The following is a 72,089-nucleotide window of genomic DNA, read 5'->3' as shown; positions in this document are numbered from 1 at the left end:
CGATCCACCTGTAATTCCAAAGTTCTTCTTGCAAGCTCTTTATCTTTCAATAATTGCTGGCACTCCTCCAATTCTTGTTTCAAGGTCCCCAATTGTTGATCTTGTAGGGCCACTTTCTCTTGCAACTGAGCCAAGTCGCTATTAGAAGAAGGAGAAGTAGCCCTCAATGTTTCTAGTTGAGTTTTTAATTTTTGGTTCTCCTGATCCTTAGACATAAGTAGCTAGTCGATGTGTAGACTTGAGGCAAGGAGCTAAACAAAAGGATAATATAGTTAGGAATAAAGATACGAAGTTGACAACATACAACTAGAAATACTTACAACTACTGCCTGACGACTGTGGCGATCAGCTCGATGTGGAAGGCTAAGGCCTCTTAGTTGTTCTTGACCTTGTAGCCAAGATTCGGCTAATAGGCCTTGTAGTTGCAATGAGCCATAGATAGATGAGTCAGAGGATCGCCCCAATTGAGAGCGTCATAAAATCTCTCCACTGCATAGAAAAGAGAATAGTTTAGTTAGTTAAAAGCAAGAAGAAAGAAACAAGGTGTTACCTAAAGGAACTCAAGTATCGGGTTTGACGGGCTTAGACCAAACAGGTATAGGAGATCAACTCGTAGCCATTTAAGGATAGAAAGTCGATGACTTAACAATTTCTCGTAATAAATAGGGAAAGAAGGATGAAGATGAAACTCCTTGACGTCGGGCAAGGGGGGCAAGAAAGATTTCCAAGCATGAGACCAAGGAATGGTTTTGGAAACTTTAAGAAGAAAAAACGGGATTTCCAAGCTTTGAGGGACGAGGGCATATCCCCAAAAAGAACCATTTTAGTCCACGAATGAAACAGGAAGACACCAGGTTCCGAACATTTGGGATAAGAGAACATGAAAATATTTTGAGGAGTAGGAGGAATATCCCGCAAGCGAAACAGCATGTAAGTACCACACAGATAACGAAATGCGTTGGGGGCAAATTGTTGTAAAGGAATATCAAAATACTGGCTTATTTCAATCAAGAAAGGAGGAATAGGAAACCTTAAATCTCCTATCAACTGATCCTTAAAAAAGGTTATGCAATTATCAGGGGGACGATGAGGACGATCAGTTGATTTTGGGATTATGATGCCGTATTCTCGGGGAATTTCATACTGACGACGGATAGCTAGCCTTGCATATTTATCAAAGGAAGAAGACATATGGACATACCAAGGAGCAATTGCTTCCTCAGCCATGGACAAAGGTATAGGCTAGTGAAGCAATAGATTACTTACTGAAGACAAGAAAGGAGATCGTCGAGAAACGGTGAGCAAGGGGTTTGGTTGAAGACAGCAATTGTGATAACATAGTTAAGTCACACCCAAAGTTTAATAGTAAGACATCATAATTGTCTTGTCACACTCTACCATGATAAATTGAGTCATTTTACTTTGGTAAACATGTCTATAATTGACCTAGGTAAAAGTGAGTACCAAACTGTCAAGCCCCGGGGTAGTCCCTACCGAGGAAATTTCGACAGCATCTCCCATGCACCGGTGACAATCTGAAACATTACTACAAGCCCTCAGGGCCACACAAACCTCGGCCAACACAAACGGAATAATAATAATAAAAATAGCAAACAATCCACATAGTTTATATTAACTCAGTCGCTGGCTGACACAACCACGCAGTTTATCTAAATAAAACCTACTCCACTAATACAACGAAAAACTTAAACCCACAACAAAAATCCAATGTAGCGGAAAACACAGGCAGTAGACCAAAACTCGATAAACATGCACGAGTACAGTTATACATCACAAGTATATAAGATGTAACAAGTAAACTAAAAAGCCCAAAATACGTGAACCCGTCATGACAAGTGGTGGGGGACTAGCGATTGGAACCTCCTGACAGCTTCAACCTGAAATGGTAATAATCAAGAGGGTAATGGATGCAAAGCAGATAATAAATAAGCATGCTGAAGAAATCAAGCAATGACATACCGATGCGGATATAACATAATTATTACTATTTATTAAAATTCACTATTCGTATCAAATGACAATATCTAAAATATAGTGCGTGTCAAAGGTAATCCCCACGTAAGGCAACTCATCGCAAATCAGAGTCCCGTAACAAAACATTTAATTTAGCTACTTCCATATATATCAAATAGCTAATCTAAATTCTTATTTACCAGAAACCCTAATTCATTCATTGAACCTCGGTTAGCTACATAACTCGTGTCAAATCTGAAGCTTAGATTAGATCCATAATTTAACCCTAATTACCACACCCATCAAATATATTCCTCCAATCACCTATCTAAATTAACCAAACTACCACATATTAACACGTTCTAAAACTAATTCCAAATCTTTCCTAACCTTAATTCGAGGTGTAATCTACAGCAAAGATAAATTTCTTTACCCTTACCTCAACTCAAGCAGCTTCTGTTGGTCCACTGCCAGGTAAAGTAGTTGTTGAAGAAATGCTTGCCGAAAGATATCACTGCCAAAGATTTGTGGTCGTCTATACCCAGGAACCACTGCCAGGGCATCCACAATTTCACATAATAAGATCAAAATCCAAATCAAAATCCAAACCAGTGGACTTACCCAATCGGTTGTTCCCTCTCCAACGACTATGCCTAACGGCTGTTGAGATCAACAAGGAACAGGTCGCCGACAGTAGATCAATACCAGAGCACTGAAGAAGAAAGCAATTATCTGGGAAGCTGCTTGTTACGAACCATAATTGTACGGTTACATTGTCAGTAATAATAAAAGATATTGTATCCACAGGGGCTGGTTACAATCACTAAAGATGTCTCAAAGGCGAATTAGCTAAAAAAAACTATTAAAAGATCATTTACAACTAAAGATTAGGTGTAAGGGTTAAATGCAGGAATTTAGTTTTAATAAGGTTCTAGGAGTCTTGGTTTCTTTGTGATACTCATCAATGTAATGTAATCTACCAAATCTTATCCTCAATTGTAATGTATTTGTAAGAAGTCACCGGTTATCTTCTGCAGAAAACACCGGTCAAGGACTCAAATCTAAACCTTAAGTAATCAAAGAGTTATGATCCCTATGAGGTCCGTTAGCGGGGTAGCCTTGTCACGACGCCCCTCGGTCATACAACATAGAAACACATCACTAATCAACTCACCTTAAGATATAGAATTAAGTGTATCAATCTGTCCTACTTCTTTGTATGTTCTTGCTTTATCCCTAAAGGTAATTCCCTAAAAGGTCTATGAGCAAGGTAGCCCTGTCACGATGCCCCTCGGTCATACAATTTAGCAAATTCCTCAGCAAGATTCCACAAGAAATACAAACAACCAATCAAAAATGGTAATTAGGCATGAAACATAACAATCCATACAAGATTGATTGATAAAAAATAATACAATATCCTTGAATCAAGAAGATGGCAAATCCATGAATCTTACATCAAATTAGATCACAAATACTCCCTCCTTCCTAGAACAAAGAATCTACCCCATAGAAATAGAGGAAAGAATCGAAGACAAGAAGAACCTTAATTCGAGGTGTAATCTACAGCAAAGATAAATTTTTTACCCTTACCTCAACTCAAGCAGCTTCTGTTGGTCCACCGCCAGGTAAAGCAGTTGTTGAAGAAATGCTTGCCGAAAGATATCACTGCCAAAGATTTGTGGCCGTCTATACCCAGGAACCACTGCCAAGGCATCCACAATTTCCCATAATAAGATCAAAACCCAAATTAAAATCTTCGGACCCAATCCTCCGCTCTTGGAGTTGAATCTTGGTCAAGAATCGCCTTCCGAATGCTGGAAATCCACCCAAGAACATATCTCCCCAAAGGGAGAGCTCCCCTTTTCAAAGGGGAAGAAGCTTTATATATAGAGGGGGGCATTTGGGCGCCACACGGCCTAGGACATGACCGTGTGAATCCCACACGGCCAGGCTATTCCCCCTCTCGGCCAAGGTCACACGAACGTGTGATCCTCACATGGCCGTGCCATGTCCCCCTTCTGCTTGTTTACACGGTCGTGTGAAACCACACGACCTGGTCGATTCTTGCCTCTGGAAGTGTTGCACGGTCGTGTAGCACACACGGCCCTACCATTCTTCGACTCTAGAGCAGCTACACGGTCGTGTAATCTTACATGGCCAGGGCAATCTATGTCTCTGGAAAGACTACATGGTCGTGTAATCATACACGACCGTGCACTAGCTGGCTGGAGAAGAGGGCACGACCGTGTAACTTCACACGGCCCAGGAATCTTCCCTTGTTGTCGATGCTACACGACCTCTCATGACCACACGGCCAGGGCCATTGCCCTTTGCAAGGTCGTGTGGCACTCATTGCCCAAGTCGTATTTTCTCCGTTTGGTTGTAGAATTAGCCACGGACATCAATTCTTCTCTAAATTTGACTCTTGAAAGCATAAAATGCACAAGAGCATATCTCTAAACAAAGAAAAGTATTTATGCTAAAATCAAAGCAAGGAACATGAAAGTGCATAGATAAAGCATGTATAAAACCTAAGAATGTGCGCCAAAACATGCTAAATAAGTCTATAAAATCTACGTACATCACACCCCAAGACTTAGAGTTTTGCTTGTCCTCAAGCAAAATGTTGCAATCAAGATTCATGTATTCAATAATGCATCATAATCCATAATGCACTTTTCTAACTCTATCTAAAAAGTTCATTAATAAGTATGATCATAGAAACAAACCAAGTATGGCTTAAGCATATGTCTCCTGTGAACAGTGCATATAAGTAACTCAAAAACCCTTCAAGCTTCAATATTTGTCCTACTCAAGTCATTATCCAATTGAATTCCTATTGTTTCTGGTGATAGGCACTTACCTGCCACACACTTGGTTCATATTTCTCAATCAACCCAGGGTTTCAAAGGCATGCTCGATATCAGGAGAACCATAGAAGTCATTTCCCCAATAACCTAACTCGGTCTAAAAGGGGTGATTTGCTAGTTAGTTTGAGAAACCACCATAGAAACTAAGTACTAAATAAATAGGATGAGTCATGACTATTTCAATGATAACAACTATTCATGTTCAAGTTAAGTGAAGTGAAGGTAAGATCCTTAAGGTTAAGCCAAAACTCAAACTTATTTCTATATGATACATAGCTCACATCATGCTACTCAAGATAGAGAAAATAAGTACACTAAACATACTAGCATCATTTACAATATCATGAATCAAGATAAAGAATGTGTTAACAATTTTTCTTTTGAACAAGTAAGCATAAAAGTGAGGATTGACGTTTTCTTCAATGGGGATGCCACAGATTTTTTTTTTCAAAAGACAGTCAAGTGACTGTCAAAAACAATCCAAGCAAAACAAAACAAGTGCAAAACAAAAACAAACTGAAAGTGCAGAAAAAATTACAAAAATTTTCAAGTTTACAAACCACCCCCGACTTAAACTTTTCATTGTTCCGATGAAATCAATATGGTGGTGGAGGTGGACGAGGGAAAGGAGGTCTACGTGGACGTCCAATGGGAAAGCTGGGAAAACCTGGATCCTATGATACTCATAGAGGGCATCTACTTGTTGACTAGTAATACTCATGCCCTGCATAAATTCTGTCATTCTAGCTTGATCAATATCATAGTCCTGAACAAATTCGGCCACTTGACCCTGAAAATTCCTCGTGAATTGAAAATTATTCTGTACCTCGCTAAACTAGTCATCTAATAAAGAAAAGTGACCCTCCAACATTACTCGTTGGGCATCCTACTTCTCATGAAGCGAGTCTAGATATGCACAAAAATCAGAGAAATCAAATCTGGAACTACCCGTACCATATGCAAAAGAGTGCCTAGCAGGTTCCGGATAATCAGAAAGCTGCGGATGTCCAGATGACGAGGGCTCAAGGTGGGGCTCTGTGTCTCCGGATATGGAAGGAACATTCTCAGGATCTCTATCAGTGATTACCCAATTAGTAGGGTCACGGACAAAAGTGCATTCGGGATAAGGAAGGGGTAAAGGAAAATCATTCTTCCTAGGGAAGGCAAAACCATTCTCATCCCAACAAATCATTTTCATAGAAAGACATGTATCAATATCAATCATGTCTTTCTGTAGGACCGTTGGGCCGGCTAGAAGGGGGGGTTGAATAGCCCTGCAAGAATCAAAACGCAAACACCCTTCTCGAACTCTTAAACTTACACTTGCATAAAATAAGAGAAATAAATAAAAGCAGAAAAGTAAAAGGCACACCGAGATTTACTTGGTTACAACCGGGAAGGTTGTTAATCCAAGAAAGCGTAGCACTAGTATCTCCTTCAGGCGGAGAAGCCTTTTACAGCAACGAAGCGCACAACAGAAGCTTAAAACAGAAAAAAGCATACAAGTGTAGAAAGAATGCTTGAGTTCTCAGTTAATTTGAAGCTTCTGAACCAAGGCTATATTTATAGCCTTGGTCGGGGCGCCTGGAAGGGTTCCGGGCGCCCTAGGGGGGATAAATTTTATCCCCCAACGTTAAGATCGAGTTTTGACTCGATCTGGTGAAAATACTGGGTTTGGGCGCCCGGAAGGGTTCCGGGCGCCCCGGGCGGCTCCGGACGCCCCGGACTGTTCCGGGCGCCCCGGAGCCCAAAGTCAACCAACGTTGACTTTTTCATCCGGGGACCACTGCTCCGGTTTGGTTCGGCTCGGTCCGGGTCTTCTACTCCGGATCCGCTTGCATGGGTGATTTCTGCTATCCGGAAAAGGGCTCACCCGAACCCAACTTCCGGTCTTCTCGAGCGTGCTTCCCTCCGGCTTCTCGTCCCTCGGAATTGCCGCGTGTTTCCTTCTTGTCCGCCAGCGTACTCATCCGCAGTCTTCGTCCCTCGGTCGTCAACCTTCTCGCTAGCTGCGTCTCTTGCTCCCCGAGCAATCTTCCGCTCCGGCTTTCGTCCCTCGGAACCACCGCGCGCTTCCTTCTCGTCTGCCGGTGTACTCTTCCGCAGCGCTTCGTCCCTTGGACGCACAGCATGCCGTCCTTCTCGCTAGCTTCGTCTTCCGCTCGACTACCTGTGTTCCTAAGCTCCTGCACACTTAGACACAAGGTTAAATACACACAGGACCTAACTTAACTTGTTGTTCACACCAAAACAACCTTGGGGTTCCAACAATCTCCCCCTTTTTGGTGTGATCAACCTAAGTTAAGCTAGGGTCAAAAATAGATTTAAAAATTAAGACTAACTTAATTTTCAATTTAGTGCAAAAGGATAGAAACATAAATTTGCAATTTTCAATTTTCTACCTTCCCTTAGACTTATATTTTTTCTTCTCCCCCTTTGATCACAAAAAAAATGGGGTCCCAAGAAAAACAATCTAAGGGTTTAGAAAAGAATATTTTAAAAAAATCTAAGTTTTTAAGAAGTTCAGAAAATTTTTCTAAGTATTTTTGCTAAGATTTCTAGTTTTAGAAAAAAAAATTTTAGCTTATCAAAAAGTGATTTTTGAGAATTTTTCTAAAAAGAATTTAAGTAAGAATTTCTGGAATAAATTTTTAAACTTTGAGAATTTTTCTTAAGTAAGAATTTGACTTAGGAAAAAAGTATTTTTCTAAGTATAGATATTTTGAACAAAAATGTTTTTTAAAAAAAAATTTTGAATGCATTAATTAATTCTAATTTTAATGCTTTGACAGAAAGTTAATTAAATATTTATTTCAATATTTTGGCTTCCAGGTCGTGGCGAGGCACTAGGCCTTCTTGGTTATTGGAGCAACAACCATTTCCTTAGACAAAGCCTTATAGAGAAACTTATTGTTTAATTTTCTCACTGAAAAGCGCTAATTTTAATTTTAAAACTTAGACTAAGCAAGATTTAGGAACCCAATAAAGGTTCCAGCCTACTGGATTGATTAAAAATTTCTTAGGAACATATTTTTTAGAGATATTCTTAATTTGTCCCGGGTGATATCTATAATACCAATTTAAATTTTTAAACTTTCTAGAATTAGATGAGCATGCATGGTTTTTCAAATTATCTACTTGAATTTTCAACTCATTATTTTCAAGTTTTAATTTTTCATTTTCCAATTTTGATTTATCTAATTCTTCTAGAGGGCAAGACTTAGCTAAAATTATTTTTAAATTTTTTATTTTTTTTCTAATTTATAGCAGTCTTTAGTTAATAACTTAACAAATTTATAAAGTTTATCGGGAGGAAGAGAACGTACTCGACTTACCTTATCGAGTTCGTTTTCCGTGTCTCCCCCTGAACTGCTGCATTCTTCTGACGAAGCTCCCCCTTCATCGATGCTCTCGATGCACATTTCGGAAGAGCTTGACTCAGAGTCGTCGTCTTGATGACTTGCCATTAGAGCAAGTCCGGAGAATGCCTCGACTTCCGACTCCGACGACGTATCGTCCCACGTCGCCTTTAGGGCTTTTCGCTTTTGGATAGCTTCTTACCCTTTTCCTTGTTCTTGTTCTTCAGCTTGGGGCAATTGTCCTTGACGTGCCCTTCTTCGTCGCAATGGTAGCAGCGGATCGTCCTTTTCTTCTTCCCCTGCGGATGGTTAGTAGATCTCGATTTACAAAGTTTCTTGAATCTTCTTACCATCATTACCATTTCCTCGTCGTCGAGAAAAGATTCTGATTCAGGTTCGTCTCTCGAAGCTTTGAGGGCGACGTTGTTCTTGGGCTCCTTCATTCCTGCACATCTTGACTCATGCACTTCAAATGTTGAAAAAAAATCTTCTAATGAAATTTTTTCTAAGTCCTTCGAAATGTAAAAAGCATCTATTAGTGATGCCCATTTTGAATTTCTTGGAAATGAATTTAAGGCGTACCTGAGTGAATCTCGGTTACTTACCTTTTCTCCGAGATTCGTGAGTTCGGTGATGATTTCTTTTATTCTGGAGTGCAGATGTGCGACTGTCTCGTCTTCCCCAAGTTGCAGGCTGGTGAGCTGATTGCGAAGCAGATCTCGTCTAGCGAGTTTGGCTTCGGACGTACCTTCGTGCAGCTCGAGGAACTTCTCCCAAAGTTCCTTTGCGGAGTTGTATTTACCGATCCTGTTGACTTCTTGAGGCGGAAGAACGCTTAGCAGATGGTACTCTGCTTTGCCGTTCGCCACGAAGTCAGCCTGCTCCTTTTTTGTCCATTTATCTATTTCCTTGTCCTCTGGAGCTTCAAAGCTAAATTTCATTGTTAAAAATAGTTCAATATCTGTTGTAAGAAATACCTGCATCAGTTTTTTCCATGTAGCGAAGTCCCCTTCGTATTTCGGTGGGTGGATGCTTGGTCCGGCCATGACGTTGCTTCGTTCGGCGGTTAGTCCTCCTGAAACGCCTCGGCTCTGATACCACTTGTAGGACCGTTGGGCCGGCTAGAAGGGGGGGGGGATTGAATAGCCCTGCAAGAATCAAAACGCAAACAACCTTCTCGAACTTTTAAACTAACACTTGCATAAAATAAGAGAAATAAATAAAAGCAGAAAAGTAAAAGGCACACCGAGATTTACTTGGTTACAACCGGGAAGGTTGTTAATCCAAGAAAGCGTAGCACTAGTATCTTTTTCAGGTGGAGAAGCCTTTTACAGCAATGAAGCGCACAACAGAAGCTTAAAACAGAAAAAGCGTACAAGTGTAGAAAGAATGCTTGAGTTCTCAGTTAATTTGAAGCTTCTGGACCAAGGCTATATTTATAGCCTTGGTCGAGGCGCCTGGAAGGGTTCCGGACACCCTGGGGGGGATAAATTTTATCCCCCAACGTTCAGATCGAGTTTTGACTCGATCTGGTGAAAATACTGGGTCCGGGCGCCAAGAAGGGTTCCGGGCGCCCCGGGCTGCTCCGGGCGCCCCGGACTATTCCGGGCGCCCCGGGCTGCTCGGGGCGCCCCGGAGCCCAAAGTCAACCAACGTTGACTTTTTCATCCGGGGACCACTGCTCCGGTTTGGTTCAGCTCGGTCCGGGTCTTCTACTCCGGATCCGCTTGCATGGGTGATTTCTGCTATCCGGAAAAAGGCTCACCCGAACCCAACTTTCGGTCTTCTCGAGCGTGCTTCCCTCCGGCTTCTCGTCCCTCGAAATTGCCGCGTGTTTCCTTCTCGTTCGCCAGCGTACTCATCCGTAGTCTTTGTCCCTTGGTCGTCGACCTTCTCGCTAGCTGCGTCTCTTGCTCCCCGAACAATATTCCGCTCCGGCTTTCGTCCCTCGGAACCACCGCGCGCTTCATTCTCGTCCGCCGGTGTACTCTTCCGCAGCGCTTCGTCCCTCAGACGCACAGCGTGCCGTCCTTCTCGCTAGCTGCGTCTTCCGCTCGACTACCTGTGTTCCTAAGCTCCTGCACACTTAGACACAAGGTTAAATACACACAGGACCTAACTTAACTTGTTGTTCACAGCAAAACAACCTTGGGGTTCCAACAATTTCCATAAACGACCTCCAACCCATCTAGATCAAGTTCCAAATTTATAGCTATTTGAGTAATCAACCCGCCAAAAACAATTGATCCCGAGGATGCCCTCCCAGCTCTCACCAAGGTTTGCAAAAAATGAAAACCATAATCGAAGTGAACCTTATGTAGCATAGCCCACAAAGCATAAAGTTCTACTTTCTTAATGACTCCATCACTTTCCCCTCTACCAAAAATAGTTTTACTCATAACACGATGCAAGTATATAAAAATGGGATTTTGCATGTTAGAAGATTTAGCTCTAGAGGGCTCATACGGTTGATCTAATCTAGTAATCAAATTTCAAAAATGATTCCAATTTAATCTTGAGTCAACCCTACGAGAGTTACCAGTAGACAATCCAAAACAATTATTGAAATCACTAAATATCCACTGAAACTATTGGTTCATTAGTCTAAAATTTATTTTGCCAACAAAATCATCTTCATTAGCAAAGTGGACATCTAGTGAATTCAGAAACTCTAGTATAATTCGAGGATAGGTAGGTAAATGTGTGTACATGATATCATTCCAATCAAGGGACCCAATCATCTAATCGACATCATCTCTAATTTCTAGCATGTCCAAAATAGTTGGGTCCATATATCATATACACACAATCTTTCTTTTGACAAAAATTTCAAATCTAGATTTATGATCTTCATTTCTAAAAATAATATTGAATTCATTGTCGTTACCTTCGTCGCGTGCAATCCTCTTTCCTTTCCCTTTTGTTGGTTGCTTCCCTTTTTCCTTGGTTGGCTCTTTTCCTCCGCTTGATCCACTGCTTCCTTTACGAAGTCTTTTCGAAATATTGGACATGTTATCATGCTTGAGTAAGGAAAGGTGCTGTTTTGTTGGAGAAGTAAATTTTTGTGAGGATCGATCTTGAAAGAAAAGATCTTTGGGCCTAGGAGTTAAGGATCAGGAAGATAGGAGAGAGAGAGAGGTGTTCTTAGAATTCAGATCCTGAATGAAGTTTATGGAGAGAAACGAGTTTCAAATCTAGATCTGAGAAGGTTTAGAAGAGAGATTGAAGAAGAGAGGAGTTTGGGAGAGAGGAATGCCTTGAGGTTGAGGGTGTCTATGGCTGACACGGCTGGCCGTGTCTTTAAGACACGGCTAAGGTAAATGGCTCTACACGGGCCCTGTAGATCTACACGGCCCCGACCCTCTCCTTGTCGGGTCGGTCAGCACGCCCATGCCAATTGGCACGACCACCTCCATCTCCTTTTCGGTCTAACTCACACAGTCGTGTGTGAGACACGGCCTCATCCTTTTCCTCTTCGGGTAGCCTTGCACGACCGTGCTGGATGGAACGGCCAATGTCGATTCCTCCTCTGGACTTTTACATGGTTGTATGTGGGACACGACCGAGCACATTTCCTCTTCTAGAATCATCACACGTCTGTGTAGATCTAGTACACGGGCGAGCATTTTTTCTTCTCGAGACTCCTTACACGGTCGTATCTTAGAGACATGGCCCATGAACCCTCCTTCTCTACAGGTCATACATGGTCATATTTGACACACGACCGAGCTCTGTTTTGTTCCAAAGGATAGTTCTACTCCTTCCCCGATTCTACAATGCTTTCCATGCCCATGAAGAAGTCATGGCCAGCTCATGGAAGCAAGATTTCAACCTGAAAACAAAAGTAACACAAATTTAAAATTACTACTAATGAAATGAAAAACTACAACTCAACAAAGAAAACTAAAGGAATCCTTGCGTTGCCTCCCAAGAAGTACTTGTTTAAGGTCTTTAGCTCGACCGCTCTCCTTAGCTCCCTTCTCTTTTCCTTTCCCTAGGAGGGCAAACATATTTCTCATTTTTATTGGGAGGCCTCCTCCCAAAATATTACTCGCCGGATCATGTTCCTCATCCGATGGCCTCCCATGAGGATGGAAATTCCACTCCTCAAGTTGATAAGTGTCCGCCTCACTGCGAACACTTAATAAAAAAGAAGAGACATGGTTAGAAGAGTTAGACAGATCATACTCCAACCTTTCCTTACCGATTACCAATGAAAGCTTATGATTTTTCACATCTATTATTGCTCTAGCAGTTGCAAGGAAGGGTCTTCCTAATATGATTGGGATCTTCGGGTCTTCTACCATGTCTAGAACTACAAAATCTATGGGAATTGTAATCCCACCAACCTCTACCGACACATCTTCAATAACACCCATAGGATATCTGCAAGAATGATCAGCTAATTATAGTGTCATGGTAGTAAGTTTCATGTTTTTGAGACCTAACTTATTACAGATTGAATAGGGAATGAGGCTAACACTTGTCCCTAAATCACAAAAAGCTTTTTCTATGAATTCAGATCCTATGTTGCAAGGAATGTAAAAGCTTCCTAGATCCTTAAGCTTTGGGGACATGTTCTTCTCCAATAAAGCGTTGTATTCCTCAGTAAGTGTAATGGTCTCAATATATCCCCTTCTTCTTTTATTCGACATAATGTCCTTCAAAAATTTGGCAAACTATGGCATTTGTAGGATTGCATCAATTAAAGGCACTTCAACACAAATTTCTTTGACTTTATGCAAAAATCTACCAAACTCTTCATCCTTCTTTAGCATTACTAATCTCTAAGGAAAAGGGATTACTTGATTCTGTTGGTTTAGTGGAAGAGTCTCTTCAACCTTAATGGTACTCTCCTCATTTCCTTGAATCTGATTTGGTTCAAGTGCTGGAGGAGAGAGCTCTTCTTCAGCTTTCATCCCTTTTGGAGCAGTCACTTGAGGATCCCCTAAGGTCCATCCGCTCCTATGCTCAATTTGATTGCAATGCTCTATTGGATTAACATCAGATTTTCCAGGAAATTACCCTGGTGCTCTTGAAGATGATGAGGCTAGTTGTCCAATTTGGCTATCTTAAATCTTTTGATGCTTTTCAGAATTATCTATTCTCTAACTTAGCTAAAAAATGTCTTGCTTCATTTCATTTTGATTGGAGATAATTTCCTCAAGCATCTTCTCAATTTTAGAAAACTAATAGCCTTGAGAAGATTGTTGTTGTTGCTGAAAATTTGGTTGCCCAGATTGGGAATTCTATTTGCCTCCCATGGATGGTCCTTTTTCTTGATTGTTTCTATAGGAGAAATTAGGATGATTCTTCCACCCAGGGTTGTATGTGTTAGAATATGGATTGTTCTGCCTTTGATTAAAACCCATGATAGCGTCACATTTCTCTAACTGATTTATTTGTGCAGAGATAGCTTCCAAAGGACATGAGTCTTGAGAATGATCAGAACTTCCACATGTTTCACAACAGCATACAATGGCATTCACTGTATTAGTGCTAGTCCCCATATTTTCTAGTTTCTTTGTAAGAGCATCCAATTTTGTAGTCATCAGAGTGACTGCATCTACATCAAATTTTCCTGATGCTTTTGTTGGGTTTGAATAAGAATAGACTCCACTCCTATCTATTGCCCATTGGTGATGATTCTGCGCTACACTCTCAATGATTTCTTCAGCTTCATCTAAACTTTTGTTGATAAGTGACCCTCCAGCTGCTGAATCTAAGGACACTTTCGTATGATAGTTAATACCATTATAAAAAGTGTGCAACACCAACCATCTCTCTAAACCATGATGTGGGCATTGTCTGAGCATATTATTGTATCTATCTCATGCTTCAAATAAAGATTCTGAATCAGATTGTCTGAAGCTTGCAATAAGATTTCTCATATGAGCTGTCTTGCATGGAGGATAGAATTTATCTAAGAATTACTGCTCACATTGTTCCCAAGTGGTAATGCTATTTGGGGATAAGGAGTTCAACCATTGTTTAGCTCTATCCTTTAAAGAAAACCCAAACAGTAATAGTCTAACTGCTTCTGAAGGAACTCCGCTCATTTTCATGGTACCGCATATTTCATAGAAGACCTCCAAATGCTTATTAGGATCTTCATGCGGTCCACCTCCAAACTAATTTTGCTGCACCATATTGATTATTGCAGGCTTGATCTCAAAGTTATTTGCTTCTACAGTGGGTCTTGTAATACTTGAGTGAAACCCTCTAACATAAGGAGTTTCATAATCCTTAATTGGTCTATTAGCCATTGTTGATTGTTCTTGTTCTTCTTGATGTCTTTGCAAGATTTTCCTTCTATGAAATGTTCTATCAATCACGGGATCAAGAGGAAGTAATTCTCCTGCAATGTTAGATCTTCGCATATAAGAACAAGATTAAAGAATTTGATTCTAAGAAAAGAAAATAATACAAGAATAGAAAGAATTCAGTTTACAAAAAGAATTAAAGAACAATGTAATAAATGAATGAAAGAATGCAATGACTAAAAAAATGTAATGAAAGAATGCAATGAAAGAATGCAAAGTATAATAAGAAAATTAGTAACAAGTTAGATGTAAGAAAAGAAAAGAAAAGTTTAGTCTAACTCAATTGATAATCCCTAATGTTATAAGCGCAGTCCCCGGCAACGGCGTTAAAAACTTGTTACGAACCGCAAGTGTACGGTTACATCGTTAGTAATAATAAAGCATATCGTATCCACAGGGACTGGTTACAATCACTAAAGATGTCTCAAAGGCGAATTAGCTAAACAAACGATTAAAAGATCATTTACAACTAAAGAATAGATGTAAGGGTTAAATGCAAGAATTCAGTTTTAATAAGGTTCTAGGAGTATTGGTTTCTTTGTGATACTCATCAATGTAATGTAATCTACCAAATCTTGTCCTCAATTGTAATGTATTTGTAAGAAGTCACCGGTTATCTTCTGCAGAAAACATCGGTCAAGGACTCAAATCTAAACCTTAAGTAATCAAAGAGTTATGATCCCTATGAGGTCCATTAGCGGGGCAGCCCTATCATGATGCCCCTCGGACATACGATGTAGAAATACATCACTAATCAACTAACCTTAAGATATAGAATTAAGTGTATCAATTCGTCCGACTTCTTTGTATATTCTTGCTTTATCCCTAAATGTAATTCCCTAAAAGGTCCGTGAGCGGGGCAGCCTTGTCACGACGCCCCTCGATCATACAAATTAGCAAATTCTTCGGCAAGATTCCACAAGAAATACAAACAACCAATCAAGAATGGTAATTAGGCACAAAACATAACATCCATACAAGATTGATTGATACAAAATAATACAATATCCTTGAATCAAGAAGATGGCAAACCCATGAATCTTACATTAAATTACATCTACTCCCTGCTTCCTAGAACAAAGATTCTACCCCATATAAACTGAGGAAAGAATTGAAGACAAGAAGAACCTTAATTCGAGGTGTAATCTACAGCAAAGATAAATTTCTTTAGCCTTACCTCAACTCAAGTATCTTCTGTTGGTCCACCACCAGGTAAAGCAGCTGTTGAAGAAATACTTGCCGAAAGATATCACTGCCAAAGATTTGTGGTCGTCTATACCCAGGAACCACTGCCAAGGAGTCCACAATTTCACATAATAAGATCAAAACCTAAATCAAAATCCAAACCAGCGGACTTACCCAATCAGATGTTCCCTCTCCAACGACTAGGCCTAACGGCTGTTGAGATCAGCAAGGAGTAGGTCGTCGGCAGTAGATCGATACCAAAGCACTGAAGAAGAAAGCAACTATCTGGAAAGCCGCTCATGATCAACTCTAACCTACTAGGACTAGCACATGGCTGCGACGAGCGGTCGTGAGTCGATGGTGACAAATCGTGGTCGCCGTGGCGCTGGTCACGACCTGCCCTGGCAAAGATCAGTGCAGTAAGCCCCTTTCCGACATTGAATACGAAGGCTAGGGAACGCGACTGGAAGCTAGGACACATGGCTGAACGAAGGGTCAGTTGCGTCACCGATCTAGTCTCTCGTGAAGAGGAAGGTCGCCGTCAGTTGGCGGTAGGCACGGGTGACCGACGATGGGCCGTGAGATCGGCACAGGTGACCGACGATGGAGCGTGAGTCGGGGAGATCGACAAGGGCTCATCTAGGGATTGACTCTTCCGTGCATAGGATGTCTCTGAGAGAAGGAGACTAGAACTAGGCCAGTGGTGTTTTAGCACAGCGTCGGCGCATGGGAGATCGGGAGAGAAGGGGAAAGAGAGAAAATCAATGTCGGCTACAAGAAGGTTCGGCAGAGGCTAGGCGAAGAAGGAGAGAAATGGCTTGACTCTTTGGTCGTTTTGTACGCGTGGAAGGTGAGACGTCGAGGCGGCGCCGTCGAATGGAGGAGTCGTAGTGGAGAATAAGAGAAGAGGGGAGAAGAAGGGATGGTGATCGGGAGGATTAGGGCACGGGTTCAGTGATGAAGAGAAGAAAAAGAAAAGGGAAAAATGAAAAGAAAAATAAAACTTTTCCTCGTATAAATGGGTAGCTTAAATAGGCTTCCCCGTGGCCAAATAATTGATTTCCCTTAAACTCGTCATACGAGCTCCGAAAAATTCCCAAAAAAATTTTAAAAATTCTGAAAAATTCCCTTAAGGATATATTTAGGTGTCGTATTTTACATTCTCCCCCACTAATAAAAATTTGATCACCAAATTTTCATTATTTACTATTAGCAAGTACTAACTATAGCTAAACAATATAAATGTTGAACGGAAATTAACTCACATACTTCAAGTGAAAAGATAGGGGTATCGAGCTCGGATCGTATCCTTGAGCTCCCAAGTAGCCCTCTCGTCAGAATGATACTATCATAAGACTTTAACTAGACGGATAGTCTTGTTCCGCAACTAACGCTCTTTGTGGTCCAGAATCCATACCGGAACCTCCTCGTAGGTAACATTAGGTTGAATGGGAACTGTTATATCTTACAGAATATGTGCTGGGTCGGCTACGTATCTCCTCAGCATAGACACATGGAATACATCATAAATGCCTACCAGAGGCGGTGGTAGTGCCAGACGATAAGCTACCACTCCAATCCTCTCCAAAATCTGGGAAGGTCCAATGTATCGTGGAGCTATCTTACCTCGGAGGCCAAATCTCTTCACCCCTTTTGTGGCTGAAACTCTTAGGAATACATGGTCACCAATAGAGAACTCTAGGGGTCTACGTCTCCGATTAGCATAACTCTTCTGACGGTCCTGCGCCTCGGACGTCCTCCGTCTGATAATGCGGACCAACTCTGCCTCCTTCTTAGCTCTCTGATATCCTAGCAGCTGGGCCTCCCCAACCTCCTCCCAGAGGGTGGGTGTCCGACAAGGGCTACCATACAACACTTCAAATGGTGTCATCTAGATAGTCGAATGATAGCTGTTGTTGTAGGCAAACTCTACTAATGGCAGGTGGTCCTCCCAACTACCTCAGAAATCTATAACATAAGACCTCAGCAAGTCCACTAATGTCTGGATGGCCTGCTTTGACCGTCCATCTGTCTGTGGATGGAATGCTTTACTGAATCAGAGCTGTGTGCCCAAGGCCTGCTGCAAACTATTCCAGAATGGGAATGTGAATCATGGGTCTCTATCTGATATAATGCTCAAAAGGGCACCATGTAATATGATGATCTCCCGACAATATACCTCTGTCAATCAATCCAGAGAATCGGTCTTCCAAATCGTTAAGAAGTGCGTAGATTTGGTTAATCGGTCAATGACTACCCAAATGGCGTCATGGCCTCATCGTGTCCTAGGCAATCCCACCACAAAATCCATAGTGATGTGCTCCCATTTCCACTCTGGAATCGGAATCCTCTGAAGTAATCTGACAGATCTCTAGTGCTCAGCCTTCACCTGCTGACAGATAAGACATCTAGCTACAAACTCCACGATGTCTTTCTTTATGTCGTTCCACCAGTAGGAATGTCTCAAGTCTCGATACATACGGGCCCCGCCTGGGTGGATAGCAAATCAAGAGTGATGAGCCACCTGAAGTAGCTCCTGCAAGACTGGGAGAGATTGAGGTATGCATAACCTGCCTCGAAAATAAATAATGCCCTTCTCATCTTGCTTGAACTCGGTTTGCTACCCGGAAGCTATCTGGCTGCCAATGAACTGTAAGCGCTGATCACCGGCCTCGGCCTCTCAAATCCTCATCCTGATTGACGACTGAGCAACCATGGTAACGAGAATACCCTACTTTGTTCATCCCAACTCCTCAAGGCCCAAATCGGAGAAACCCAGAATCAAGTCCGTAACCAAAACTAGGTGACATGCTAAAATCACTCCGGTCTTCCGGCTAAGTGCATCGGTAACCACATTAGCTTTCCTTGGGTGGTAGCTAATAGTACAGTCATAATCCTTTAGGAACTCCATCCATCTCCTCTCTCGGAGATTGAGTTCCTTCTAAGTGGAAAGATATTTGAGACTCTTATGATTAGTGAAATTCTCAAAAGTAATACCATACAGATGATGCCGCCAAATCTTCAAAGCAAAGATAATAGCGGCCAACACCAGATCATGTACTGGGTAGTTCTTCTCATGCTCCTTCAGCTAACGAGAAGCATAGGAGACTACCCCTGCTGTGCTGCATCAGAACAACGCCCAGACCCTGTCAAGAAGCGTTGGTGTATAGTATGAATCTATCCTCTCCAGAAGGTAAAACCAAAACTGGTGCCAACACTAATCTCCGCTTCAACTCCTCGAAGCTGGTCTAGCAGGCTTCTGACCAAGTGAACTTCACGCCTTTCCTGGTCAGGCATGTCAGCGGCATAACAATGTGAGAAAAACCCTCAATGAACCATCTGTAATCTCCGACCAGTCCCAGGAAACTATGGATCTCCTACACTTATTTTGGCCGCTCCAAATTGGTGACAACCTCGATCTGTTGGGTTTTTCGGGCCGCGAAAATAGATTTTTCGCGTTGCGGAAACCCCGAATCACCCTAGCCAACGGATCTCGTGCGAAGAGTATAGAACAAAATTTATGAATACGAGTTTACAACTTAGATCTACTCCTAGATCTACATGAAGAAAGAATATACCCTTGATGCGAAGCCCTTCGCAATCCCGCTTGTCCTCGGTTCGCCGGATCTCGAAAGTGTCAAAGTAGACACTTCTCTATGTGTATCCACACAAGCAAGAGATGGAGAAAAATCTCTAAGGATGTGCTAGCAACCTTAGAGATCAGTAGGGAGGAGAGGGAGAGCAAGAAGAAAACTCAAGAGAAAGAAGAAGATGGAGTTACAACCACTTGAATGAAAAATCAATTTTTTCATTCCCACTAAAAGTGGCCGGCCACTTCAAGGCATGTAACCCCCATAGAATATCAAGAGTCAAGTCTCTTGATCTCCTCCATGAGGTGGCATTTGGTCAAGTCAAACTTGACCAAATGAAGAAGCCTTGATGATGTGGCATTGGTCAAATCAAAGTCAAGTCAAAACTTGACTCTTCATCTTCCTACTTAAGTCAAGTCAAACTTGACCACTTCTCTCTCTTGGTTGATCTAATCTAACTATTGGTTTGAGTCAATTTTAATTTAATGAATCTCTATTCATTGAATTAAATTAATTAAATGAGTCTAAGTCCAAATTAGACTCACTTAACACATGAACTAAATTGAGTCCAATTCAATTAGCCTACTTTGGATTACTCTTAATCCAATTTGGTTCATCATATGAACGTAATCATCTAGGTTCATCTAATGAACCTAATCTCCATCTAATTGCCCTTAGTGTGTGACCCTATAGGTTCTTGTAACGTTGGCAATGCCCCTAAACCCATTTAGGAGCATAAGTAATGAGCGGTATCTAGCAACACATCATTACTACCCAAGTTACAAGAATGTTGAGATCCAACATCACCTTGTGACTACTAATTGTGACTCCTCACAAAATATGACAAGTGTCCTTCTATCCTAGACATCTAGATTGATCAATGTGAGGCATAGACTGTGTCATCCTCTAATCAATATAAATCTTGAACTCCAAGTAGACTCACTCAATCAAATGAGCTCAATATCCTATATTGACTCATTTGGGCATGGTCATGCACTTCGTGGTCTCACTCTATCAAGAATATCGATGTCGCTCCCGTCATATAGGAGGGATATATCCCATCTACATCACTCACATCTCTCTGCATAATTCGTTACATACCCAGTAATCGCCTTTATAGTCCACCCAGTTACGAGTGACGTTTGATGAAACCAAAGTACATAACTCCTTATGTAGGGATCCATGGTGACTTCAGGTCTAAGGACTAGTAGTCATACTAATAGCCACATGAGAAAGTATATGACACTCATATAACGATCCATGATACTTTCTCATGGCAGGTCATTCAGTATACATTCTCCAATGCATACCCATGTGTCAACTTGATATCTCTATATCCATGACTTATGAGATCAAGTCATCGAGTTGACCTACATGCTAGTCTTATTGCATTAACATTGTCCCTGAATGTTAATACTCGACTAGGAATGATTAAGAGTAGTGTTCCCTATATCATCTCACTATCGGTTCAACTAACCGATTGATATAGGTGAGAACCGTCTACTCAAGGACGTTATTATACTTAGTTTATTTGGCACCAATACAAGTAGGTATAATAACCAAAAACCAAATGCCTTTATTTATATAGAATATGATACAACAAGTCCAAAATACAATCATCAAATGATTGACTCTAGGGCTCTAGCTAACAATCTCCCACTAGCACTAGTGCCAATCAGTGTAGGCTCTAAGCCCCGATGACCTAGTGTGACCATCATGCTTCCTCTGTGCCAAAGCCTTGGTCAAGGGATCTGCGATGTTAGCCTCTGTAGGTACTCTGCAAATCTTCACATCTCCTCTCTCGATGATCTCTCGATTGAGATGGAAGCGCCGTAGTATGTGTTTGGTCCGCTGGTGTGAGCGAGGTTCCTTCGCCTGTGCTATAGCTCCATTGTTGTCACAATAGAGCTCAATGGGGTCAGCAATGCTAGGAACCATCCCAAGTTCAGTGATGAACTTGCGGATCCAAACAGCCTCCTTTGCTGCCTCTGATGCAGCAATGTACTCGGCTTCTGTTGTAGAATCAGCTACTGTATCCTGCTTCGAACTCTTCCAGCTGACAACACCACCATTAATGCAAAATACGAACCCCGACTCAGATCTATAGTCATCCTGGTCGATCTGGAAGCTAGCATCACTGTAACCCTTTATAGCTAGCTCATCATTGCCTCCATATATCAAAAAATATTCTTTAGTCCTTCTTAAGTACTTAAGAATATTCTTGACCGCTTTCCAGTGACTTTCACCTGGATCTGACTGGTATTTGCTCGTCATGCTCAAAGCATACGAGACATCAGGTCGAGTACATAGCATGACGTACATGATCGATCCTATGGCTGAGGCATAAGGGATCTGATCCATGCGGTCTCTCTCCTCTCTAGAAGAGGGACCTTGAGTCTTCGAAAGACTCACGCCATGTGACATCGGCAGAAATCCCTTCTTGGAGCTCTGCATGGCAAATCGTAGGAGTACCTTGTCAATGTATGTACTCTGACTTAGGCCAAGCAATCTCTTAGATCTATCTCTATAGATCTGTATCTTTAAAATCCGGGATGCCTCACCTAAGTCCTTCATTGAGAAGAAACTCCCTAGCCAGGTCTTGACAGACTAAAGCAAAGGGATGTCCTTCCCAATGAGTAGTATGTCATCCCAATACAATATGAGGAAGACAACTATGTCCCCTACAACCTTCTTGTAGACACAAGGTTCATCTTCGTTCTTGATGAAACCAAACTGTTTGATTGCATCATCGAATCGAAGATTCCAACTCCGAGAAACTTGCTTTAGTCCATAAATGGACCTATGCAGCTTGCATACTCTGCTAGTATGCTGTGGATCTACAAAACCCTCAGGTTGTGTTATGTACACATCCTCGAGCAGGTTTCCATTCAGAAACGCGGTTTTGACATCCATTTTCCATATCTCATAGTCATGGTAGGCTGCAATAGCAAGCATGATCCGAATAGACTTAAACATCGCTACTGGAGAAAAAGTTTCATCATAGTCAATACCATGAATCTACTTAAAACCTTTAGCTACCAAGCGACCCTTATAGATAAGTCCATCCATGTCAGTCTTTCTCTTAAAGACCCACTTACACCCAATGGGTTTTACCCCTTCAGGTGGATCAACCAAAGTCCATACTTGGTTGGTGTACATGGATTCCATTTTGGATCTCATGGCCTCTAGCCATTTCTTGGAATCTGGTCTCATCACAGCTTCCTGATAGGTGGTAGGCTCATCCTCTATGAGCATAACGTCATCATGGTCAGATAAGAGAAATGAGTATCTCTCAGGCTGACGACGTACCCTATTACACCTGCGAAGAGGTATGTCTACTTGAACTGGTTGTTGTTCCTCAACTCCTTGTGGAACAACATCATCCACAACACTTTGTGGTTCCAGTTCAACTTCCATCGAGGCTTCAGTGCTAGGATTCGCATCTTGAACTTCTTCAAGATCGAATGTACTCCCAGTAGTCTTTCTAGAAACAAAGTCCCTTTCTAGAAAGAGTCCAGTCTTTGCCACAACTACCTTGTGCTGACTGAGAATGTAGAAGTAATATCCCTTAGTTTCCTTGGGATATCCAATAAAATAGCACTTGTCGGATTAGGGTCCTAATTTGTCTGAGACTTGACGTCGAACGTAAGCCTCACAACCCCAAATCCTCATGAAAGACACCTGGGCATCTCTCCCAGTCCATATCCTATATGGTGTCTTTATCACGACCTTGGATGGAACTCGGTTGAGTATAAAAGCTGCCGTGTCTAAAGCATAGCCCCAAAGGTATGTCGGAAGATCTGTGTGTAATACCCACTAAGCTTGTAAGATAAATATATGAATGTGGGATTTTTCCTTAGAAAAATAATAAGAAGTGAGTTGAACCAAAAAGGAAATAAAAAGAAATAAAAATAGGGAGAGGTCAAGGATTGAACCTTGAACCTCTTATATTATATTTCATAGAATTAATGGGTAATTACCAGTTGGGATAGGAATAATATGTTGATAATAAAGGAGGGAAACTCATGATAAAGGTAAGAGTAAAAGCTAGCCAAAAGAAAACAAGAAAGGAGCAAGAGAAAGGCAACTTGTCTTCCTCCCTTTTCTCTCCTTCTTCCTCTTTGGATTTGCCGAAAATTTAAAGAGGGATTAAGGGGATTCATTCCCCCTTATTTCACCATGAATGATGAGGATAAATAAATAAATAAAAATAAAAATAAAATAGAAAAAAAGGCTAAGGGAGAAGGAAAGCAAAAACTAAGTTTGCTACCTCTTCCCCCTTAACATAAAAGAGAATATGTAAAGAGAAAACTATTTTTCTCTCATTTTCTCTCATTCATCCTCTCCCTCACCGAAACCTCAGTTCCCCCTCTCCTCCATTTTCAGCCCCAAGCCAAGGTTTTCTCCTAAGAAAACCTAAGATACAAGGAGGACTTAGCAAGGGAATCAAGGGAAAGGAACTAGAAGAAGAGGCTACTTCTTCTTCACCATACCTTAGATTCACAAGCGAAAAGGATGTAAGCTTCCCCTCACCTGTGGTACAAGGCTTTTATATGCTTTTCGGATTTTATGAAGATTTTTAAAACCTAGAAACAAGTTTGAGAAAATTCGGCCAAGAAGAGCTTTCAAAATCTAATGGTGTTTAAACTAGTCTTCACTACATGATAGATTTTTCTATGCTATGTAAAGGGGTTCTTCTTCATGCTTTTATACCTATATGATGCTTGATCAGAGGAGTACTGAACCCTAGAATTTCGGCCAAAAATATTCTTAAGAGGCTAGGGAAATTTATTATTTTACCCAACTAGTACAAGGTTCTCCCTATGAAATATTAAGGATCATGTATTAGTTTTCTTCCTTAGAAGTGAAACTAAGAGAAAACCCACTCATATGATTCGGTCAAGAAAGGGTTTAGGGTTAGGAAGACCTTGAAATTTAAATAACCATGCTCATGTGATAGAATACAAAGATCTTAAAGGATTTGTATGCTTGAATATTGCTAGAATTCCATGAACTCCTTCTTAGGGTTTTTTCGGCCATGATGAGATGGATAGCTTAGAAAAGCTTAAACAAAATATTAATATGCTCAAGACCTCTGTACTATTTAGATATGAAAGTTGGTTAATGCCCTCATGCTTAATTAGGGTGTAGAAAAATTAGTTGCATGACATATAACATGTATGACCACAAGGGGTCCTAGCTTATTGATGAACCAATTTGTATATATGTTTCTTAGTAACTTTTGCCATGAAACTTACTTAGGTTTTTCATGCTTTAGGACACTTAAAAACCTAGCTAAGGAATGGTAGGTTTCGGCCATGAGAAAAAAATAAAAGAAAAAGAGAAAAAGAAACCTAGAAAGCCTAAGACACAATTCATATGTATACTCATTATGCTTGTCCTTATACATGCTATGAAACTTGTATAAATTCTCATGCTTTTAGGCTATTTGAAGCAAGTTTATATTCTGTGAGTTTCGGCCAAGTAGGGTTTAAAAGACCTAGAGGCCTTAGAAATGAAACCAAATGTGTTAAAAGTACTTCTTATGAAAATAGGATAATGTGTTGATTGTTTCACATGCTTGTATAATTTTTCCATGACCTAAATGAACCCTTGCATGTTTTGGTCATGAAGGAATAGATGCCCTAGAAACCCTAGGACTTAAATTAAATATGCTCATGTCACTCTACATGAAATATGATAAGTAGAAAGCCAAGGTTCAATTGCTATATGTTGTTTTATGACCTAAAATGATGCTAGGGTATGTTTCGGCCATAACTATTGTATGATGACTTGTATGAATTTATACATAATGTTAGTCCAAGTTCACATGCTTGTATGCTTTTTTGTAGCCCTAATGAGAACTTGTTAAATTTCGGCCATGACATATGTTAAGGGCTTGAAGAACTTAGGAACTAATTCAAATGTGTCAAATGTGTTTACCTTGTTCCTTGGTAAAAATGTTATAAATATGATTTAAAGTTGTCCATGCTTTTATGTCATATGGAACCTTGTTTCACACCTTAAGGTTTCGGCCATATGAAATTAGGGACTTGAGGAACTTAGAAACTAAGTTAATCATGTTTATAATGCTTCCTATGAAAATGTTATGATGATAATTTAGGTGCCACATGCTTGGATGTTGTGTTTAACCTAAATTGAGCTATAAAGGGTTTCAGCCACAAGGGTTTAGGAAGCTTAAAACCAAGATAAATATGATACCATGTTTCCTATGATAGGATAATCACAAGATACACCCTTATGCTCAATATGTATGCTTGTGATTTATGACTTATGATATGATATGCATGCTTCTATGATATGATATGCTTTGTGCTAAAAATATGCATGCTTATGTTATGATATGTGGTTAAATTATGCATGCTTTAATGCTATGTTTAGTGCTTAAAATATGCATGCTTTCATGATATGCTATGTGGTTAAATCATGCAATGCTTGATGATATGCTATATGCTTAAGATATGCATGTTTTTATGATCTATGCCTAAGTGATGCATATTGTTATGACATGATGTATGCCTAAGTGATGCATACCTTTATGATATGATGTATGCCTAAGTGATGCATACCTTTATGACATGATGTATGCCTAAGTGATGCATACCTTTATAATATGATGTATGCTTAAGTGATGCATACTTTTATGACATGATGTATGCCTAAGTGATGCATACTTTTATGATATGATGTGTGCCTAAGTGATGCATGCTTTTATGATACATGATATGTATGACATGTACTTTACTTTATATGTGAGTGGCTTGTACCAAGGGTGGGCTCCATAAGCGCCCCGGGGACTAAGGACCTCGTTAGGGATGGGCTCCTAAGTGCCCCTAGGACTAAGGGCCTAGTATGTTTGCCTCGTAGAGTTCAAGACTTGCTACCTTGGACCTACAAGGTTGCGCGCAATATGTAAGTGGTACATAGCCGGGATCCCCCTTATGTTGAGATTACTTTCAAGTATATATGTAAAAGAAAATGGTTTTAAAGATCATGAGACATACACATGTTTTTCGGATACATGTTTTCCAAAATCATATTGCATACACCTTATGATTATGCTATGTTTCATGTTATGCTCTTGATTATGATATGCCATGATAAGGTATGATTATGTTATGTTCATGCTATACCTTATAGACATGTTTCGGCCATGGATTTGTTGATGCTTGATATATAGATTTCGGCCATAGATATGATGATGCCTTGATGTACATGTTTCAGCCATAGTATGATGCTTTGATATACATGTTTCGGCCATGCTTTGATATACCATGATACTTGTTTGTTATGCCATGTCTATCTATGTTTTATGCAATGCACTATGTATATGTTTTGGCCATGGTGATGCTTGATATGCTATGACTAGTTGTGATTATATTATGATGCATGATATGCTTGAATAGAATGCTATGTTATGCCATGATTAGTTGAGATTATGACTTGTTGATGCATTCTTGATTATGTGCTGATTGTTTGCTTTAGTGAGTAGGAAAGGAACTTACTGAGCCATGAGTGCTCACAGCTTACTTTCCTTGTACCACAGATAAAGGGAAAAGCTGGATAAGCTAAAGGAGCAGCAGGAGGGGCAACGAAGATGTGTGTGGCGGTGGCTAGGCAACTAATTAAGAACCTGCTTAAAGTTTCTTTAAAGAACAATGCATTGGTATTTTATGACTTGTGATACCTAAACATGTGTGGCTTGACATTATGGTTCCACTGGATTTGATGTTATGATTTTGATGACATGTGATAGTATAGTTCAAAAGAAATTTAAAAGAAAAGTTTTTATTAAAACTATGAAAATTATTTTAAGTCTTCCGCTGTTTTAAAAAGAAAAATTTATACATAGAGTATCGTAGCCCCGTCCCTTAGGGTAGCAGGGAGGGCGGGCGTTACACTGTGTGACTCATCATAGATCGTACCATATCTAATAAGGTATGATTCTTCCTTTCGGATACACCATTCCACTATGGTGTTCCAGGAGGAGTGAGTTGGGATAGAATCCCACACTCAGCTAGATAGTCACGGAACTCATGGCTAAGGTATTCTCCACCTCGATCGGATCGAAGTATCTTAATACTCTTACCAAGCTGGTTCTGTACTTCATTCTTGAATTCTTTGAACTTTTCAAAGGATTCAGACTTATGTGTCATCAAGTACACATAACCATATCTACTGAAGTCATCAGTAAATGTGATGAAGTACCTATAACCACCTCTAGCAGCGACATTGAAAGGGCCACATACATCACTATGTATAAGTCCTAACAAATCAGTCGCTCTCTCGCTGTGTCCACTAAAGGGAGTCTTGGTCATCTTGCCTCGTAGGCATGACTCGCATATCTCATATGATTCAAAATCAAATGAGTCCAGCAAACCATCCTTATGTAGCTGGGATAAGCGCTTGTCATTTATATGACCTAAGTGACAGTGCCAGAGGTAGGTTTGGTTCATGTCATTTGACTTGAACCTCTTGGTATTTATGTTATAGATAGGGCTCTCAAGGTCTAGAATATAGAGTCCGTTTATCAGAGGTGCACTACAATAGAACATATCGTTTAAATTGACGAAACAACATTTGTTCTTTATAGTAAACGAGAAACCTTTCTTGTCCAAACAAGAAACTGATATAACGTTCTTAGTTAATGCAGGCACATAACAACAATCGACTAACTCTAGTATAAGCCCAGAGGGCAGAGATAGAAAGTAAGTCCCTACAGTAACAGCAGCAACCCGTGCTCCATTGCCTACTCGTAGGTCCACCTCACCCTTTGTCAATGCCCTACTATTTCTCAGCGCCTGCACATCAGTACAAATGTGAGAAGCACATCCAGTATCTAATACCCATGATGTAGAAACAGATAGATTGACTTCTATAACATATATACCTGAAGTGGAAGTCTCACTTCGCTTCTTCTTAAGATCCTCCAAGTATACCTTGCAGTTCCTCTTCCAGTGTCCGGTCCGACCACAGTGGAAGCAGGTAGCATCCTTGGCGACCCCTCCTTTAGGCTTCAGTGCCTTGCCTTTGCCCTTGGCTTGGGATTTTCCCTTGCCTTTGGGCTTGCCCTTGCCCTTATGTTTCTGAACCATCAGAACAGTGTTGGGCTTAGCCTTCTTAAGGTTTAGCTCAACAGTTCTTAACATGCTAAGCAGCTCGGGCAGTGGCTTGTCAATCTCGTTCATATTGTAGTTTAGAACGAATTGACTGTAGCCATCCGGCAAGGATTGCAAGATTAGGTCAGTAGCCAGCTCTTGGCCAAGAGGGTGTTGGAACCCCAAGGTGTTTTGATGTGATCAAACAAGCTAAGTTAGGTCCTGCGTTTGTTTAACCCTTGTGTCTAAGTGTGCAGGAGCTTAGGAACACAAGAAGTCGAGCGAAAGATGCGGCTAGCGAGAAGGATGACACGGGAGAGAGCCGACGGGCTCGGTGCGTCCGAGGGACGAGGTGTCCGCGGAAGAGTACACCGGTGGACGAGAAGAGCGTGCGCGGCGCTCGAGGGACGAGAAACCGGGAAGGAAGGCTGCTTGAGGAGAAGGCTAGAACATGGGTTCGGGTGAGCCCTATTCCGGAAGGCCGAGATCACCCAAGCTAGCGGAGCCGGAGCGAACAGACCCTGACCGAGACTGGGACTTAACGGAGAAATGATCCCGGACAAAAAGTCAACCGCAGTTGACTTTTTGCTCCGGGGCGCCCAGAAGCATTCCGGGCGCCCGGAGCTGTCCTGGGCACCCGGAATGCTTCCGGGCGCCCGGAACATAATTTTGACCAGGATCACGATTTTCGCAATCTGATCGTTGGGGGATAAAATTTATCACCCCGGGGGCGCCCGGAACCACTTCCAAGCGCCCGGACCAGTACTATAAATAAAGTACTGATCCGTACATTGAAAGCAACGAACTTGTAATCAATTCTTTCTGTGCTTCCAATTCTGTTTTTTTCATTTGTGCTGTCAACGTTGTAAAGAGGCTACTCCGCCGAGAGGAGAATCAGATAGTGCGCTTACATTCCTTGGATTAGCAATCCCCTGATTGCAAACCAAGTAAAACTCTGGTGTCTGTTTTTCTTTACTTAGTCTCTTTTTTTTATTTATTACAAGTGTTAATTATATAGTTGAAATCCGAGAAAGGTTCGAGTTTTATTTTGTAGGGCAATTCACCCCTCCCCTCTTGCCGGCCTCCAAAGGGACCAACAAGTGGTATCAGAGCCGAGTACGCTTCAGGAGGACTAACCGCTGATCGAAGCAACAAGATGGTCGGACCAAGCATCGTCCCACCAAAATTCGAGGGGAACTTCGCAGACTGGAAGCGTCGTATGAAGGTATTCCTAAAAATAGATTTTGAAATTCGGTTTATTATGAAATATGGTTTTTTAGTTCCAATAGATAAAGATGGAAAAGAAAAAGAAGAGAGCGATTGGACAAAGAAGGAGCAGAATGAGTCGGTAGCAAACAGTCGTGCGGAACATCACCTGCTGAGCGTGTTATCGCCTCAAGAGGTCAATCGCATCGGAAACTATTTATCTGCTAAAGAACTTTGGGAGAAGTTCTTGGAACTCCACGAAGGCACGTCCGAAGCAAAACTCGCTAGAAGGGACATCCTGCGCAACAAACTGATGAACATCCGTCTGGAGAAAGGTGAGAAAGTAGCTGTTCTACATGCGAAGGTAAAAGAGCTAGTTACTGGTCTCGAAAACCTTGGTGAAACGGTAACAAACCGGGACACTATACGCTACGCGCTAAACGCATTCCAAGAACTCCGGAGTGGACATCAATCGTCGATGCTTACTACATCTCAAAAGACCTGGAGGTAAGTACTTTAGAAGAGTTGTTTTCTACCCTTGAATTACACGAAACTAGATATGCAGAGATATCAAAGGACACAACCCAGACTATGGCGCTGAACGCAACTAACAAGGATGAACCCGAGTCAGACTCCGAAGACGATCAAGAAGCGTACATGGTAAGAAACTTTAAAAAGTTTTTTAGATCTAATAAATTTAAAATGCAGAATAAAAAGAATCAAAAAGGTAGAAGAAATGTGTGGTGCTACCAGTGTCAGAAGGAGCGACACCTAAGAGAAGACTGCCCAAAACTCAAAAAGGTCAAAAGGAAGTCTCCCAAGAAACACAACCTAAAAGCAACTTGGGACGACACTTCTTCATCCGAATCAGAAGCTCAAGAATATGCCGGGATAGCACTAATGGCAAGCTATGATAGACAAAGTATATCAGAACCTAGCATCGATGAAGGGGGAGCGGTCTCGGATGAAAGCAGTCAAGCAGGGGGAGATTCAGGCTTCAAGTCCGACATGGTAAGTGAGGTATGCCTCTTACCCCCTGATCAGCTTTACTCCGGTATAAAAGCTATGACTAAATCCATGTATAAATTAGAAAATAAAAATGCTAAATTAGAAAATGAAATTTTAGAAACAAAGAGAATTTTGGCAAAATCATGTCTTATAGAGGATTTTGAAAAATTGAAAATTGAAAATGAAAAACTAAAAGAAGAAATAGAAAGATTGAAAAAATCCAATGGTTCAAATATTTCTACTTTTAGAAATTATAGAGGTTTAAATTGGTATTATAGATTTCATCAAAGTCAAATTAGAAATATATCAAAAATTTATATACCTAGAAAATACTTGGTTAATCCTATAGGTAGGAACCTCTACTGGGTTCCAAAAATTTGTTTAACTTAAAATTAAAGTCAGACTTAGCATTTTCAGCAAGGAAATTAAACAACTAATTTCTTTATGAGGCTTTGTCTAAGGAAGTGGTTGTTGCTCCAATAACCAAGAAGGCCTAGTGCCTCGCCACGACCTGGAAGTCAAGTATCGAAATGAAAAGTTTAATTAACTAAACTGAAAAAGCATTAATTTAAATTATTTAATGCTTTAAAAAGAGTTATTCAATTTATGTTAGAAAACAAATAAAAAAATTTTAGAAATTTTTTTTATCTTAGAAATTTTTATGAAAATTGACTCAGAATTTTTTTTTTTTTTAAAAAAAAAAAGTTAACTTAAGAATTTTTTTCCTCCTTATAATTTTGCTTAAAATTGACTTAGAATTGTTTCTTATGAATATTAACTTAGAATTTTTTTTTATATTAAGTTTCAAACTTAGAATATTTTTACACTCAAAAGTTTTGTATGAATTAACCTTAGACTTGTTTATAACCTCAATTTTTATGTGATCAAAGGGGGAGAAGTATGTTAAGTCTAGGGGGAGGTAATATAATTTTTCATTTGAAAAATACTTGGACTTATTTGAATATAAATTGTTTTTATTTCATATGTTTACCCTAACTTAACTTGGGTTGCTCACATCAAAAAGGGGGAGATTGTTGGAACCCCAAGGTGTTTTGATATGATCAAACAAGCTAAGTTAGGTCCTGCGTTTGTTTAACCCTTGTGTCTAAGTGTGCAGGAGCTTAGGAACACAGGAAGTCGAGCGGAAGATGCGGCTAGCGAGAAGGACGACACGGGAAAGAGCCGACGGGCTCGGTGCGTCCGAGGGACGAGGTGTCTGCGGAAGAGTACACCGGTGGACGAGAAGAGCGTACGCGGCACTCGAGGGACGAGAAACCGGGAAGGAAGGCTGCTCGAGGAGAAGGTCGGAACATGGGTTCGGGTGAGCCCTATTCTGGAACACCGAGATCACCCAAGCTAGCGGAGCCGGAGCGAACAGACCCGGACCGAGATTGGGACTTAACGGAGAAATGATCCAGGACAAAAAGTCAACCGCAGTTGACTTTTTGCTCCGGGGCGCCCGGAACATTATTTTGACCAGGATCGCGATTTTCGCAATCTGATCGTTGGGGATAAAATTTATCCCCCCGGGGGCGCCCGGAACCACTTCCAGGCGCCCGAACCAGTACTATAAATAAAGTACTGATCCGTACATTGAAAGAAACGAACTTGTAATCAATTCTTTCTGTGCTTCCAATTCTGTTCTTATCATTTGTGCTGTCAACGTTGTAAAGAGGCTACTACGCCTAGAGGAGAATCAGATAGTGCGCTTACATTCCTTGGATTAGCAATCCCCTGATTGCAAACCAAGTAAAACTCTAGTGTCTATTTTTCTTTACTTAGTCTCTTTTATTTATTTATTACAAGTGTTAATTATATAGTTGAAATCCGAGAAAGGTTCGAGTTTTATTTTGTAGGGAAATTCACCCCTCCCCTCTTGCCGGCCTCCAAAGGGACCAACAGAGGGAACCCCAACCTTTGTAGGTTCTTTATGTACCCAATCATTTTGAGTACATATGGGCCTACTGGAGCCCCGTCTGATATCTTGCACTGAAACAGTGCCCTTGAGATCTCAAATCTCTCATGCCTCGCTTGACCTTGATACAGTTGACGAAGATGTTCAACCATATCGTAAGCGCCCATTAACTCGTGTTGCTTCTGAAGCTCAGAGTTCATAGTCACGAGCATTAGACAAGACACATCTAATGCGTCATCTTGATGCTTCTTGAAAGCATCTCGGTCAGCTAGCGGGGCAGTGGCAGGAGGAGCCTCCGGAATGGGCTACTCCAGAACATACAGTTTACGTTCTTGGGTGAGAACTATTCTCAGGTTCCTGTACCAGTCCAGGAAGTTTGCTACGTTGAGCTTGTCCTTCTCGAGGACAGATCACAGGGTGAAGGTGTTCGTATTCGACGTCATGGTAATCTACAACAGAAATAAAAGCAGAAATAAATATCATATTCTTAATCATTTAATTAGGCCTTTAACTAAATGATGCTTCCACTGAATTCTATAATTCATGTGGGACAAGATCCACATCATACTAACCCTTGAGTTAGCTTTGGCTAATACGCCCAAGAGTTAGTATGATCAGTAGGTAACAATTACCAATTACATCTCTATGTAACTCTCGTTTATAGAATCAAAATCCGCATTTATATTAAAACTCGAGTTAGCTTTGGCTAATACGCCCGAGAGTTAATATTTATGTGATTTCGACCTAACTTTCCAACTATTGGAAGAATGCCTATAGTTATACTCGATCCAACCGAGTTAACTAGGAATACTCAATCTAATTGAGTTGTACTCACCCATGCATTGATAGGAGGGACCAAGATTGTCCCTCCGTACCCTACCAAGATAGTATGTGTTGCTTTGCTTTGGCAGATTCAACAACTACATGCGATCGAGGTAGTGGTAGGTATCACGGCATGGTAGGCATTACGAGTTGACGTGATTTAGATCTAATCTAAACGATGATGCGTATCATATACTCGATAGATCTAATCTAATCGAAGGGTGCATCATGTGCACGACTTAGATCTAATCTAATCGTTAGGCACTAATTAATTACTTAATTAACTAGCATGCATCACATACACACAAAAGCAATTAATTAAATTAATTTGTGATTTAGTCATGGCCCTACTACATTCTTCTCAAGCCAATGAGAAGATCGGATAGTCAACCTAAGGTCAACAGCTTCTTAAGGTCCTTCCGTTGACCACCTCGTGTTGCTCGTGCCCTCCTCGTAACTCCGTCTCGTGTGGACTTTCCACCGCTTCAAAATTTATATTACAATTTTGAAACTCGAGTTACATTCGAGTCTAAATCTAATTTACAACCAGAATATAAGAGAAAGCCACGACGCGCAGGTCATGAAAATAAAAAAAAAAATAAATACAGCACACGCATCACAAATAACGGCGCGCAGACCGTAATATGAATTACAACACAATTCTAATTTTATTGGGTCTTTTTGGGCCATGACTATCACAAAATTAATATATAATTCTAAATTATATATTTTTCATAATTTTTTTCTGTAATTTTCATAATTTTTACAATTTTATGAGTAAATTTTTCCCGGTGGTCCCGTTTAGCGTTTTCGGGCGCAATCGCGGAACGAATCCCCTTGCGGGGCCAGGGGAAGCGCCCCTACCCGGGATCTAACAGTTGCGAGGGTTCCTTTCCGATCTAACGCGCCTAAGCCCGCTGTTCCAAAAAAATTTTGGGGCGAAACATTGCCGTTTCGAAAAATTCTTCTCGGTAGTCGAAGCCTACAAGTGTCTAAACACTTGTGCTTCGCTTCTACGAGAAAAATACTCATTAAAACTATAAAAACATGAATTTACAGAAAGTTTACAGATCTATATTTTTTATAAAAATATGAATCTAAACTCGTACTCGCTTCGCATATGGCTCTGATACCACTGTTGGGTTTTTCGGGTCGCGAAAACTGCTTTTTCGCGTCGCGGAAACCCTGAATCACCCTAGCCAACGGATCTCGTGCGAAGAATATAGAACAAAATTTACGAATATGAGTTTACAACTTAGATCTACTCCTAGATCTACATGAAGAAAGAATATACCCTTGATGCGAAGCCCTTCGCAATCCCGCTTGTCCTCGGTTCGCCGGATCTCAAAAGTGTCAAAGTAGACACTTCTCTATGTTTATCCACACAAGCAAGAGATGGTGAAAAATCTCTAAGGATGTGCTAGCAACCTTAGAGATCAGTAGGGAGGAGAGGGAGAGCAAGAAGAAAACTCAAGAGGAAGAAGAAGATGGAGTTACAACCACTTGAATGAAAAATCAATTTTTTCATTCCCACTAAAAGTGGCCGGACACTTCAAGGCATGTAACCCCCATGGAATATCAAGAGTCAAGTCTCTTGATCTCCTCCATGAGGTGGCATTTGGTCAAGTCAAACTTGACCAAATGAAGAAGCCTTGATGATGTGGCATTGGTCAAGTCAAAGTCAAGTCAAAACTTGACTCTTCATCTTCCTACTTAAGTCAAGTCAAACTTGACCACTTCTCTCCCTTGGTTGATCTAATAAAACCATTGGTTCGAGTCAATTTTAATTTAATGAATCTCTATTCATTAAATTAAATTAATTAAATGAGTCTAAGTCCAAATTAGACTCACTTAACACATGAACCAAATTGAGTCCAACTCAATTAGCCTACTTTGGATTACTCTTAATCCAATTTGGTTCATCATATGAACGTAATCATTTAGGTTCATCTAATGAACCTAATCTCCATCTAATTGCCCTTAGTGTGTGACCCTATAGGTTCTTGTAACGTTGGTAATGCCCCTAAACCCATTTAGGAGCATAAGTAATGAGTGGTATCTAGCAACACATCATTACTACCCAAGTTACAAGAATGTTGAGATCCAACATCACCTTGTGACTACTAATTGTGACTCCTCACAAAATATGACAAGTGTCCTTCTATCCTAGACATCTAGATTGATCAATGTGAGGCATAGACTGTGTCATCCTAAAATCAATCTAAATCTTGAACTCCAAGTAGACTCACTCAATCAAATGAGCTCAATATCCTATATTGACTCATTTGGGCATGGCCATGCACTTCGTGGTCTCACTCTATCAAGAATATCGATGTCGCACCCGTCATATAGGAGGGATAGATCTCATCTACATAACTCACATCCCTCTGCATAATTCGTTACATACCCAGTAATCGCCTTTATAGTCCACCTAGTTACGGGTGACGTTTGACGAAACCAAAGTACATAACTCCTTATGTAGGGATCCATGGTGACTTCAGGTCTAAGGACTAGTAGTCTTACTAATAGCCACATGAGAAAGTATATGACACTCATATAACGATCTATGATACTTTCTCATGGCGGGTCATTCAGTATACATTCTTCAATGCATACCCATGTGTCAACTTGATATCTCTATATCCATGACTTGTGAGATCAAGTCATCGAGTTGACCTACATGCTAATCTTATTGCATTAACATTGTCCCTGAATGTTAATACTCGATTAGAAATGATTAAGAGTAGTGTTCCCTATATCATCTCACTATCGGTTCAACTAACCGATTGATATAGGTGAGAACCGTCTACTCAAGGACGTTATTATACTTAGTTTATTTGGCACCAATACAAGTAAGTATAATAACCAAAAACCAAATGCCTTTATTTATATAGAATATGATACAACAAGTCCAAAATACAATCATCAAATGATTGGCTCTAGGGCTCTAGATAACACGATCTTCTGATGGTCTACAGAAATACCTCGGCTAGACACCACATGTCCCAAAAAATCGACCGAAGATAGCCAAAATGCACACTTACTGAACTTCGCATATAGTCGATGTCGTCAAAGAGTCTCCAAAACTATGTGAAGTTGTTGTGCATGCTCCTCCTCAGAACTCAAGTAGATCAGAATGTCATCGATGAAAACGATAACGAACTAATCTAGATACTCCAGAAAGATGTGGTTCATCAAATCCATAAACATTGCTGGAGCATTTGTAAGCTCAAATGGAATTACCACGAACTCATAATGTCCGTATCTGGTGCGGAATGCTATCTTCTGAACATCAAAATCCTTGACTCTCAGTTGAGGATATCCGGATCGTAGATCAATCCTAGAATACACTGATGTACCTCTGAGTTGATCAAATAAATTCTCGATCCATGTTAAGGGGTACTTATTCCTGACGGTCACTGCATTCAGCTGTCTATAATCGTTGCACTACCTCAGAGTACCATCCTTTTTCTTGACAAATAATATCGGAGAACCCCACGGAGAAACACTAGGGCAAATAAATCCCTTATCTAATAACTCCTGGAGTTGGACTTTTAGCACATCCAACTCTTTCGGTGTCATACGGTAAGGACCTTTTGATGCTGGTGCGGTCCCCGGAATAAGCTCAATAGCAAACTCCACTTGCCTTCAGGGAGGCACGCCTGGTAACTGATCTGGGAATATATCTAGATACTCTCGAACCACTAGAACATCTGAGAGCTTATTACTCCTGCTATTGTCAACATTAATTAATGACAAAACAAATCCCTGGCAACCATGCGACAACAGCTTCTGAGCCTGAATTACAGAAATGATCGATATGTCGTCATCCCTGATGCTAGTGAAATCCCACGAGGGTTGGTTCGGAGCTCGGAATGTAACCACCCTCGTTAGGAAATCAACCATGGAATGGTATGCAGACAGTCAATCCATGCCAAGGATAATGTCGAACTCGACCATTTTCAGTACTAATAAATCAACCATGAGTATCATATTGCTAAAATCTAATGGGCAACCTCTGACCTCCTGAGTGTCATCCAATGTATCACCGGACGGTAGGGATATGGTCAGTCACTGCGGTCTAAGAGTAGGTAGTCTACCTATCTCCCTCATGAAGGCGCGGGAAATAAAGGAACACGAGCTACCAGTATCTATCAGCATATCAGTGGAAAATGTATAAAGTAAAACCATATCATGGAAAATAGATTCGTCGGCCCGTTGCGCATCCTCTTTGGTAACTGCGTGAATACGTCCAATCTCTGATAGTGGTGGAGGTGGTAGTGCTACCAAAGGCTGTTGCACCTGAGTCTGAGCCTGCCACTGTGACGGTGTAGGATATTGAGCCAGAGATGGATATGTGGATTGCGACTGATACTTGATAGGTGGCTGGGGTTGCGACTGGTACTGAACCAGTGGTTGAGGCTGCGGTTGATACTGCACTAGAGGTTGAGACTGTGACTGATACTGAACCAGTGGTTGGGGCTGCACCTGATACTGCACTAGTGGCTAAGGCTGCAACTGATTCTGTCCTTGGGTCAGATACTGAGGTCTCGGAATAGAGCTCTGGGATACTATAAGGGTACTGGAGTGCTCCTGCCCATGCATGCCATATGCATCATTTAATTAGGCCTTTAACTAAATGATGCTCCCACTGAATTCTATAATTCATGTGGGACAAGATCCACATCATACTAACCCTTGAGTTAGCTTTGGCTAATACGCCCAAGAGTTAGTATGATCAGTAGGTAACAATTACCAATTACATCTCTATGTAACTCTTGTTTATAGAATCAAAATCCGCATTTATATTAAAACTCGAGTTAGCTTTGGCTAATACGCCCGAGAGTTAATATTTATGTGATTTCGACCTAACTTTCCAACTATTGGAAGAATGCCTATAGTTATACTCGATCCAACCGAGTTAACTAGGAATACTCAATCTAATTGAGTTGTACTCACCCATGCGTTGATAGGAGGGACCAAGATTGTCCCTCCGTACCCTACCAAGATAGTATGTGTTGCTTTGCTTTGGCAGATTCAACAACTACATGCAATCGAGGTAGTGGTAGGTATCACGGCATGGTAGGTATTACGAGTTGACGTGATTTAGATCTAATCTAAACGATGATGCGTATCATATACTCGATAGATCTAATCTAATCGAAGGGTGCATCATGTGCACGACTTAGATCTAATCTAATCGTTAGGCACTAATTAATTACTTAATTAACTAGCATGCATCACATACACACAAAAGCAATTAATTAAATTAATTTGTGATTTAGTCATGGCCCTACTACATTCTTCTCAAGCCAATGAGAAGATCGGATAGTCAACCTAAGGTCAACAGCTTCTTAAGCTCCTTCCGTTGACCACCTCGTGTTGCTCGTGCCCTCCTCGTAACTCCGTCTCGTGTGGACCTTCCACCGCTTCAAAATTTATATTACAATTTTGAAACTCGAGTTACATTAGAGTCTAAATCTAATTTACAACCATAATATAAGAGAAAGCCACGACGCGCAGGTCATGAAAATAAAAAAAAAAATAAATACAGCACACGCATCACAAATAACGGCGCGCAGACCGTAATATGAATTACAACACAATTCCAATTTTATTGGGTCTTTTTGGGCCATGACTATCACAAAATTAATATATAATTCTAAATTATATATTTTTCATAATTTTTTTCTGTAATTTTCATAATTTTTACAATTTTATGAGTAAATTTTTCCCGGTGGTCCCGTTTAGCGTTTTCGGGCGCAATCGCGGAACGAATCCCCTTGCGGGGCTAGGGGCAGCGCCCCTACACGGGATCTAACAGTTGCAAGGGTTCCTTTCCGATCTAACGCGCCTAAGCCCGCTGTTCCAAAAAAATTTTGGGGCGAAACATTGTCGTTTCGAAAAATTCTTCTCGGTAGTCGAAGCCTACAAGTGTCTAAACACTTGTGCTTCGCTTCTACGAGAAAAATACCCATTAAAACTATAAAAACATGAATTTACAGAAAGTTTACAGATCTATATTTTTTATAAAAATATGAATCTAAACTCGTACTCGCTTCGCACATGGCTCTGATACCACTGTTGGGTTTTTCGGGTCGCGAAAACCGCTTTTTCGCGTCGCGAAAACCGCTTTTTCGCGTCGCGGAAACCCTGAATCACCCTAGCCAACGGATCTCGTGCGAAGAATATAGAACAAAATTAACGAATATGAGTTTACAACTTAGATCTACTCCTAGATCTACATGAAGAAAGAATATACCCTTGATGCGAAGCCCTTCGCAATCCCGCTTGTCCTCGGTTCGCCGGATCTCAAAAGTGTCAAAGTAGACACTTCTCTATGTGTATCCACACAAGCAAGAGATGGTGAAAAATCTCTAAGGATGTGCTAGCAACCTTAGAGATCAGTAGGGAGGAGAGGGAGAGCAAGAAGAAAACTCAAGAGGAAGAAGAAGATGGAGTTACAACCACTTGAATGAAAAATCAATTTTTTCATTCCCACTAAAAGTGGCCGGACACTTCAAGGCATGTAACCCCCATGGAATATCAAGAGTCAAGTCTCTTGATCTCCTCCATGAGGTGGCATTTGGTCAAGTCAAACTTGACCAAATGAAGAAGCCTTGATGATGTGGCATTGGTCAAGTCAAAGTCAAGTCAAAACTTGACTCTTCATCTTCCTACTTAAGTCAAGTCAAACTTGACCACTTCTCTCCCTTGGTTGATCTAATCTAACCATTGGTTCGAGTCAATTTTAATTTAATGAATCTCTATTCATTAAATTAAATTAATTAAATGAGTCTAAGTCCAAATTAGACTCACTTAACACATGAACCAAATTGAGTCCAACTCAATTAGCCTACTTTGGATTACTCTTAATCCAATTTGGTTCATCATATGAACGTAATCATTTAGGTTCATCTAATGAACCTAATCTCCATCTAATTGCCCTTAGTGTGTGACCCTATAGGTTCTTGTAACGTTGGTAATGCCCCTAAACCCATTTAGGAGCATAAGTAATGAGTGGTATCTAGCAACACATCATTACTACCCAAGTTACAAGAATGTTGAGATCCAACATCACCTTGTGACTACTAATTGTGACTCCTCACAAAATATGACAAGTGTCCTTCTATCCTAGACATCTAGATTGATCAATGTGAGGCATAGACTGTGTCATCCTAAAATCAATCTAAATCTTGAACTCCAAGTAGACTCACTCAATCAAATGAGCTCAATATCCTATATTGACTCATTTGGGCATGGCCATGCACTTCGTGGTCTCACTCTATCAAGAATATCGATGTCGCACCCGTCATATAGGAGGGATAGATCTCATCTACATCACTCACATCCCTCTGCATAATTCGTTATATACCCAGTAATCGCCTTTATAGTCCACCCAGTTACGGGTGACGTTTGACGAAACCAAAGTACATAACTCCTTATGTAGGGATCCATGGTGACTTCAGGTCTAAGGACTAGTAGTCTTACTAATAGCCACATGAGAAAGTATATGACACTCATATAACGATCTATGATACTTTCTCATGGCGGGTCATTCAGTATACATTCTTCAATGCATACCCATGTGTCAACTTGATATCTCTATATCCATGACTTGTGAGATCAAGTCATCGAGTTGACCTACATGCTAATCTTATTGCATTAACATTGTCCCTGAATGTTAATACTCGATTAGAAATGATTAAGAGTAGTGTTCCCTATATCATCTCACTATCGGTTCAACTAACCGATTGATATAGGTGAGAACCGTCTACTCAAGGACGTTATTATACTTAGTTTATTTGGCACCAATACAAGTAAGTATAATAACCAAAAACCAAATGCCTTTATTTATATAGAATATGATACAACAAGTCCAAAATACAATCATCAAATGATTGGCTCTAGGGCTCTAGATAACACGATCTTCTGATGGTCTACAGAAATACCTCGGCTAGACACCACATGTCCCAAAAAATCGACCGAAGATAGCCAAAATGCACACTTACTGAACTTCGCATATAGTCGATGTCGTCGAAGAGTCTCCAAAACTATGTGAAGTTGTTGTGCATGCTCCTCCTCAGAACTCAAGTAGATCAGAATGTCATCGATGAAAACGATAACGAACTAATCTAGATACTCCAGAAAGATGTGGTTCATCAAATCCATAAACATTGCTGGAGCATTTGTAAGCTCAAATGGAATTACCACGAACTCATAATGTCCGTATCTGGTGCGGAATGCTATCTTCTGAACATCAAAATCCTTGACTCTCAGTTGAGGATATCCGGATCGTAGATCAATCCTAGAATACACTGATGTACCTCTGAGTTGATCAAATAAATTCTCGATCCATGTTAAGGGGTACTTATTCCTGACGGTCACTGCATTCAGCTGTCTATAATCGTTGCACTACCTCAGAGTACCATCCTTTTTCTTGACAAATAATATCGGAGAACCCCACGGAGAAACACTAGGGCAAATAAATCCCTTATCTAATAACTCCTGGAGTTGGACTTTTAGCACATCCAACTCTTTCGGTGTCATACGGTAAGGAGCTTTTGATGCTGGTGCGGTCCCCAGAATAAGCTCAATAGCAAACTCCACTTGCCTTCAGGGAGGCACGCCTGGTAACTGATCTGGGAATATATCTAGATACTCTCGAACCACTAGAACATCTGAGAGCTTATTACTCCTGCTATTGTCAACATTAATTAATGACAAAACAAATCCCTGGCAACCATGCGACAACAGCTTCTGAGCCTGAATTACAGAAATGATCGATATGTCGTCATCCCTGATGCCAGTGAAATCCCACGAGGGTTGGTTCGGAGCTCGGAATGTAACCACCCTCGTTAGGAAATCAACCATGGAATGGTATGCAGACAGTCAATCCATGCCAAGGATAATGTCGAACTCGACCATTTTCAGTACTAATAAATCAACCATGAGTATCATATTGCTAAAATCTAATGGGCAACCTCTGACCTCCTGAGTGTCATCCAATGTATCACCGGACGGTAGGGATATGGTCAGTCACTGCGGTCTAAGAGTAGGTAGTCTACCTATCTCCCTCATGAAGGCGCGGGAAATAAAGGAACGCGAGCTACCAGTATCTATCAGCATATCAGTGGAAAATGTATAAAGTAAAACCATATCATGGAAAATAGATTCGTCGGCCCGTTGCGCATCCTCTTTGGTAACTGCGTGAATACGTCCAATCTCTGATAGTGGTGGAGGTGGTAGTGCTACCAAAGGCTGTTGCACCTGAGTCTGAGCCTGCCACTGTGACGGTGTCGGATATTGAGCCAGAGATGGATATGTGGATTGCGACTGATACTTGATAGGTGGCTGGGGTTGCGACTGGTACTGAACTAGTGGTTGAGGCTGCGGTTGATACTGCACTAGAGGTTGAGACTGTGACTGATACTGAACCAGTGGTTGGGGATGCACCTGATACTGCACTAGTGGCTAAGGCTGCAACTGATACTGTCCTTGGGTCAGATACTGAGGTCTCGGAATAGAGCTCTGGGATACTATAAGGGTACTGGAGTGCTCCTGCCCATGCATGCCATATGCAACTACTACAGGGGGAGTTGTCCTTTGCTGGCTATGCTAAGATTGGGCTCTTCACCCTCCTCACTGAGTCCTTACCTGACCGGGCTGTCATCCATGAACAAAAACTCTGGAAGCAATATGCTGAGCCTTCAATGAACAATCTCAGCCCAAATGCCTTGGCAGTTTGCAATAATAGCAAACTAACTATCCCAAGGAGCAAACTGAGGTGATGTGGTCTCTGGACCCACATCTAGTGTAGTGAATGTCACTGGCGGGCTATTTCCAATTCTACTTAGCAAACCGGAAATGTCCTGATGAAGATCGCTCTGACTTCTGAGGGCGACAAGATGCCCCAGAAGTTCCCTGATCTAGCCGACTGTAACCACTCTGCTACTGTCCAGTAGCTTGTGGCATCTGAATTTGTCTCGATGTCTGATCTGTCTACTTCCTCTTCTTGTCCAGATACGCTCTCTGGTGAGCTGACTCAATCATAAGGGCTCTGTCCAATGCCTCTATGTAAGACAAATTCCCAAAACTGACAATCTTAACTTGCAGATGTCCATCCAGTCCCTGGACAAACTGAAGCATACGAGACCTATCCTCAGCAACTAATTCTGGACAAAATCTAGCCAACCGATTGAATTCAGCATTATACTCTGTCACTGTGTGGTTGTTCTATCGAAGACTCAGAAAATCCCGACGGCATGCCATTTGATATGACCATGGAAAGTACCGGCTCTCAAAAGCCTCTCAAAACCTTGCCCAAGTGATGTTCTGCTCGCCTATGATAGAACACTGCGTATCTCACCAAATCTCGGCTTCATCCTGTAAATGGAAAGTAGTCAGCTCTGTTTTCTCCCACTCGGAGCAAGACATAGAGAAAAAGGTCTGCTCCATAGTCTCTATCCAGGACTGGGCCATGCTCGGATCTATCTCTCTGCGGAATAGTGTGAATCAACTTTTCATCGACTCTGCCAAAGCTGGGATCTGAGCTCGTGCCGCAACTTTTTTAGTAAGGTGAGTAGGGACTGTTGCGGGAACTGCCAAAACTATTAGAGCTGGTATTATAAGTGGTACCGCTAGATAAGCTGAGGGAGGTATCCCAGGTGCTGTTGCATAAACTGGGGCAGGTGCTGCTGGTGGCACTACAGGGTCAATTTAGGTGGGCGCGGCTGGAGGTACGGTAGGTGTAACAGGTGCAACTAGTGCATGTGTCGGGTTTGCAGCAGCAAGTACTACTGGAGGAGGTGCCAGATACGCCATAGGCACGGCTGGAGGAGGTGTCGGATATGCCGCAGGTGCCACTGTTGGTGGCACTGTGAATACTATAGGAGTCGGTATGGCGGGTACGGTCGGAGTAGGTACCTCTGAAACCATTGGAGTCTGAGAGCCCGACGCGCCGGTAGTACCATGTGGAGTCTGTCCCTGACCGACAGGCTCGACCCCAGCCGACATCACTGGCGACTCCGTTGCCAAGGATTCCAATTGTTGGGATTTTTGAGCTGCAAAAATCGCTTTTTGCGTTGCGAAAACCTCAAAATCTCATGCCACCGGATCCGTGTAAAGATTAAAAGAACAAAATTTCATCTACATGTTTTTCTATCCTAGATCTACATTAAATCTACATGGTTATGAGATTACCCTTGTAGCGAAGCCATTCGCGAATCGCGCTCGTCGAAAAGTTGACGGATCTCGAGTGTGTTCAAGTGGACACATCTCTATACGTATCCACATGAACAATAGAGATGGAGAAAACACTTAGAGTGTGCTAGCACTCTAAAGGTGTTCGGCCATGGAGGAGGAGAGGGAGAGAAGAAGAAGCAAGGAGGAATAACAATGATCGATTATGAAAACGAGAGTAAAAATTGGCTTAAGTATTTTCATCTAATGAAAACACTTAATGCTCATTAACACCATTAATGAGCCTCATTAATGAGCCTTAATGAGTATTTAATATTCTTTATTAAATGGCCATTTTGAAACTCATTCGAAATTTGAATCTAAAATTCAAATTGAATTCCATTTATCATTGAATTCAAAATTCAATGAATATCATCATTAAGCCTCACTTGAGTCTAACTCAAGTCTAGCCTCACTTGAGTCTAACTCAAGTCTAACTCAATCGAGTTTTACTCAATTAATCTAATTTGGATTATACTTAATCCAATTTGGTTCATCACATGAACCTAATCCTCTAGGTACATCAAATGAACCTAATCTCCATCTAATTGTCCTTTGTGTGTGACCCTATAGGTTCTTGTAACGTTGGCAATGCTCCTAAACCCATTTAGAAGCATAAGTAATGAGCGGTATCTAGCAACACATCATTACTACCCAAGTTACAAGAATGTTGAGATCCAACATCACCTTGTGACTACTAATTGTGACCCTTCACAATATATGACAAGTGTCCTTCTATCCTTAACATCTAAATTGATCAATTTGAGGCATAGATGGTGTCATCCTCTAATCAATCTAAATCTTAAACTCCAAGTAGACTCACTATAATCAAATGAGCTCAATATCTCATATTGACGCATTTGGGCATGGTCATGCACTTAGTGGTCTCACTCTATCAAGAATAATGATGTCACTCCCGTTATATAGGATGGATAGATCCCATCTACATCACTCACATCCCTCCGTATAATTTGTTACATACCCAGTAATCGCCTTTATAGTCCACCCAGTTACGAGTGACGTTTGACGAAGCCAAAGTATGCAACTCCTTACGTAGGGAACCATGGTGACTTCAGGTCCAAGGACTAATAGTCATACTAATAGCCACATGAGAAAGTATATGACACTCATATAACGATCCATGATATTTTCTCATGGCGGGTCATTCAGTATACATTCTCCAATGCATACCCATGTGTCAACTTGATATCTCTATATCCATGACTTGTGAGATCAAGTCATCGAGGTGACCTACATGCTAGTCTCGTTGCATTAACATTGTCCCTGAATGTTAATACTTGACTAGGAATGATTAAGAGTAGTGTTCCCTATATCATTTCACTATCAATTCAACCAATCGATTGATATAGGTAAGAACGTTCTACTCAAGGACGCTATTATACTTAGTTATTTGGCACCAATACAAGTAAGTATAATTACCAAAACAAATATCTTTATATATAGGAATATGATACAATGAGTCCATACAATAATTATCCTATGATTGGCTCTAGGGTTCTAACTAACACCAATGTCCTCTAGCATTGAAGTCATGCACCACGACTCGAAGCGGGAACACGTGAAGATCTCGTCATATCTGTTAAATTATGTCCCAGATATTATTACAAGTATCAAAATTAAAAAAAAATTAATATTTTACCTATTTACCGTCTGGAGATAGTTCATCGTTGTCCAGCCCCCATTTATGACATCAGAACTCCGAAACGAGAAAATCAACAAAAATCTATAAAAATTCGAAAATTACCCAGATTAACTCGCAAAAACTTAGGCTCTGATACCAAATAAATTAGTATTAGATTGGCTCGAAAATCCATAACACAAAAAAAAACAAGCATAGTAAAGCTTCTCCGATACCAAACAAATTGGTATAAAATTAACTCAAAAATCTAGAACTTGAAAAAATAGGCATCGTAAACCTTCTCTGATACCAAATAAATTGGTATTAGATTAACTCAAAAATCCAGAACACGAAAAAAATAAGCATCGTAAACCTGCTCTGATACTAAATAAATTATCACGCCCCGGGAGAGTCCTTACCGAGGAAATTTCGGTAGCAGCTCCCTTGTACCGATGACAATTTAAAACATAACTACAAGCCTCAGGGCCACACAAACCTCATCCAACACGACCGGAATAATAACAATAAAAATAGCTAACAATCCACGCAGTTTATATTAACTCAGGCTCTAGCTGACACAACCACACAGTTTATCTAAATAAAACCTACTCCACTAATACAATGGAAAACATAAACCCACAATAAAAATCTAATGCAGCGGAAAACATGGGCAGTAGACCAAAACTCGATAAACATCCACGAGTACAGTTATACATCACAAGTATATAAGATGTAACAAGTAAACCAAAAAGACCAAAATACGTGAACCCATCACGACAAGTGATGGGGGACTAGCAACTGGAACCTCTAGACAGCTTCAACCTAAAATGGTAATAATCAAGAGGGGAATGAATGCAAAACATATAATAAATATACATGTTGAAGAAATCAAGCAATGACATACCGATGCAGATATAACATAATTATTACTACTCATTAAAATCCACTATGCGTATCAAATGACAATATCTAAAAGATAAGTCAAGGTACCCGCCTCCAATATAGTGCGTGCCAAAGGTAATCCCACTTAAGGTAACTCATCACAAATCAGAGTCCTATAACAATACATGTAATTTATCTACTCCCATATATATCAAATAGATAATCCAAATTCTTATTTACCAGAAATCCTAATTCATTCATTAAACCTCAGTTAGCTACATAACTCGGATCTAATCCGTAGCTTAGATTAGATCCACAATTGAACCCTAATTATCACACCCATCAAATATGTTCCTCCATTCACCTATCTAAATTAACCAAACTACCACATATTAACACGTTCTAAAACTAATTCCAAATCTTTCCTAACCTTAATTCGAGGTGTAATCTATAGCAAAGATAAATTTCTTTACCCTTGCCTCAACACAAGCAGCCTATGTTGGTCCACCGCCAGGTAAAGCAACTGTTGAAGAAATGCTTGCCGAAAGATATCACTACCAAAGATTTATGGTCGTGTATACCCAGGAACCACTGCCAAGGCATCCACAATTTCCCATAATAAGATCAAAACTCAAATCAAAATGTAAACCAGTGGACTTACCCAATCGGTTGTTCCCTCTCCGACGACTAGGCCTAACGGTTGTTGAGATCAACAAGGAACAGGTTGTCGGCAGTAGATCGATACCAAAGAACTAAAGAAGAAAGCAACTGTCTGGAAAGTTGCTCACGATCAACTCAAACCAACTAGGACTAGGACGTGGCTGCGATGAGTGGTCCTGAATCGATGGTGGCAAATCATGGTCGCCGTGGAGCTGGTCGCGGCCTGCCCTGGCGAAGATCAGTGCAGCAACCCCCTTTCCGGCTTCGAATACGGAGGCTAGGGCATGCAGCTGGAGGCTAGGGCACGTGGCTAAACGAAGGGTCAGCTGTGTCACCGATCTGGTCTCCTATGAAGGGGAAGGTCTCCATCAGTTGGCGGCAGGCACGGGCGACCAGCGATGGGTCATGAGATCGTTAGAGACTGGGATCAGGGAGATCGGCAAGGGCTCGTCTAGGGATTGTCTCTTCTGTGTAGAGGACGACCCCGAGAGAAGAAGACAAGAAATCGGCTGGCAGTGTTTTGGCACAATGTCGGTGTAGGGGAGATGGGAGAGAAGGGGAAAGAGAGAAAATCGGCATCGGCTGCAAGAAGATTCGGCAGAGGCTAGGCGAAGAAGGAGAGAAATGGCTTGACTTTCCTTTGGTCATTTTGTACGCGTGAAAGGTGAAACGTCGAGGCGGCACCGTCGAGTGGAGGAGCCGTAGTGGAGAAGAAGAGAAGAGGGGAGAAGAAGGGACGGCGATCGGGAGGATTAGGGCATGGATTCGGCGATGAAGAGAAGAAAAAGAAAAGGGAACAAGGAAAAGAAAAATAAAATTTTCCCTCATTAAAATGGGTAGCTTAAACAAGCTTCCCCGAGGCCCAATAATTGATCCCCCTTAAACTCGTCATACGAGCTCCAAAAAATTCCCAGCAAATTTCTAAAAATTTCAGAAAATTCCCTTAAGATTATATTTAGGTGTCATATTTTACGCAAATTTTGGTAGATATATTTAAAAGAGACCTAATTATGGTTAACCTACACATGAATCACATATAATCATGGCACACATCAACATATATGCTTAAATAAATGTGACAGTTATGACCCAATCAACTACAATCTTCTCAAGCCAATGAGAAGAACGAATGGTCAACCTAGGTCAAAGCAGCTTCTCCAAGTGCTTCCTTGGTCATCGTGTGTTGTTGTCCTTCTCTCTTTTTTACCATCGTCTAGTACACTAGTTCTTTTCTAATTTATACATTACAAAATCTAAAGAAACCTCGAGTTACATTAGAGGGTAGTCTAAATTTACAATAAGACTGAAAAAGGAGAGGCATGACACACTGCCCATATTATGAATTACAACACACACATCCAATCATATCAAGGTTATGGGCCATAGCTATATACCATGTCATATTAAACACATGTTCTTCTATATCACATATAAAACAGAACTAAATTGATGTATATACATTCCAAAGTAACTCTGATACCACTATAGGGATCTGATACATAAAACAACACATAACGCGGTAGAAAAAGGATCCCAACAGAGATCCTTGTGAATAATATATTACATTTTCCTATTGTATCAGATAGAATAGTTACCTTTGTTGCGTGAACTGATACTCCCGACAATAACTTTAATTTGGATGCAGATCTCAGCATGATCAGTACATCCACAGCTCTATGGTATCCACATGAACACGTTCTCTATCTGCCTCACAAATTCACAACTTGGAGAAGAAACAACCTTTGTTGTGTCAACAGCTACACAAGGTTACTTTTAGCCAAGAGAAGAGGAAGAAGAACAAAAACTAAAAGGATCATCATCACACAAAAGGTTGTACCTATATAGGTGACTTTACAAAAGGGTTACTTTACCAAAAAGGTTACTTTACATAAAGGTTACTTTACCAAAAATGTTACTTCACCTAAAGGTTACTTTACAAAAAAGGTTACCTTACGAATATCTTTTTTACTCATACAATGAATAAAAAAAGTTGTTGTCTCTTGATCTTCCTTTTGATTAATGATGTATTAATCTCTATTAATATTTATTAATATTAATAGGTTGGATTTAGTATATTAGATTAACTATTAACCCAATAAGCTATTAACCCAATAAACCAATGAGTTTAACCCATTACTCAATGAGTCTAATCTGAATTCATTCGAATCTAACTCAATGTCTATAATTTGGATTAAGCATAACCCTATAACCCATCTCTAAATCAACATGTTCTTTGTGTGTGACCCAATAGGGTCTCGTAATGTTAGCAATGTATCTAAAATCATTTTAGATACATAAGCAATAAGTGTCATCTAGTAATGCATCATTGCTACCCAGGTGACGAGAATGTCGAGATTTGACCTATCCTTTCCGTGTCTATTATCTTGTATAACTCAATCTTTCTATCCTTGAGTTCTAGATTGATCAATGAGGCATAGACCATGTCATCCTCTTATCAATCTTTGTATTCTTGATCTCTAAGTAGACACATTCAATCAAACAAGCTCAATATTGCATATTGACTCATATGAGTATGGTCATGCATTCTTGTGTCCTACTAATCATGGGGCCCTCAGATATCACTTCCATTATATGGAAGGGATACATCTCATCTACATCACTCACATCCCTCCACATAACTTATTGCATACCCAGTTATTGACTTATAGTCCCCTTTGTAACAGGTGACATTTGTCGATACCAAAGTACACAACTCCTTATTTAGGGAACCATAGTGATTTCAAGTCTAAGGACTATTCATACCAATAGTCACATGAAAATATTTATGACGCTCATATAATGATCCATGAAACATTCTCATTGGGGGGGCATTCAGTACATATTCTCTTATATATACTTATGTGTCAACCTGATATCTCATATCCATAACTTGTGAGATTAAGTAATACGTTGACCTACAGTTAAGAGTTGCGTTCTATATATCCACAGCATTCCACTATCAATTCAACCAATTGATATATTGTAGACTAGAACCTACTATCTTAGGACATTATTATACTTATTCATTCGGCACGAAACTGAAGTAAATATAAAAACCAACTTTGCCTTTTAATAAGTGAAATATGATACAAAAGTGCCCTTGTCAATCATCTCATAACTGATACTAGGACTATTACTAACTCCAAATTCCATGGAATTATGGAAGAGGCTAATTAGCTAACTCATCTGCTATTTGATTTTTTTGAACGAGGAATTTTCTATATAATTATTTCTTGAAATTCAACCTTTAGCTTATCGAATGCCTCCACATATAACTTGAGTCGTTCATTGTTGATCTCATAATTTTTGGATAATTATTAAGCTACCAATTGAGAATCTAAATAAATTAAGACCTGAACAACTCCTACGTGTCACACAGCTTGCAACCCAGCTATTAATGCCTCATACTTTGTCTCAATATAGGTAGCCTGATAATTTAATCGAACAATTTGATCTTTCCTGGGTGATATAACAAGAATACCTATCCCACTACCCTGCTGGGTAGAGGATCCATCCACATATATCTTCCAATATTCCATAATTTCAGGACTTACACTTCTGTTATGAAATCAGCTAGGGTCTGATCTTTGATGGTTACTCAAAGTTGATATTGTATATCATACTCATTGAGTTCAGTCATCCATTTAATCAATCTCCCGGACACCTTAGGGTTGACAAGCACTCTACCTAAAGTGATATTAGTTGATACAATGATTGAATGTGATAAAAAATAAGGACATAACCTTCAAGCAGCTAAAAGCAATCCATACGCCAATTTCTCAAGTACGGTGTAATGACACTCTGCTCCTTTTAATAAATAGCTCAAAAAGTATAGAGGTTATTATTATTTTCCCTCCTGCCTCACCAACACTGAACCAATAATATGCTCATTAGCTGATAAATAAACCACAAAGCTTCACCTACAATTGGTTTAGTTAAAATGGATAGAGTGGCTAGATAATTCTTCAAAACCTTGAAAGTCTTGTTGCAATTATTATCCCATTGAAACTTGGTCGCTCGGGGAAGTATCATGAAGAAGGGTAGACTTCGATCAGTCAATCAGGAGATGAAGTGGGATAGAACGGTGATATAGTCGATCAGTATTTGTTTCTTCTTCAGGTTGCGCGGGGACCATGTTTTATAGAGCCTGTATTTTGCTAGGATTGGCTTTGATTTCTCTCTCAATGACTATATATCCCAGAAATCTCCCACTTCTAGCTCCAAATAAATATTTACAAGGGTTGAGCTTGATCTGGTATTGTCATATAGTTTTGCAGGTTTCTTCTATATCGACGCACAGGTCTATGGCTCAAAAGGATTTGATAAGGATATCATCTACATAGACCTCTATGTTCTGCCCAATTTATTTATGAAAAATCATATTTATAAGCCTTTGATAGGTAGCCCCTGCATTCTTTAGTTCAAATGATATAACATTATAATAATAAGTACCCTTGATAGACATCCAGCATATAGATGAATTCACAGCCAGAAGTAGAATCTACTACTTGATCAATATGAGGCAGGGAATAATAATCTTTCGGGCAAGCTTTGTTAAGATCGTTGAAGTCGATACAAACTCACCACTTGTTTTTGAGTTTGGAAATAAGAACAACATTGGCCAACTATCTTAGGAATTATAATTCACGAATGTAGCCTGCTTCCAATAGTTTATCCACCTCTTCTTTGATAATTTTATTCTAGTCAGCCCTAAAATCTCACTTTCTTTGATTGACTCGGCGAGCCTTAGAATAAAAATGGAGTATATGCTCCTTGACTATTATAGACACTCCCGTTCCTTCTTTGGGTGTCTAAATGAACATGTCATTGTTGCGTGTCAGACATTCCACCAACTTGGTCTTAAGCTCAGGAGCAAAGTTGGTCGCTATCTGAGTGGTGACTTCTGGACGACCAGCTTGAATTTGTATTTCTTCCTTTTCTTCATATACCAGGATGGACGGCTTCTCTTGGATGGTATTGACTTCCATCCTTTGAATCTTTCGAGCACCATTGACCTTTGTCTTGATTATCTCCACATAGCATTTACGAGCCACTAATTGGTCACCTTTGACTTCTCCCACATTGTCATCTATAGAGAGTTTTATCTTCTAGCAAAAGGTAGAGATGACTTCCCAAAATTCATTGGGGGTTGACCGACCCAGAATAACATTGTAGCCTGAGGGTGCATATATATCTATGAATACTGATCGACATGTTCTCATTAGGAGTTCCTCTCCCAAAGATATGGCCAGTTTTATTTGACCGAGCGGTTGAACCTTGTTGCCTGTGAACCCATACAAGGGAGTCATCATGGGCTGCAATTCGCATGGGTCTATTTGTAGTTAGTCGAATGCTTGCTTGAAGATAATATTTACTGAGATACCTATATCAATAAAAGTGCGAGCAATGTTATAATTAGCTATAACAGTCTTTATTATTAAAGTATCATCGTGGAGTACCTCCACCCCTCTAAATCTTTAGGCATAAAACTAATCATAGGTCCTTGTGCCTTCTCATGGCTACAACCAACCTCATGGATTTGCAACTTGTGGGCATGCAATTTTCTCACCCGATTAGAATCTCCATCAGTTGATCCTCTAGAAATTATGCCAATATTGCCCCGAGGGGCATTGCTACGATTCTCCTCTTACTGAGCCAAAGGCTATTCTGGCTGAACTCGAGTGGGTACTTGAGATCACTTGGCTTGGGGTTGAAGTGTTCCCTGTTGCGGCTCAATCGCCTAGTACTCAATCCTGAGCAGGCTATTATGTTGCTGGCATTGTTAGCGATCAGGAGTTGGTGAACGCTGGTGATACCTGGGATTATTATTTTGCCTCTTTAGAGTGTAACACTCCTCAGTGTTATGGGTGGATGCCCGATGGTATGTGCACCACCTTTGTGGAGCTTCTCGAGCTTCCCCATGTTGTACAGCCTGAGGTTGTGGTTCTTGATGACAGATTTGAGGACCCGCCAGAGGTCCTCTTGGTGGTGGAGGAGGTTGCATTGGGCAATCAATTGTTGGGATAGGAGTGGGCGTAATGACTTTTTTCTTCCGAGACAATTGTGCTTCTTCGACATTAATGAATTCAGTTGCCTGGTTAATCAACATGTCAAAATTCGTTGGAGGTTTCCTGACCATATCTGTGAGTCCTTGAGAAAAGACACTCACCAAAATCTTCGTAGTGACTGTGGGGACATGCATAGCCACCTGATTGAACCTCTTAATATATGCTTAGAGTATCTCTTTGGGCCCTAGTTTTAGAGAAAAGAGGCTCCAAGGTATTTTGTGGTAACGTTGGTTACTAGAGAAGTGGTGAGGAAATACATTACGGACCTTGAAATGGCGAATGGAGTTGTCCGATAGCAGTTTAAACCATCACTGAGCTGCCCCGCCAAACGTGGTGAGAAACATTCGGCATTTCACACCGTCCGAAAATTGTTGAAGAAGAGCGGCGTTCTCAAATTTGAGAAGATAATCCTCTGGGTCAATTGTTCCCAAATACTCTCCTATGTTCAGATTGTGATAGTGTTTTGGCAATAGATCATCCAGTACCAGTTGAGAGAACGGGGTAATAATTCGCTCAGGAGAGCTATCACTCACTAGCTACTACTTTTCCTTTACGTCTGTCTCGAACAGGTGCTTCTACAGAAGACTCCTATAGTATCCTCCTTGGCCTAATTGCTCAAGCAGTGTGCAAAAAAGTGCTCGGGGCACCGAATTGGTGAAAGAGGTGCAAGAAGCAAACGAACAGGGTCTTCCTCTTACACTCCTCTTTCCCGCTAATGTGCTATTGTCGATGCAGCCGGATTAGGTGGCGGAAGTGTGCCACCAGTAGCTGCTTGTCACTGCTACAATGCTTTTTGCACTCAAGCCTCGACAATCATCTAGAATTCCTCCAGCGTTAGAGCAATAGTTGTGAGTTTGCCAGCATCTTCCATCTCGAAGTTTCAGATTCAGGAGAAGATTTCTACAGACAATGTCAAATTTGATCCTATCTGAAAGCTAGGGAGATGGCGCGCTACTCTAGTTGATGATTTGTTGACCAACTGAAGGCTTCTCTAGCTTAAAATGAAACCATCCCCCAATCCTCCACATAATCAGACGATCCGACGAAGTGTTAGTGACCAAAGACCAGGGAAGAGATCCCTGGCAAGACCCTCTGACACTCAAATCAATACACTTTCCGGTGAGTGGGCGAAGAAGAAGAAGAAGAAGAAGAAGAGTGGATATGCGTCAGAGTAAAGTCTGGATGCCAGTTGTGTACTTGCCAATGGAGAGGATCCCCCTTTATATACCACCTCTCACAACCTTTGTGATCGTGAGGTGGCCCGTTGAGTCAGAGTTCGTTAGATGATGAGAAGAATACAGTTTGGATGATCAACAATGATAGTCTGAGGAATTTTTTTTCTACCCATAGATGTACCTCTTTTGTTGCTTATGTTGTAACATCCATAGGGTTCCTAGCAATTTCATATATTTTGCCATGGTTAAAATATAGGCCTTATGTGAATATTAGCAAAAATAAAATAAAATAGAATTAAAAGAGGGAAGATGAACCTTGAACCTCTTACTAGATACATGTATGTGATAACCAATAGACCAAGAGGAGATATTGTTAGAAAGAGAAGGGACAATATAGTTAAGAGTAAGAAAAGGTTTCTCTTATTTAGAAGGAGAAGTTGGAGTTGCCTTCTTCCTCCCAAATGAAAAGATGATTCTTGCTTTCTCTTTTCATTAAGGGATGAGTTAAAGAAAAGAGAAGGAAAAACCCATTTTCCCTTCTTCTTTTCAATTGGAATAAAAAGAGAAAATGAATGAGAATCTTCATTTTGCTCTCTTCCTCCTCCCTCCCCCTCTCCACCGAAACCCCTCTCCTCTCCCTCACCATTGCCGAACCAAGCAAGAAGCAAGCTCTCTAGGAAAAGCTTCACAACCAAGGACTACTTCTTCTAGGAAATTAAGCAAGAGGATGTGAGTATCCCCTCACTGCAGTACAAGTATTTATCGATTGTTGTATGTAAATGTTATTGAAACCATAAAAACTTTCTTGCATGTTTCGGCCAAGATAAAGACTTGTGGTCACTTAGGGTTAGCAAATTTATGAGTTATGCTTGATGTTGTAACCAAAAAGTCTAGAAACTCACCTTGGAAGTTTCAGCCAAGATAGAAAAATGGGGTCTAGAGCAAAGTTTTCAAATGATAACATGTTTGTTTATGCTCCTTCATGATATATGATCTCTCATGTGTTAATAGCTTAGTTTTCCATGCTCCATGTTGTATAAAAATATGAAAACCCTAACTTGATGTTTCGGCCAAGATTCATCATAGAGTGTAGGGCCTAGTTTTGAAAAAGAAACATGTTTGTTTATGCTCCTTTATGATGAAAGATTTTATATGTGATAGCTTAGATTCATGCTCCATGTTGTAAAAAAAAAAATATAAGGGAACCCTAGTTTCAAGTTTCGGCCAAGAATAGAAATGAAGTATAGAGCAATGTTTTTAAATGACAAACATGCTTGTTTATGCTCCTTCATGATATAGGATCTCTCATGTGTTAATAGCTTAGTTTTCCATGCTCCATGTTGTATAAAAATATGAAAACCCTAACTTGATGTTTCGGCCAAGATTCATCATAGAGTCTAGGGCATAGTTTTGAAAAGGAAACATGTTTGTTTATGCTCCTTTATGATGAAAGATTTTATATGTGATAGCTTAGATTCATGCTCCATGTTGTATAAAGAAAAAATATAAGGGAACCCTAGTTTCAAGGCTCGGCCAAGAATAGAAATGTAGTTTAGAGCAAAGTTTTCAAATGATAACATGCTTGTTTATGCTCCTTCATGATATATGATCTCTCATGTGTTGATAGCCTAGGTTTCCATGCTGTGTTGGAAAAAAAAATTATATAAACCCTAGTCTAAAGTTTCGGCCAAGATGAAATGTGAAGCTTAGGGCAAGAAGAAATTTTTAACCTAATCATACTTGTTTGTGCTTATTCATGAGGTATGATATCTTGTATGTGGTTAGGTTAAGTCTTTATGCTACATGTTGTATTAGAGGGAATGGAACCCTACTTATAGGTTTCGGCCAACATAAAATGTGAAGCCTAGAACAAAGTTTTTGAAACCTAATTATGCTTAGTTATGTTCTTACATGATGTATGATCTTTTGGTATGTTGTTAGATAAGTTATCATGCTACGAGTTGTACAAATGAACCTTAGAACTTCACCCTAGGGTTCGGCCAAGCAAGTATATGAGGCTTAGAGCAACTAATTATGCTTAGTTATGTTCTTTTACATGATGTATGATCTTTTGGTATATTGCTAGAGAAGTTATCATGCTACATGTTGTACAAATGAACCTTAGAACTTCACCCTAGGGTTCGGCCAAGTAAGAATATGAGGCTTAGAGCAAGGTCTTGAAATCCAACCATGTTTGTTTATGCTTATTTGTGATGTATGATTATTTATCTAGGACTAGCTTGAGTTTCATGCTTCTTATAATGGTTAAAGAAAAAAAAACTCTACTATAGGGATTCGGCCAAGATTGAATGAAGAGGTTTAGGGAAAAGTTCTGAACCTAACTATGCATGCTTAAGTTCTCCCATGATGTATGATTTTTGATATATGGTTAGTTTAAGTCCCCATGTTTTATGATATGATATATACTATGTTTCATGATATGGTATGCTATGTTTCATGATATAATATATGCTATGTTTCATGATAAGATATGCTATGCTTCAAGATATGATATGCTATGTTTTATGATATGATATATGTTTATGAAAGGCTTATGCAAGAAGAAAAGCCTAAGAGATGCTTCACTTGAGATGAGATCAAGAGCACTCTTCATGATATGACAAGAACATGATATGTATGATATGATAAGAAACATGATATGTATGACATGTTATTTTACTTTGTATGGCTTGTACCAAGGGTGGGCTCCATAAGCGCCCCTAGGCCGACGGACTATGAACGGGTCTAGTAAAGGGATGGACTCCTTAGTACCCCCCTAGGTCGACGGTCGTAGTACGGACCTAGTTCCCTAGTAGGTTCGAGGATAGCTACCCTATCCTAGGGATTTGCGCGCATTCATGTTATGTAGTACATAGCCGGGCCCTCATGTTGAGATTATATTCAAGTATGTATATGATATGTTTTAAAAAAAGAAGAAGACATGTTGCATATGTTCATTTCATTATGCATGTTTTCAAAGGAACATCTTGCATCTACATGTTTATGTCATATGTTTTCCTTACACTTATTAAAGATGTCCTTGAGAATAAGAATATGATTATGTTATATGTTATGTTATGTTCTCCCATGATATGTTATGTTATGTTCTCCTATGCTATGATATGTTATGTTCTCACATGCCATGATATGTTTTATATTTATGTTCTCACCTGCTATAATATGTTTTATATTATATTTCCACATGCTTGTATATGCTTTATGTGTATGTATGATTCATGGTTTTATGAGTAGGAAAGAAACTCACTAAGCCTATGGGCTTATAGATTATTTTCCTTGTACTGCAGAAAAAGGAAAGGAATGGATGAACTAAGGGGAGCAGTAGGAAGGGCAAGTTGTGTGTGGAAGTGACATGGTGGATAGATCTAATTCATTTCAAATACTTATATTTGGTTAAGTTGTGCATGTGAACTAAGTTTGGATTTTATACTTGTGATGATAACTTAAACTATTATGTGGTGCACTTATGTTATCTTATTCATGTTAGTATATTCATGACATTATGAATCATGTTCAAGTAGCAGGTATAAAGCAAGTATGTTGTTCACATGCCATGTTAAGGGTAAGATGCATATGAAACAAAAAAAAAAAATTCTACATATGTCTTCCGTTGCCATGAGTTCATATGCATACATATATCAAGTAAGTCTAAGTAACTTCGTCCCTTTAGGGTAGTCTATGTATCTATAGGAGGGGCGGGCGTTACATATGTCTTATGCCTTTGATAAGGTTTTTGAGATATGGTACTATAAAGGATGAATTAGTGAGGAAATTTCAATGGAATATTCCCTGATAACTTTGATAGTCTGTCAGAATATTGTCTGCTAAATATATCTCAACTGGTCCTTAAGTCGGCCACTTAACTGGAATGTCTTCTATTGAATCTATTTCAGGATGATCTTTCATTAGACCCAGCATGTATAGTGAGTTCTATGAAATGAAATACCTTTAACCTGTATTAGTATTAATCTGTTCCGTCGTGTGCTAAATACTATAAAGATCTGTTTAGAGACTAGTATAATGCCCATAGCATGCTAAAAATCTATTCAAGAAACCATATAATAAATTACGAATCTTAGAGTCCTTATTTATCTCAAGAAAAATATAACATCATGTAATTGAAAACTCGATATACCATTGCCTGGTCGACCATATATGTAGAGTTTCTCAATGATAAGTGCTTCAAAGCCCGTCCGATCTTTGCCTAACTGGGCGCGCACAGAAAGCCTTCTTTTTGACCATCCCTTATCTAGCCGATTATATGTTAAGATCCTTACGAGGCTAAGTATCTTTGAGCCCAGCTGGCCTTTGCTCTGCCGACCTTTTCCCGCCCTTGCGGGTGTTAAGGATTTTGTGAGGCTAACGACGCTAAACCCTGTCGGGCTTTGCCCGGCCAACCTTTTTCCGCCTGCATGTGTATTGAGGACTTTATGAAGCTCAAGGTTCTACGCACGGATGACCTTTTGTCTAGCCGGGCGTACACAAAAAACCTTATGTTTCACTGACCCTTATCCGGCCGATCGTGTATTGAAAACTTTACTAGGTCAAAAGCGCTAGGTCCGACCGGCCTTTTGCTCGGTTGGGTGTACCGAAAATGCCTTATATTCGACCAGCTCTTTCCCGACTAATCGAATATTAAGATATCCGTGAGACTAAATGTCTTTGAACCCGATTAACATTTCTTCCGGTCGGGCTCCTTTGAACCCGTCCAACCATTTAGCACTTGAGCGTGTTATTTCTTTAGTTTCAACGTAAAGTCCTAGAGTTCTTATCTTCCACCGAGTTTGTAGCTGGCCAACCTTATTTGAGCGTCCTGCTTAAGGCCATGCGAGCAAAACCAGAGAATTTTGGGGCAAAGCGATCAACAGAACCAAGTGCAGAATGCTTCTCAATCCTGAATTTGACCGTCAAATCATCCTGACTTTAACTACCAAATCATCTTATGGATCGATATGCTATAACCCATATCAATTATGAAAGAACTTAGTGTCGCGGTCAATGTTCTTCAGATATGCACACTGGGGTTTGTTGCTGCAGGATTAATAGATGCTCCACCTTGTCATGATCCACCGCCTTTTCACCTGCCCCCAACATCCCACACTTCATCTCCTCCAATTCCACCTTAGCATAAGGGCTTTCTTACAAGATATGCTGGTAATGATGTTCATTCAATATATAGGCATGATTGTCTACTATTATCACATAATATTGGAGTAGATATACTGTCTCAAAGTCACTATGACCATGGACCTTTCAAAATATATTATTATGAGATTTAGTATTGGCTCACGTTTATATCAATTTATCATCTATCATTTATCACTAAAGCATTAATTCTGTTATATGAGGTGCCTAGTTGGTTAGAATGTGATAGAATCTGGTGTGTGTAAATACAATAACTAAAGCATTGGTTCTATTAAAATCTTTTATTACAGTCTATGTACCGGTTACACAAGCTTTATAAGATTGCAAATGAAATAAATTTTGTATATAATGTGTAGATATATTTATTAGTGATTCTCTTTGCAATCCAATTATTTCAAGGAACTACCACTGGCTCTCATGTCCACACTGGAACAAAAGATGAAGTTATTCTATATCTGCTATAGAATCAAATAATGAATTTGAAAGAAATTAATGATCAGAAAGATGAAAAAAAAATTATAGTAGTGTAATCTAGTATGCAAGCAGAAAATAAGTACAGAAATGTCTTAAATAATGGTACAGCATCCTATTGAATATCCGTGGTGATGAAAATAGAACAGCAAATTATCATTAAAAATTTCATCGAAAAGCATTGGCGCTATGGCTAAATTTGTCATGATCACTTTAGAGTTGGTTTAAATTTCATCGAACAACCCAGTTTATTTTTTGTTATTTATATTTTAAAACTAATTAAGTTGATTTAAATTATAACAGGCGTTGCAAAGTTTAAATTATAGGGAGTAAAGTCTTAATTGCTCAACCACAAGCGACAGTGAGAATGCCTGTGTTGGTCAGGCAAAGCAGTTGGACAACAACTCAGCTTTGAATGTCAATTATGTTTCATCATCCTATTCAATGTGGTCACATGCCTGTCCGGTTCTACATCATTATTCCTACTCCTGCACATGTCTCGTGCTAGCTGACTTTCATCAAGTTTCGTAATACCCTATTAACTCTACTTTTTTATTTCTTTAATTCTCCTATCATCTTTTTGGCATAAAATTAAAATAACTCCTCCTTTATCTAAATTATATAAAAAAAATCTCTATTAAAAATTATCAAAACGATATTTTATCTAAATCTTATTGTTTTTAAATAAATTGGTCAAATAGACCAGGTGATTTTTTTTACTTTTCTGATTTGAGGTTTTTTATTTTTTTTATTTTTTTTATAAAAAAAGAAGAAAAAGAAAAGAAAAAGCATTCAATAACTAATTAGAAGATAAAAAGAAATAAAAGTTTAAAAAGTGAAAAATATAGAAACAAAAAATTTAATATAAAAGGTATTTGGAGTCGGTTTCAGTTGGTGTTGTTTCATAAACATTAATTCAACAATTTGTTTTTAAGAAGTATCGAAGTTATAGGATAGTTTTAAAATAATTAAATCATATACTCATGTTTTTATTTTACTCCTAATTAATTGATTGATAAAAAACATCAGTCGAATTAATTTTCTATTTGAAAATTAATCTATTGATATCTTTTACCAATCGAATTGATTTTTCTCTGTATCAAAATTTTAAAATTTTAAATAAATCAGTCGACTGATTTACTTTTTTATCAAAATCAATTCGGACTAAAATTAGTTGATAGACCAAATGATCTCAAATTAACATTAAATTAGTTCATATGTGTTCAGCTAGTTCTCCTAATTATATCCATACCCTCATACATCAATTTGACCGAATATATTACGTGCAATGAATTTTTGAACACTAATTAAATTTTTTAAACATATTTATGTTTAAAAAATCACTACTCTTAATATATTAGGTCAAAATGATATTTGAGGGTATGAATATAATTAATCAAGAGAATTAGACGAATACATAGGAACTGATTTCATATCAATCTGAGATAATTTGGTCCATCAGTCGATTTTGGACGAAATCAGCTCATGAACTAAACATCTTTGGATTGATATGAAACTAACTCTAGGTCTCTTGATTATATTCATGCCCTCAAACATAAATTTTGACCATAAATTAAATTATTCAAATGCATTCGTGCTCAAATAAATCATTGTTCTTAATATATTATGTTAAATTGATATTTGAGAGCATAGATAAAATTAGGACAACTAACCGAACACATATAAGCTAGTTTCATATTAATCCGAGGTTGTTTGGTCCATTATCCATTTTTGGCCAAAATTAGTTGATGTACCAAATGTTCTCAGATTGACATGAAACTATCTCCTATGTCTTCGTTTAATTCACCTAATTATATCCATGTCCTTAAATGTCAATTTGACTAAACATATTAGGATCAATGATTTTCTGAACATGAATTAAAATTTTCAAATATATTCATGTTCAAAATTCATTACTCTCAATATATTGAGTCAAATTGATATTTAAGATTATGAATATAATCAGGAGAATTAGGCGAACACAAAGAAGTTAGTTTCTTCTTAATCCGAGGGCATTTAGTCCATCATCCATTTTTGGACAAAATCGGTTGATGGACCAAACATCCTTGGTTTGACATGAAACTAGCTCCTATATGTTTGTCTAGTTCTCTTGATTATATCCATGCCCTAAAATATAAATTTGTCCAAATATATTAAGAGCAATGATTTTTGAACATGAATAAAATTCATCTAACACATTTGTATTGAAAGAATCACTGCTCTCAATATATTTGATCAAACTAATTTTTGAGGGTATGAATATTATCAGGAGAATAAGACAAACACATAAGAGTTGGTTTCATGTCAATTCAAGGGTATTTAGTCCTTCATCTGATTTTGCCTAAAAATGACTGATGGATCAAAAGACCTCGGATTAATATGAAACTTGCTCTTATATGTTTGTTTATTTCTCCTGATTATATTCATGTCTTTAAATATTAATTTAATCTAATATATTGACAGTAATAATTTTTTGAATATGAATTAAATTTCTTAAACACATTTATGTTAAAAAATACTGCTCTCAATATATTGAGTCAAATTGATATTTGAGGGCATAAATATAATCAAGAGAACTAGAAAACATATAAGAACTAGTTTCATGTTAATATGAGGATATTTGGTCCATCAGCCGGTTTTGTACAAAATTAGCTGATAGACCAAATAACTTTTGATTGACATGAAATCAACTCCTATGTATTCTTCTAGTTCTTCTGATTATATCCATGCCCTCAAACATCAATTTAACCCAATATATTAATAGCAATTATTTTTTAAACATGAATTAAATTTTTTAAACACATTCGTGTTCAGCAAATCACTACTCTCAATATATTGGTCAAACTGATATATGAGGGCATGGATATAATCAGGAGAAATAAACAAACACATAGAAACTAGTTTCATATCAATCTGAGAATTTTTGGTCCATCAAACAGTTTTGTTGAAAATTGGGTGATGGACCAAATGACTTTACATTGACATAAAACTAGCTCTTATGTGTTCGTATAATTCTTTTCATTATATCCTTGCCCTTAAATATCATTTTGACCAAATATATTGAGAGCAGTGATTTTTTAAACATGAATATGTTTGAAAAATTTAATTCATGTTAAAAAAATCATTGCTCTTAATATATTATGTCAAATTGATATTTAAGGGCATCAATATAATCAGGAGAACTATATGAACGCATAGGAACTAGTTTAATATCAATTCGAGGTCGTTTGATCTATCGACTAACTTGTCTAAAATTGAATTTGATAAAAAAATGAATCAGCCAACTTTTCGCGCCCCTAGAGGAGTCCTTGCCCGGTAAACGGACAGCGTCTCCCTCTGACAATATGAATCATGAATACAACCACAAGTTACTCACTAGCTATATTCATCAGCCCACACGGCTGGAACATGCACAACCATACAGTTATATACACAACCCACTCGGTTGAAACAAAATAATCACAACTATGCACTTATAAAATAAACAGCCCACATGGGTGTACTAAAAACACAGTGAAAAATGAAAGGAAAGCCTAAACAAATCAAAATGATACAATGCGTGCCAGTACGACTTAAACATAACAAAAATACCAATAGCAGTAAAGAAGCCACATGGCTAAACACCAATACAATGCTAATACCATAAAGAAAACAAGAATGAAGTAAGACCGTCTTTTGATGTGACGTGGGACCGGTAGACAAGATACTCCAAGCGACTCTATACTCATATACTTGCTACCTGAGGAAAAAGACAACACAAATGTGGTGGTGAGTGCAGGTCACTAAGCGAGTAATAGACAAGATACTACCTTGTTTATAAAAAACATGGAGATCAAAATATACAGTCTCAGTAAGGAAATAAGAACATGATCAAACTAACATAATCTATGCATCTAATATAACTGGCATAATGAATACACATACCCAATCTGGATCTAACATATAGGATCATGATCACTCCTAGCATAATACATATGCATATCCAATCTGGATCTAACACATAGGATCATGATCACTCCTAGCATAATACACATGCACACCCAATATGAATCTAACACATAAGGTCAATAACGAAAATGACATTATAAATGCACATACTCAATATGGAATCGACAATTATGATAAAATGATCAGTAAACTCATTGGGGATCAACAATAGATCTTCTCGCGACACTTGAGCAATATAACTGACAGCATATACATGTATAATAAATGACATGTATGCATCTTGACAACCATATGCAATAATCATAGCTTAAACAAGTGCAACATATCACAATCATATGTAGCTAGTATCTACTAGACATGTATGCAAATATATCTCCATAAGATGCACCACGCATCATATGCAAATGCGCATGCATGCTCCATGGTCACCCCCGCCACCTCTCAAGACATCACGACCCCTGTATGGCTGAGATGTTTGGGTCTATGACAATTGTACTACCCTCCAGATACCACAATATATAGAGTGGCTAAGGCGGACAGTTCGCTAAGTAGCTATCTAGCTACAAAGTATCAGGGTCCCTAACTACTGTACTCTCCAGATACCACTACTCATGAGTGGTCGAGGCTGACAGAGTATAACACTAAGTGGCCAAGTGAGCACGATAAGACTAGCTCCACTCCTAGCTAGTAACGCCCCGCCCCTCTTGCTCAAGAGACGGGGGTTACTTTACTTACTTACTTGCATACTAATATTCTTTTCTACTTAAAACAGCGGAAGTCTTGTTTATAAAATTTTATTTTAAAACTTTTCTTTTCTTTTTAATCACCATGACTAACAACCTAGGCATGTAGGGTCACATAGCATGCTTAACATGATTTTAAGTCATAATACCAATAAGCATAATTAAATGTCATGGAGTCATGAAACAATAACATAAGCTAGGCATAATTCTTATTAAACAAAAGCAGGTCTTTCTCTTTTAGCCGAGCCACTACCACACACATCCTTCTTGCCTCTCCTGCTGCTCCCTTAGTTTATCCAGCCTTTTCCCTTATCTGTGGTACAAGGAAAGTAAGCTATAAGCACATGGCTTAGTAAGATCCTTTCCTACTCACAAAAACCGTATAGCATAGCATAATCATCAAGGCATAAAGCATGGAGACAAACTCATCATATCATGTATAGAAGCATCATATCGTAACTTTCATAAAATACAGAACATCATGTCATATTCATAAAGAGCATCAAATTATATCATGTCATAAAGTACATCATGGCATATCGTAACATAATCGTAAGGTATCATGGCATATCATGACATAATCATAAAGTGCATCCTGGCATATCATAACATAAGTATCATGGCGTATCATGGCATAATCATAAAGTATATGCAAGATGACTTTCAAAACATGTATCATGAAAATATATGCAACATGTCTTTTGAAAACTTATTATATACATACTTAAACATAATCTCAACATAAGGGGGGCCCCGGCTTGTACCACATACATAAATGCGCGTGTCCTATGTAGGTCCAAGGTAGCAAGTCTTGAACCCTACAAGGTATACATACTAGGCCCGTTTCTTAGTCCATCGACCTAGGGGCACTTAGGAGCCCATCCCTAACGAGGCCCGTTTCTTAGTCCATCGACCCCGGGGCGCTTATGGAGCCCACCCTTGGTACAAGCCATATAAAGTAAAGTAGCATGTCATACATATCATGGTTCTTATCATTTCATGCATATCATATTTCTTAACATATCATAAAACATGCATAAATTGGGCACACAACTCATCATAATAGCATGCATAAATTTGGGCACACAACACATCATAAACACATGCATAATTTGAGCACACAGCTCATCATAATAACATGCATAATTTGGGCACACAGCACATCATAAATACATGCATAGTTTGGGCACGCAACTCATCATAATAGCATGCATAATTTGGCCACACAGCATATCATAAGGGTTATCAACATGCATAGATCATGAGCATACGTAAATAAACATAGAAGCATAGCAAGTTCTTATCATATCATGAAGCATTTGCATGTGAGACACATGGAGATCATAATTAGGTCTCTAACCCTAATTTTTCATATAGTGGCCGAAACATATGATTGTAAATTAGGTTAACAATCAACATACAAGCATGTGAACCCTAAACCAATATCATATCATATATCATAAGGAACATCATGAGCATGTTTAGTTTAGGTTCTAGGTTTCCTAAGCTTAGAAACTTGTCATGGTCGAATCTTATCAAGCATTACATTGGGTTAAAAGCAACATACAAGCATGTGAACTCTAAACCAATATCATATCATATATCATGAGGAACATCATAAGCATGTTTAGTTTAGGTTCTAGGTTTCCTAAGCTTATAAACTTGTCATGGTCGAATACCAACAAGCATCACCTTTGGTTAAAAATCAACATACAAGCATGTGAACTCTAAACCAATATCATATCATATATCATAAGGAACATCATAAGCATGTTTAGTTTAGGTTCTAGGTTTCCTAAGCTTATGAACTTGTCATGGCCGAATACCATCAAGCATCACATTTGGTTAAAAATCAACATACAAGCATGTGAACTCTAAACTAATATCATATCATATATCATAAGGAACATCATAAGCAAGTTTAGTTTAGGTTCTAGATTTCCTAGGCTTATAAACTTACTATGGCAGAAACTTGTAAATCATGTAACTAGGTTTCATGTGGCATAAAAGCATGGAAACCCTAAATAAATTTCATAGTATTTATTACCAAGAACATCATGAGCATGTTCAGTTCAAGTTCTAGATATCCTAGGCTTATAAACTTGTTGTGGCCGAAAGTTCATGGAGCATGAAATAAAGTTCTAACCAAACTACAAGCATGAGCATGTCATGTTAACTTCATATCTTGTCTTAAGGAAAATCATGGCATGCTTAGTTTAGGTTTAAAGATCTCCTAGGCCCTTAATCCTACCATGGCCGAATGTTCATGAGCATGAAATAAAGTTCAATCAACATTCAAGCATGAGCATATCATATTAACTTCCTATCTTATCTTAAGAAGAATCATGGCATGCTTAGATTAGGTTTAAGGTTCTCCTAGGCCCTTAATCTTATCATGGCCGAAAGTTGAAAGGGAGACATCCTAATTCCAAGCAACATACAAGTATGAGAAATGTTAACAACTCTCTTATCATAAGGTACATATCATAAAAAACAAAGGGAGCATGTTTAGTTTGAGTCTTCAGCTTACCTAGTTCTTTTATTCATGCTTAGCCGAGAGTCTAGGATCATAAATCTAAGTTCTAACCAAACATTCCAGCATAGAAACATTAGATTAATCCCCTACCATAAGATACATATTACAAGAAACATATTGAGCATATCTAGTTGGGTCTTAAAATATCCTAGGTCTTCTTTTTGTCTTGGCCGAAAGTCCAAGAAGAAATCCTAGGTTTTTAAGCAACCTAACCTCATATAGAAAAAAAAACACATGAACTATTGTACAACAGGTGAGGGGAAACTTACATAATTTTCGCTTGTTGTTCCTTAAGAAAATGATACCCTTGTGAGGAGGAAGAAGAAGCTTCTCTTCCTAGTTTTCCCTTTTTGTTTTCTTCTTCTTGTAAGAGGTAAACCTTGAGACTCCTTCTTGGAAATTGGTTTTCTTAGAGAGAAAACCTTAACTTGACTTTTGAGAATGAGGGAGAAGAGCTCTAAGTTTCGGTGGAAAAGGAAAAAGGAGGAGGAAGAAGGAGGAAGAAGAAGAATTAGATATTCTCTTTCTCTTTTCTCCTCTAAATCCTATTTATTCATCATGGGAATGAATTATGTCTTCATTTATCCCTCCTCTATCTCTTCCCTCTTTGATTCTCATGAAAAATTAGAAGGAAAAGAAGGAAAGAAGGCAATTTGCCTTTTTCTTGCTCCCTCTCTTAACCAAGAGGAAGAGAAGGTAAGCAACTTGGTTTTCTCTTGCTCTTTTTTTTTTTTTAGTTCTTTCTTCTCACCTTTAACTACAATTTCCATTCCTTTCTATCCATCTATAATTCATTATTCTAGTGGTTATCATACACCAATTTAACTCTATTATTTGTGGGAGGTTCAAGGTTCAAACCTTCCCTCTCTTTCTTTTTATCTCTATTATTTCTTTTGATTCCTCTTACCTTAATGCTCTAATGAAAAATACTACCCAAATCTTATAATTATGTGGGTGTTACATAGCTACTACTCTCCCACAGAATATATGACAGTCAACTAGGTCATACTACAAGGAAGCAATGGTCGTCAGCATGCATATGTATATATGACAATCAACTAGCTCATACCACAAGGGAGCAATGGTCGTCAATGTGCATATGATGCAATGATACACATGATATAAATAATCATGATACCGATGCAATATCGACACAATCATCATCAATGCAACACCACAATCCATCATAAATACCTCCAGTATATGATTCATCAAACACCTATATATATAATTAAGGGTAGATCCAATAAGTGTCTACTAAATATCAAATACAGTAAGTAACATCACCAAACACGTAAATGCCATACACGTACGCAACCTACAACGTAAGTATAATCAACATAATACCACCAATATGACACCAGACACATGCGCACATCTACATAGGTGTAGTCATCAAGAAACCTCCAATATTCATACCAGATATGTATGCACATGACCACATAGGTATAATCAGCAAGAAACTTCCAATAGTCATACCATCCACATAAGATCATCAAAATAACTATTATCGACATGATTCTTCCAATAGAACATATCAGACATATGTACACATAACATAGATACAATCAATATAGTTCCACCAATAGCAAACACCGAACATGTGTACACATACAACATGTAAGTGGACAATAAACTAGGTAACTCCTACAACACATGCCAATCATGTGTAACTCAATATCAAATGAATAATCAGCATGTTAACTTAGTAAATAAGATATCCCCTATAATACACACTCTACATGTGTACACACAACAGAGTCTAGATATTCAAAAGTCAAGACTATATGTGATATAAATAGATCAACTCAAAGGTCAAGCATAAGTATCAAGCAGGATAATAATACAAATGGATTTAAGGTAAAGTAGCCTAATCCAACAAATAATATCATGCGCTAAGTTCAAATAACTATGTAGAGGTGAAGGAAGAAGTAACAACCTTAATCTGTCGGTCGTGCTAAACTAATCCCACGTCGAGATGCTTGTCTCGAATCAAAGTCCTGCAATTCATAACATACAGATTTAGCTAATTACTTATGAGTTAAATAGATAAATCATATCCCCAAACCTATTTAGGATAATCATAATCGAATACGATTACTGATTAACCACCTCAACTAGAGTTAAACTACTTTAACCCTAATAAATCCATCATCTTCCGTAGATTAGTTTAACCCCTTATTTATCAATATCAACTCATCCACTAATCCTTTTTCTTAATCCAATAACCAATCAATCTCTTAATTATCAATCTACTATATAATGAATCAAACCAATCCAAAAACTCACACAAATTTGATCGTGCTATTGCTGACCCATGGTCGAAGAAGTTTGATGCTGAAAATTAGTGATCGGAGCTAGATGATGCTACTAACCACCCAAACAGATGCCCCAAATCAAAGATCTAACATCTCAAACACCTAAACTTACTACTAGGGCTAATTTGTTACCTCAACCCTCTCTGACTGTTATGGATCTACAGTGGCCAGGATATTGATAGGGAGCTAGTCATTCGCGATCAGGTAGGGAGGAAGAACAGTGATTGGGCCAAGATTCTACAGCCTTTAATCTATGATCAATGAGTTGATCGAATGAACACTATGGCTGACGACCAAGTACGAGATAGGGTCACCGCATGTAGGGATCTACAATTCAAATCATCACTGATTTAGTGACAACCACGACGATAATCAGACAGAAAAGGAAAACAAGAATCAATAGCACCTTATACCTTCTTATGGCCGAGAGGGTGGAGATTGATGGCTACACCTCAAATGGTACCAAGCGATCGGTGACGTCAACAATGAGCGTTGCTATGCCTTGCAAGAGAGAGGTGGTAGTGATAACTGTTGGTGATCGATTGCTTGGCTAGAAGGGGTGGGGGGGGGGGGGGGTTTAAATAGCCCTGTACAAAATCAAAACACAACCCTTCTCAGACTTTTAAAGGAACACTTGCATATAATTAAATAAAGAAAATAAACTAAAAGAAGAGGCTCACGGATTTGACTTGGTTATAACTGGGGAGGTTGTTAATCCATGGAATGAATGACACACTAAAGATCTCCTTCAAATGGAGAAGCCTCTTACAGCAATGACGTATAAACAATGAGAAGCTAAACTAGACAAGAGAAGCACACACGTATAGAATATATAATTGCTTGTTGTTTCCAGCTTCTAGAACAAGGCTGTATTTATAGCCCTGTTTGGGGCCCCTGGAGGGTTCCAGGCACCTGGAAGAGGGAAAAAGTTTTATCCCCTTCATAACAGATTGTGGTCAAACGTGATCCGATCAAAATCGGGTTTCGGGTGCCCGGGATCACTCCGGGCGACCGGACCACTAAAGTCAACTTAGTTGACTTTTGGTTCGAGCCCTCTGCTCCGGTACGTCTTGGCTTGGTCTGGGTCTTCTGCTCCAGCTCCACTCACTTGGGTGATTTCAGCCAACCGAAATAAGGCTCACTCGAACCCAATTTCAGTTTTCTCGAGCAACCTTCCGCTCTGGCTTCTCGTCCCTCTGAAACGTCGCGCGTTTCCTTCTCGAGCAACCTTTCGCTCCCTTCTCCTCCTCGATCACCATATCTCACAGCCAACCACGCTCTTCCTCACCCGATCGTCGTCGGTGTAGTCCTCCTCAGCCGGCGACATCCTCACAACATCGAAGTCATAGCATCATCTCCTTTCATGCGACACTAACCGTCGGGCTCTTCCGATCCATCAGACATGGACACCTCCATTTCTTGATCCGCCGCCAATCTCTCTGTGTTGCCCTCTCCTACACGGACTAGTCTTCGAACAAGAACGAGGAGGTGTTGTCGCCCTTCTGCTGATCATCCCCCTTCTCAATCTCGGCCTCCATGTTCATGACGCCGCTCATCTAGCCATCGCCATAAGATGGGGCTAAAGGAGATTACGTGAGATTGTTTCCACATCCTCACTTTTGTGTATACAGATCAATGCATACTTGTCATTGTCCGAACGTGCCGGCGCTACACAGGGTTGTTGGTCTTTCCTTTACCTTTGCTCGCTACCACCCTACTATGATTGCTTGCAAGATGGTTCCCTAGTGCTGTCGCCATCCTTTTCTTTATCTTGGCTCGTCACCACAGCACCATCACAACACATAGATTTCACTCAAGAGGAAGTGTGAATCTGACCTAGAGGTAAGTTGTCAGCTAAAGGATTGTGGATT

General features: G+C 39.5%; 1 protein-coding gene and 1 non-coding gene across 2 annotated transcripts; one reads left to right on the top strand and one right to left on the bottom strand.

The window, feature by feature from the left end:
- The first annotated feature begins 13,993 nt into the window (after window positions 1–13,993).
- Window positions 13,994–14,099, top strand: LOC121993347. Its single transcript, XR_006115208.1, has one exon. It is a non-coding gene; the product is annotated as a small nucleolar RNA R71 (small nucleolar RNA).
- Window positions 14,100–44,093: 29,994 nt separating this feature from the next.
- On the bottom strand, window positions 44,094–53,935 carry LOC121990927 (actin cytoskeleton-regulatory complex protein PAN1-like). The gene is made up of 4 exons (XM_042544974.1): window positions 53,613–53,935; window positions 53,073–53,179; window positions 52,640–52,885; window positions 44,094–44,437 (listed from the first exon to the last, which is right to left on the bottom strand). The coding sequence occupies exons 1-4, from the start codon at window positions 53,933–53,935 to the stop codon at window positions 44,094–44,096; spliced, it is 1,020 nt and encodes a 339-aa protein (XP_042400908.1).
- Window positions 53,936–72,089: the final 18,154 nt, after the last annotated feature.

The sequence above is a fragment of the Zingiber officinale genome, chromosome 6B (genome assembly GCF_018446385.1).
Source record: "Zingiber officinale cultivar Zhangliang chromosome 6B, Zo_v1.1, whole genome shotgun sequence".
Taxonomy (NCBI): domain Eukaryota; kingdom Viridiplantae; phylum Streptophyta; class Magnoliopsida; order Zingiberales; family Zingiberaceae; genus Zingiber; species Zingiber officinale.
Note: the sequence above shows the minus strand (reverse complement) of the source record. Positions and strands in the feature narration are given on the sequence as shown.

Excerpts from the sequence above, each read along its gene's own strand:
- LOC121990927 (XM_042544974.1), bottom strand. The coding sequence starts at position 53,935 with ATGGTCAGGAAACCTCCAACGAATTTTGACATGTTGATTAACCAGGCA. Across the intron at positions 52,886-53,072 it reads ATGGGTTCACAGGCAACAAG|ATGACAATGTGGGAGAAGTC; the intron begins GTTCAACCGCTC and ends AACTCTCTATAG. Across the intron at positions 44,438-52,639 it reads TAAGACCAAGTTGGTGGAAT|CTCAAAAATCCCAACAATTG; the intron begins GTCTGACACGCA and ends CGATTTTTGCAG.